Raw genomic sequence first — 72,089 nt, forward strand, 5'->3', positions numbered from 1 at the left:
ATGTCCTTAGACACAAGGCACTTCAAGTGGAAAACCTGTGGTTCAGGATGAGAGTTTTTTTCCCACACTACTTCCCCTTTGACCAGCAACGGGATGCTCGGGGATGGGGAGACAGACCTGGCTGTTCTTGATATCCCAAGTTTTATTTTTGTGACTGATGGTGAAACACTCCAGACTGAAGAGATTTAAAATTTAAAATTCAAAATTAGCCCTAAAAGAAAGGTATTACCTGGGGTAAGGCAAGGGCTTGAATGTGACTTCTACCCCTTAAACTGGTCCTGGTGAGAACAGAAGCCCTTTTTCTGGCCGAACCTAACCGGAGCCAAGGAAAATTGCAAGCAAAGTTTGGCCCTCAGAGAAAACACTTTTCTTGCTTTATATAAAATATGTAAAGTGAATAACACATTTTTACAGCATCTGAAAAGCCTCTGGACTAGAGAATATGCCATATTTCAGTTGTCCCATCAGAACAGATTTAATTTTCAGCTGTGACTCTTAAGAATATTGGGCCAAGGAGGTCTCGACCAGGTTTCCAACCCACGGGCTGGCACAGGGACTCCCAGCTCTGTTTTCCCCCTGCAGCTCTGGGGCTCCAGTTGCCTGACCCGCTCCGGTACCAAAACCTGCTGGTTCCAGCTCTGCCTGGAGACAGGCACCTGCACCGGACCCTCCGGAAGGGCTGCACACACCAGGGTGTTTCCACAAGAAATGGGCCATTTTCTTTACTCCCCGTCCCTATAACCAGTAGCCCGAAGGCCACGAGCCATCACCCAACAGTAGCCCGGCGCTGACAGACAGCCGTCCTCTGTGTGAAGGACCCGGCCACGTATCTCGGGGCCACTTTGTGCCAACCAGCAAACACCAGCAGACAGAAGATAACACGAGAGAGAGCCTGTAAGCACAGACCGTGCCAAGCCCTGTAAGTGCCAGGGGTTGCACGATAACTTTGGCACGGCATTTCTTAACCTACCCTGGTTTGTTCTGGAACCTTAAGATCCTTTCCTTCATATTTATCGATATATGTGTGTACAAAAATGTGTGCAGGCTGCCCTGAACTGCCACAGAGCCCAAAACCGGGCGGGAGGGCTTCAGACCAGGTTCTGCTACCAACTGCAGAATAACACAAGGCAACTTAATATTTGCTGTTTATTGCATGAGTTCCCGGTTCGTTTTTACCCCTAGTCAGGTACCTGGGTGCCTGCAGCTGTGCCAGCCTCGTGAGCGGCCAGAAGTCGCCCCGCAAGGACGAGCTGCTGAGCACCAGCCCTGGGGAAGCTCTGAAACGGTGCCCTCTCCACCTGCCTCCTTCATCCTCATTAACATGCTTTAGGTGGTTATCTTTCCCAAGCATTTTCTGAAACCTTTCCTAAATGCATTCAGGTCTGTAATCTCACAGACTGTTCAAATTGCCAACATTCAGAGCAAATCCATAAATCACCACCCTGTGAGCCCGGCTGTGTTATTGCAGGTTAATCCTGCGCGTGGTTCCTAACCAGGATCCCGGCAGGTAACCCCGGCTCTGCACTAACAGCAACATCGTCCCCTTAATCTCTCTCTCAACCAGCAATGCACAGGTCCGCCTGCTAATTACTGCAATACTAGATGGAGATGACCAGGGATGCGATTCCGTTTCCAGCAGCAGGCAAGCTGGGAGCACCCCCAACGGCAGCCCCGGAGTCGCTCCTCTCCTCCCTCATCAAAGGGATCATAGAATCATAGAATGGTTAGGGCTGGAAGGGACCTTCAAAGCTCATCTAGTCCAACCCCCCTGCAACAAACAGGGATATCTCCAACTAGATCAGGTTGCTCAGGGCCTCGTCCAACCTGGCCTTGAACGTCTCCAGGGATGGAGCATCCACCACCTCTCTGGGCAACCTGTTCCAGTGTTCTACAACTCTCATGGTAAAAAATTTTTTCCTAATATCCAACCTGAATCTACCTCCCTCTATTTTAAAACCATTACCCCTTGTCCTATCACAACAGGCCCTCCTGAACAGCCTCTCCCCATCTTTCTTGTAGGCCCCCTTGAGGTACTGGAAGACCGCTATAAGGTCACCCCAGAGCCTCCTCTTCTCCAGGCTGAACAGCCCCAACTCTCTCAGCCTGTAACTGGATGACTCTGCCCTTTGCTTTCGCAGCCTTTGCAGCTCCCCGTGACCAGCTCGTACCTTCACTCGGGGACAAGGAGACACATCAAAGGGAATTTTGAGGTTTGGGGGAATTTTGAGGTTTTGGGGAATATGAGGTTTCGGTTCTCTCCATTTCCAACCTCAGTGAGCTCTTTGGAAGGAAAGACTTTGCCGTGCCGACGTCAGTGCCCACCAGCTGGCCGTGCCCGCGCTGCCGCCCACCCGAGCACCCCCAGCCACGGGGCGCCACGGGCTGCAGGCGAGATGAGCCTCTCAAGGCAGCAACATAACAAGTGTTTTGCAAGCCAGTACCAGCACCGACACCACAGATTTAGAAAAGCAACGGTGGAAGTTGGCTGAAAAACCCCCGCGCTGCTGCCCAGGGAACACGCGTGGCACACGGGCTGCAAAACACACACTGGCTCATCTGCAGGCTTGGAGCTTGGCTGCAGGCTGCTTGGACACAGCAGTCAATTAAAACACGATGGGAAACGACGTCAGAGGGAAGTCAGGTCAGGTTGGTGTCCTCCATTGATCCATAATCAGGTTCCTACGCTCAGATGCCAGGCTCACCGATTTCCAGTCCATACAAGCCTGCGCTGCATTGCCCCTGGCTAGGGGGGAAAAACATCCAGTTGCCACTCGGAGCAGGGAAAATAAAGCTTGCATCCAAACGCTGCCAGGGCTTGGTCCTTCGCTCCCAAAAAAGTACCGTGGCAGATGCAGGAGATGCCATGGGCTGAGACCCGTGCACCCGAGCGCAGCGGCCGTGGTCGCGGTGCTGTGTGTGCGCATGGAGCAGAACCACAGAGAAGCATCCTCTGAAAAAGCCCTGGTGTGAAACCAGTGTAAGACCAACACTGTTTCCAAATCGCTCTCTGGGAATAAGCACGCGGAGTAAAACCACAAAGCCCCAAAGCACAGCGTTTCCGTCTCGGAGCAGCTCACGTGCTGGAGGTGGCTACACTTAACCAGTTTCAAATCCGAGCCTTTTTAAACCCGTTTCCACACTCATCGAGAGCTCTGATTACTCACTGGGGGAAGAACAGTGTTTGGTGAGCACCCCACACTTCCTCCTGGTCAGACAGAGCTTAGTGAACAGCCGGACTCTGCTCTGTTTCTTCCTACACATACTTTCAATAGTTTGGAAAATTTCCCAGTGTCACCTGAAACTCTATGGGAATTCGTTTACTTTTCTGATACCAGACTCCGAGTTGCACCTTGTTCCAGGTACCACGTGTAAGAAATGTCAACAAACACCCAACTTCAACCCACCCTCAAAACCAGAAGGAAAGACCTGTCTGACCCACGAGGGTGGGGGCACGCTCTCATTCTAAGCCAGGAGAGGACCTTCCCGACCGATGTCTCCAGGAGAAGGTGACCCCACGGGCAGCTGCGCCAGCGGCATCACCGGGAGCCTTTCCCTCCGTGCTGCCGTGGCAGATCCTGCCCCGTGGTGGGAAATCACGCAGAGGTTACGTTTGCAGGGTTATGGCCTAAATATTCCTAAGCAAATCTATTTGACCCGTATGCTGTCTCTGCTTTGGGGAGCTCCAGCCAGGATCTTCCCCGTGATTTGCTGCTTTATTGTCCAGATAAAGTTCAAAACTCCAGAAGAGCACAGACTTTAAATCCTACGCCAAAAGAGAGAGGGAAAAAAACCAAAACAAACCAAAACAAACGAAAAAAAACAATCCAAGATTTCTTGAGAAATTAGCTCTACAAGTATATGCATAGTTTGGATAGTCCTCTGAAAACTAAAATATAGGTTTAAATACATGGAAAATTTCCACAAAAAATAAGGATGAAAACAAACCCTTCCCAAGCTCAGGGTTTATCATCGTGATTAGAGCTCCCCTTAGTGGGTTGCGGTGGGGGGACACCCTGGAATGGCTCTGCCCCATCAGCAGATAAGGGACAGACGGACTCACTCCCCTGGGAAGGTCTATGGACTCGCAGGCAGAGTTTGGCTGTGGGCAGCACGGCCAAGGTGAGCTGGGTGGACCTGAGGCTGTCTCCGTGCCAGCGGAAAGTGGAGCCAGAGCTGCTCTACCACCCTCCAAGAAAGCTCGAGGGTCCTCGCCCTGGCTGAACACCTTTTCCACCCGGCTATGAACACCAGCAGATGGTCCATCTACACCAGTGGGGTTGCTGGGGTCACCAAGGTCTAACCCCCACATCACAACCACCTCCATGAGGAAGAAAAGACGGGTTGTAGTTGTAGTCGACTCTTCTGAGGGGAACAGAGGGTCTGATATGCTGGACAGACCCTCCACTTAGGGAATTCTGCTGCCTCCCTGGGGCCCAGGTTAAGGACATTGCTAGGAAACTCCCTAGCCTGGTCTGCCCCTCGGACTGTTACCCATTACTGCTCTTCCATGTGGGTGGTGATGAAGCTGCAACACGTAGTCCAAGGATGATCAAAAGAGACTTCAGGGCCCTGGGACAATTGGTAAGGGGATCTGGAGCACAGGTTACTTTTATCTCTCTCCTTCCAGTTGTGGGCAGCAACAGTGGAAGAAACAGATGTGCCCAGTCTATTAATAGGTGGCTCCACGGCTGGCGTCACCACCACAAGTTTGGCTTTTTCAATAATGGGATGGCCTATACGGCATCAGGCTTGCTGGTGTCAGATGGGATTCACCTTTCTCAAAGGGGGATGAGGGTCTTTGCTCACGAGCTAGAGGGGCTCATTGATGGGGCTTTAGACTAGACTGGAAGGGGCAGGGGGATAATATCAGGCTTGCCCATGACAGCTGTGGGATGACGTGCCAAGGTTAGAGGGACAGGGTGCTAGCAAGAGCCCTCAGCCTCTTGCTCTGAGAGGTGCTGGCTACACTGGAGCACAGCTGAAGTTTTATGGAGATGAGCCAGGGGCTCCTGAGGTAGTAGGAACCGACAGAGAACCAACGGTGAAATACCTCAAAGGAATTAAGAAGTATTCTTCAAAGGTGACACGGCCAACAGCCCAGCTGAAGTGCAGGAAAGACATGGACCTCTTGGAGCAGGTCCAGAGGAGGCCACAAAAAGAATCAGAGGGCTGGAGCATCTCTTCTATGAAGACAGGCTGAAAGAGTTGGGAATGTTCAACCTGGAGAAGAGAAGGCTCCGGGAGACCTTCTAGCACCCTTCCAGTACCTACAGGAGACCTGCAAGAAAGATGGGGACAAACTTTTCAGCCGGGCCTGTTGTGACAGGACAAGGGGTAAAGATTTTAAACTATAAGAGAGCAGATTTCGATTAGATATAAGGAAGAAATGTTTCACAAGGAGGGTGGTGAAACGCTGGAACATGTTGCCCAGAGAGGTGGTAGATGCGCCATCCCTGGAAACATTAAAGGCCAGGTTGGATGGGGCTCTGAGCAACCTGATCTAGCTGAAGATGTCCCTGCTCACTACAGGGGGTTGGATGAGATGACCTTTGAAGGTCTCTTCCAACTCCAACTATTCTATAATTCTATGAACTCACCCTAAGCGAGCCCATACACATTTCTGTTGTGAGACACGAGATTCAGGAATAAATTGCCTTAAGGTCTATATTGCAAAGTCATTGCAAAATACCTCTTCAGGTGGCAGCAGCACTGCCAGCAGATGCTCAGCAGGCCCAGAGCAGGGCTGGATCCACGGTAACACGGCTTTGCAAACACGCAGGAGAAAGCTCACCTCCACGCAAAACATCATCCAAGCACGTGGCATAAGGAAAAGGTCTTTTGGGATCAAGTTACTGGGCATTTCAAGTGCAACTGCCCAGCCCTGGGTGAACAATTCAGTGGTTTTCATTGAACCCTCAAATTGGGTGAGGAACTCATCCAGACTCGCCTTGTGCTTCTTCTGCAATTAGTCACTGCAGATTTAGACAAATTAATGAGCTTCCTAGCAATATTAACCCCAAAGCATGATTCTTTCTATAAAACAAGTACAGAAAAAAGTGTAGGCAGCAGAACCAAGCTGCTGAGCCATGTGCTGATCCCACTGGTTGACTCAGCATTAAGTCTTAGTGCGTGGGACAGCACGAGAACAGCGAACGTGTGTTCACTGAGGTGTCCTGTGGTGCTGCATTACAGCAATTGGAAATGAATAGTGAAGAAAGCAACGTTTTATCCATGTCCCTCCTCTTCAGAGTCACCAAATTCGCTCGGGGCTGCTGACAGCACAGATGAAGCCACTGCAACAGCTTTGGCCACGTTGTCAGCCTGGAGAAGCTGGCTCCTGGGAGCGGTTTCACGGGCAGTTCGATGCTTGCCTTCAAAGTTAAACTGGAATCCCAGCATCCCTCCCCATGCCCATGGAAGCAGGTTTGAGGGCAACTTCTGAGACACCTTTTTTCTCTCTGTCAGCAAGAGTTTCTTTGTTTGAAAACAGCAGAAGACGCCATACGAAAGAGCAGGCCAGAATTAAGAGGATAAAGGAGAGAAATTAATTTAGGTCTGCAGGCAGTAATGAGAAATATCTATGTTAATAATAAATGTAAAGCCCAATAAATGTAATGATGTAACTACACCCATCGTGCTGAAGTGGGTTTATTTTAATCTCCCTAATAGGTCATTTCATGCCTGCTTTACCGCAGCCAACCTCCCCTCCTGCCTCCCCTCTCGTTCAGGGCACGCTGTCCTCTTGCCAACGGCTCTTCCCACACCTCAGCTCTACGTATTTGGTATTATTATTTTTAAAAATGTAATATTTTGTTTGCCTTCCTGGCAGGAGCACGCAACCAGCACAGCCCTTCACATTGCCCCCAGGCAAGCCAGCGCCCCAGCCCCGTGCCAAGGTTAGACCACGCTGCGGGTAGGTAGACCCGTTGCCCAGGGCAGCTGGGGAGGGGATGGGGAGAGGGGACTGGCAGTGTCTGCGGGGGGAGAAATAAAAAGGTCATTTTCTGTTCATGAGTGTCCAAATAGTAGTAAAATAAATTATTGAGAATTTTTTCCTGGGATTTTTTCCCTGCCTTTTCTCTACTTTTTCTCATTTAATTTTTTGGGTTTTTTTTTCTATAAGAAAAAAAAAAAAAAGAACAACAGTTTAGAAAGAAGCCAGAACAGCTGGTTATAGTTGAAGCCAGTCACAATTTTTCTTTCCCTAATTCTGTATTACTTGTATCACATCTAAAAACACTTATTGTTGTTATATCCCCAAGAGCCTTCTCCCCAAGGCTCTTGAAAATTCTCCATCGACTTGCTAAATGATCCTAAAAAGTTTTAGAGACAATGAATGTGAAGATTATCAAATTACAGTAGCATAAAATATTTTCTTCTGCTAACAAATATTTAAATTTGTTTTAAATATACTATTTCCATGAACATGCCATTTGAGTTAATTACTTTACTGTAAATGCACCTCTTAAATAATTGCTAAACCTCAAGAAATGCTTTCAATAATTGACTGAGTTTTCATAAGGAAAAATGGTGTTATTAAATCCAAATTAAATGCACATTTGAGACACTTCACTTAGAGTGCTAACATAGCAAGCATTTTCATACCGTATAAGAAATAACTTTGGAAATTAATGGCAGGAAACAGTCACTCTGCAGTCATCCGCAATCATCCCCTTCCCATTTTTTTTCACTCCCACACACATTAGAACATTTTTAACAAACATGCTGAAAGTTTGTGAGCGATTTCAAGTTTAAGACGCGCAGCCTCCGCCGCTGTCACCGCAGGGGTTTTGTAGACCCAAAGGAGCTGCCCAGGTCGGTGGGATCTGGGCTAGTTGTTGTTAGAGGGTCTCGTTCAATCCAGAGTGGGGCATAAATGGGATGCAGGGCAGGCTCATCCCACCCAGGAAGCTGTTTGTTTTCCAGGAGGATGGAAGAGTCGCAGACCTGTCCCTTCAGTGCCCGGGTGGTTTGCATAGGTGGAGGTGCCAGCAGCCCACCGTCCCCAGTCCCACCAGTTCCCTGCCTAGCCTGGGTCAGCTGGGACAAGTCCTCCCTGCCCCTTCCTCGAGTTATTTGGAGGAATCACTAGCTTAGGGAAACTTGAAATCATAACTTGGAGCAGCTGAAGCAGAACGCCAATTTTCTCCCTCCAGACCTCCTTTGGCGCCCGATATTTCTCACACCTTGACATGCAAAGCTAATCTTGGACCACTCTCCCTTTCTCCATCTCCATTCCCTTGGCTTTTTAAGTACGTGGCATTTTGCTGCAAAGCAGCGTTGGCCTTTTCGGGGAGCGCCGTGAGCTCCACGCCTGAAGACAGCACCGAAACCAATCCCAGCCTTTCCCAGGCCGGGCTTAACAAAAACTCTGGGCACTTCCAAAGGCGGGATGTGTAATTCCACGCAGAAAGACGGACGTTGGCACTAGAGGGAGGTATTTCCCCACGTACCTCGGATTCAGCGCGCTGAAACCAGCAAAATCTACAGCCGAGAAAGGGTACCAGTAATATTAAACTCCGTTAATCAGCTGCAATTAATAAGAGCGAGCTGCAACTCATCGTAATCAGCTCCCATCAGCTGCCAGCGATAAAGACATTACCGAGCAACAGATAATGACCTGATATTTAAACTGAATCACATTATTCAAGGTGTGGAAAGTTTCAGGGGGGCTGGCAGAGCAGGTTGGTTACGCGTTTGCTCCAACGAGCAAAAGAACCTCCGCGGAGGATGCGGCGAGCGGGGGGGTGGCGATGGCGAACGGCAGCGACGATCGCCGGGGGGTGGGGGGGAGGTGAACTTGTCAACTTGTCCCTTCACTCCTGCACAGCAGCACCACCGGAACAGTTCTGCATCAGGCGCATCCGAACGCAAAAGTCGCCGATTGCATCGCGATTGCCGATTGCGCGGCATCGCGGTGCCGCCTCGCGCAGCGGCCGGTGCCTGCGCCGGTGTGACGTAGGCGAGCGCGGTTTTGTCATCGCTCCCTTCCCAGGCTGGAGGAAACTTTCCAAAAATCTGTAACATTAGGGAAGGGGTGGGGGGGATAAAGGATCCAGCAGCTCGTTGCTGTGCGTACCGAGCCCGCGGCGCCGCGCAGCTCCCTCCCAGCTCGGTATTTCAAGAAAACATCCTTAAAGCTGCTGGGGGGGAGGCGGGAAGCGATACGGACTAATTACAGCAGTTCGTAATTGCTCAGGCTCGCTGAGGCCGCGGGGGATGCGCCGGGACCCCGCGCCCTGCGGCGCGCCCCGGGCCGGGGCCGGTCCCCCGGGGCCGCCGCCGCTTCCCGCCGTGTGCGCGGTTGCTAGATGGAGCTGCAGCACCAGGAATGCGGCCGGCAGGAGCTGCGGGGAACAGCTTCCCCCCTCCCACCCCATCGCTGTCCTTCAGGGGTGTTTTTATGAAAATAAATGGAGGCGATGAGGAAATATCATTATAGGGCAAAAAGCTCTGGATGCCATGAAAAGTTAAATAACACTTTTTCTTCGATGCCTGTGCACTGCTTGACAAGAAATAGTCCCTGTCCTGTGCCACGCGCAGTCGGATCCCACCACCCTCACCCCCAGGCCTACACGGTCCCACAGTGGGAAGGAGGGCACAAAGCTGAGGATGAGCCTCTGGGACTGGGAGCTGTTGGGCACACGGTTGGCTGTAAATCCACGTACACGGTCACCGAAGCACCCCGAGAAGTGGTTCAACCAGACATGAAAACATGGTGGCACAAAAGCAGCCAGCACCTAACGAAAACCCAGCAGGAGCTGGGCCCTGAAGTTTCCTGCTGACCCTGGATAGCGCTGGGGGAAGACGTCCAGCCAGAAAGACTCTCCGAGGTGGGACGGAGAGGTCATGGAGGTGATGTCAAGTGTGAAGGTTTTGGTGAATGAGCCGGGACAGCAAAGGACCAGCAGGAAGCACGCTCAAGGTGACAAGGAGATGACCACGCCAACCAGCAAGCACCCTGGCATAAGGGCAGCGCTACGTGGGAGATGCTGCCCGCTCCAGCGCCCGTTCCAGCAGCAACGCTCACCAGCACACACCCTGACTCTGAAGGATATTGTGCATGAGAACCCAGTGCTGCTAATCACTCAGCTCGCAAACGAAGCAATTAAAGATCGGGCTCTCCGAGCACCGTGCATGCGCGATTCCCCGGTGCCACGGGCTGCAGCCGGTGACAATGGTGCGGTGCCACCTTCCTAACCTGTGACACCAGATGGGCGATCGATCGGCCGGGCTCCAACACAAATGGCGTGCGAGGGGGAGAAAAACTAAGGCTCTAAAAATATGCAGATATCGGTAAATAAATAACGACACGCGGCTGCGGCGGGGTGAGAACTGACAAAGAAAAAACGCGAGTGCCGCCCATTGACCAGAAACATGAATTTATTACAAAATGGTTTTAGATCAAGTGGGTTTACGTGTTACCGTGTCTGTCCACATCTAGTTTTCTGCCAGGTTGCTAGCGGGTGTTCGGCCCATCTCAGGCACAGTTTTGGTCAGGAATGGTAAGGACTCCGTAACCCCCCAGCGGATATATCCACTGTATGCAACGGTTATTTTTGTTGGCCTGGTGCCTACAGTCCTGGCACCGTACTGAACGTGTCTTTGCATTCTCCATCTATTCAAGTTCATCTACTCCAACACCAAAATTAATCAAAACTATTTTTCTCGCAAATGATTCAGTATTTTCTAGGAAATCCCACCCTGCTGACAGTCGGCTTGAAGGACGACAACTGGTTTGTGGAAAACCCAGTGGATGAATAAATGGGGCTTGTCTGGGGTTTGTTAGGGGCCAGGCTCACATGTGTGACCCACAGGCTGCTGGGTCACGTTTGGCAAGAGGGAAGACCTGTTGGCCTTCATCACCGTCCTCCGGGTTAGTTAATAGTAGGAATAAAAAAAAAAAAAAATTGCATTGAAGTAAAGGTTCTGGTTTGCAAAACAGCTGCAGAATTGAACCAAGTCCAAACCTGTAGGCAAGATTGATGCTCACATAAACAATTACAGCTGTAGCTTAAGTGTTCCGTGATAAGCAATGGTACATATCAGCCTTTCACTTGCTGTTTCTGTAATAAAGTTGTTATAGCTACATTAATTAATCTAAGGGCACTTCTAAGCATCGTTTTATCCATCCACCTCTCTGAGGAAGCAGTACCTCTGGAGTTCTTAATAAAATAATAAATAACAGCAATATGAACTCGTGGCTGTTTCCTGCTCCTCCAAGACAGCTAAAAGAAGTCGCCGTAGCCCCCACAAACACCGCTCCGGCTGCGTCCTCACCCTGACCTCGGCATGGATTAATAGAGCCTATGATTTATTCCTTCCAAGAATATTCTTTTAAATAACACTGCCACGCACTCAGCTGGTGCCGCTTCGCAGAAGAGCGCACGCCGGAGAAGGTTTCGATGCGTTCGCATCACTTCTGTGAAGATGATTTGCACAAAATTCACTGGAAGAGCTCAGCGGCAGCGCGGGGACACAGGCCAGTGGCAGCAATTTGGATGGAGCTCGTGAACTGTTGGTATTTATAGGACTAATCAAGAATATTTTTTTTTTTTTTTAATTTATTTTTTAAATGGAACACTTTTCCAACAGAAAAATGCCGTCTGGATGAAATCAAAACATCTCGCAGGGACCTGCTGGTTTCTGTTGCCTCTTTCGAACAGAACCCAGGCAGATTTCCCAGGAACCCCCCGAGCTGCCCTGCTCTGCCCCACCATCACCCGGCACATCCCCCCCCCAAACACCCGGCCCCACAGCGCTGGGCAGCACCGGGGCCTTGAAGAGGGGGCCCAGTACACACACAAAAAAAAGAGCAAATAACTCCTTTTGTTTGTTCCATATGGAAAAATGTTTGGATGTAAAAGCCTTCCTGAGATGAATGATATATTACTTCAGCCTTGCCAGAACGATTGCTTCAGACACTATGGATTTAGGCAAAACCAAAACAAAACAAACTTGCACTGTAAAAAAAGCCTCAAACCCGACGCTGTTTGTTCAGATTTTCAAGATCTATCAATATCATAACGTCTTCCAAAAAATAAAATTAAATAAATGAACGAAAGCTTGGGTTTTCAGCCAAGCCCCTGTCCTGGCAGCTCAGCCCAGCCCCAGCTCAGCTCCCAAAACCTGACCCAGAGGACAGAGGTGGTTGTGCCGCCCACGCTGCCAAGAGAGGCTTATTCCTGGCTGTGGGTACATCTGTGTTAGACAAGAGGGTACGCTGCCTCACCATGTTGTAACAGCCTCTGTTATAGGTCGTTTTGATTAAAAAAATAATTTAAAAAAATAGCAATAAGAAAAGTCATCGGGTTGTGGACATGCACTGCTTGCTCCTGCTCCTCCCTGCCCATGGCAGGTGAGTGCCAGGAGACGGCTGGGGTGGACACCAACACCACTCGCTGATGGCAACATCTCCATCCACCGCTGGCAAGGCCCAGGACTCCAAAACATAACCAGTGCCTGCCTGCTTTTGCCCAAATTGCCCAGAATTTGGGATGAGGATACTGTCATGCTTTAACAAAGATAATTTTTTTATTCTCCTGAATAATATACAAGATGCACTGGAGTGTCTGGTGCTGTCCCTGGCAGCTCTGGCTGCCCAAGGTCGCTGGTACCCACCTCCACAGCAGACCGTGCCCGGGCTCATTTAGGGGCCAGGACAAGCTGACCCCCAAAGGGATGCGAAAGAGTGGATGTCAACAGTCCTCCTCGCTGGAGGAGCCAGGAGCTTCTCCATCTCCCAAGGGAGGTCATTCAGGAGTTGCTTTCCAGCTCTGTGAAACCTGGATGTTTCACATAAAATTGTTACTACTGAGTGGGAGCAAAGGGGGAAAAAAAAGGGGAGAATCAGAAAATTTAAGCAACTTTTTTTAATAATTAAAAATATAAACGAAAGAAAGTTGCCCACCACTCAGCAGCTCCTGGGCACCTCGGCCATTAGGACCGCCGGCCGCCTTTGCCTTATTCCTGATGGTGATTCCTCCCTTCCATTCCCAGATAAATCTTCTGCCAAACACCAGCCTGGCTCACACGCGGGCACTGCGTGCGCTGGGAGAAGGAAGAGCATCCGCACAAATTACCCTTAAACCCTTGTTTCGCCTCTTCTGAGACTCCCAGTCCAAGAGAATGGCTTAACGCACCCGCTGACCCGGAAAGGCAGAGCATTTCAGTAGGAACTGTTTAGCTGTGCTTCCTCGCAGTGGGAACCTCATCCCAAAAAACAGTTCTTTGGAAAGTTTGGGGTGGGTTATTTTTCCGGCTCAGAGGAGCGCAGCCGGGGCTGCTCCGGGTACAGATGCTGCCCTTTTTGGGGAGCATCTGGGGACCCCCGGCAGAGCCCCCCCACACAGAGTGGGTGCAGGCAGGTGAACACCCTCCGTGGGGGGACAGGCTGGGAGAGCTGCTGCGGGACAGCTGGGCTGGGGGTGCAGGGGGCTCCCAGGGGTCCAGCAGCGCTAGATGGCATTGTTAGACCGGCGCGCCGCCCAGACCCAAATTAGTAGACAATTATCCCTCTTCCACTCCTCCTTTTATGTGATGAAACCGGTTACTTATAGCCTGCAGGATAAATTCTATAGGGTGCCTGACTCAGTCAGGGCTGTTTCTTCACAGGCTCTCTCTTCCCAGCTTTCACCTCAATCTGTCACACAGATTTGACACTGCATCGTTCCAACAGTGCTCAGAAATGACATGTATATAATGTGGAATATTGTGCACATTTACAGCCAGGATTTTTTCCCCTTAAAACATTGCTCGCTATATTCTGGCAGTCGTTGTTCTGGAAATAAAATAAAATCAACGGCGGGGGTGGGGGGAGTGGGAAGAAAAAAGCAGAGGGTTCTTTTCTTTTTGTGTATGGATGACCATCTTAAAGAAAAACTTTTATTTAGATGCTAATGCTACGGAGGACAAAGTGAGTTTGATTTTTAGTGGAGGTTGCTGGTGCTTCCGATTGTCCGGCGGTTCTACGCTAATTAAAGAGAAGAGGAGGCAGCACAACAGCACGCACCGCGTGCACTCGGAGCAGGGTGGTTTTATGATTCTGTTCCATTAACACTCTGTGTTATAAATCAAATTAACTGGCGTTTCTAGTTGGAAAAAAATAAAACCGAGTCCTTTTAAAAGAGCAACAAGACCAGTTCAGTAAGTCTGAGAACCCTTTTCCTCGAGTGGATTAAACACGCAATGGCAGCTTTGTTTTCTGGTGCTGCCTCCATAATCATCCTTTTCCTGCCCTAGAATAATAATCAGGGACTAAGTTCAATTATTTCATTCAAGAAAACAAAACAAAAGTCACAACTGGGTTTGAATGACTTCACGATTCTGGTTCAATTGTGGGTGAGCATCGCTCTAATTCGGCGTCTGCTTAAAAGCAGGATTTCAGCGATATCAACAGCAGTGCCTCCTTCCACGGTACGTGCATATGGCAAACACCACCGTGTGTACACACACGCCGATGATGTACAGAAACACACACAGGTGGCAGAGATACTGACAATAACTGCGAATCCCTCCCAACCACCGTCCTTGTGTTCCCAGGATTTTTAAAAGTGAGTCGCTCCGGCACCTGTGGTGCCCAGCTCCTGCCTTTCCTCACGCTCCTGATTTATTGGGGTTGCTTTTATATATTTTTTTTTTTCTCCCCACACCCCACTCCCCTCTTAATATCTTTTGTGTTGCAGTTTGTGATGTTAACTCCCGCAATCCTGCGGCACGGGCTGCCCAAGCCCTTCCCCGGTCTCGGAGCAGATGCTTTGCATCACTACTTTCAGCTGTCACAACAGGAGTGTGACCGGGGGTGCTGCGGGGAAGGGGGAGGCAATTACAGACTTAAGCCTTTGGAATAAACTTTTAAATGATGAAGCGTGTGTTGGAGAGAGAGCTATTTCTTGTTGAGGCTCCTCCTGCAAAGGCGAACGCGCGTGAACTTGGCTCCCTTCACCGGCACCCAAGCGCCTGCCACGGGGAGCGGATCCAGCCCGGCTTCAGGTGGGATTACTGGAGATGTGTCAGGGTCCAGAAGGAGAAAAAAAAAATAAAAATCCCCCCCCAAAACCAACAAAAACCCTAAATGCTAAGATTTATTGGCACTGTTAGAAAGCAAAAGAAAGCAAAAAGAGACTGTCACTTCCCTAATAATTGCAGTTTCTAAGGGAAATAAAGGTCCTTATTCTGATGGATTTTCAGCACGCGGTTTGTGCCAGCCCAAACACGGCTCGGAAGATCCCTGCAGAGCCCAGCAAGGTTAGGGAGCTTTCAGAATGAAACGCAGTACGAAATTCTTTCTTTCAATCTTTGTTTTCAATACTCAGAGCAGGAATCACGGAGAAGCCCACACGGTTTTGAAGGACCAGGCTTGCTCCGTGCTGTTTGTAAACACAAACAGAAAGAGGCAGTTGCTCGATGCCGGCGACGGGCGCCTCGCCTGGATTTATCCATGAACAGTAAAGATGCCTTCGCTCACCCTAACTCACTGCTATCGATACCCGATTTTATTCACATAAAACCTTGTGATCCTGCAAGGAACGGTTGTGATTTCTGCTGTCGAGGGTCATCTGCCATTCAAAACCCTGGTCAGAACTTTTTTCTTTTCTCCGACACCGCCGTTGTTCTCCCTGCAGAAAAAAAAATAAACCTACTGCTTGCCTTTAAAATCATCCTGATTTTTTGCTCCCACACCCTACTCTTTAATTTCAGCCTTAAAAGCTCAAGGAAAGAGGAAAATAAACCTGGGGGGAGCGGCTCTGCAGGGCCGGACACCCCGTCGATGAGGGGAGGGTTTGATCCGGGTTAAACACCCCGAAACGGCGCCTTTCCTTCTGGAAACGAAGGGGGAAGCCATCCTGTGCATTATTTATCCACAGCTTCTCCCTGCAGCACTAATTAATCAGCTCTGATACTGCGGGAGAATCCGGCTGCCGTTCCCGCAGGCCAACGGCCTTCGCCCTGTCCGGTGCCACAAACTCAAGTTCCCATCGCCACGTCCGAAGGTGCAACACCATTTTGTGGTGCTCCACCAGTCCCCACTTGGCCCAGGATAACCCAAGTTTTGCTCTGACACTCCAAAGATTTCTATGTTTACTTCGAGATTTGTCATGGGCTGCAGAGAAATAAAAGCCACGTACGGACTTCTCTGCTGTTTCACCACGCAGGGAATTGTTTTAACCGTGGAATTCCCACTCCTGCATTCTGGTTGCTTTTCATTAGAAACTGCATTTCTGCTTAAAAGTAACACTGAGGGTTCGTGCTCTGCTTGAAAGGAGCAAAGCAAGGGGAAGAGGCATTGTGCACAGGAATCCTTACTTAAAAAAAATAACACTTTAGGTTTTGCTGCTTCAGAACCCCCCTGTGCAGCCCCAAAAACACTCATTTTAATGCAGAAAGCTTTAAACGCTTGAAGACTGCCCACATCTGGCAGCCCCCAGCTGTGCGCGCTGTCAGCAGGAGTACCTGCGCTGGGTTCCTCCAAAAGTAACCCCCGAGTAATCCCTTAGTTCGGGAGCAGGGGTCAGGGGTAGCTCCTAAGGCAAAACAAAATACAATATCTCATCTTGACCAGCCGGTTAATTGTTCCTGCTGGTGCCAGTCAATAGGCAGCACCACCCTGGCATTCACGTGCTCCAGCAGCGTTCTCCCGGGAAGCACCAGCCACCCTTGGAGAGGGGATGGCTGCACCCACGGAGCCAGAGTTTCTACCTAGGACAAGAAATAGCAGCTCGAATATTTGGGTATTTGCAGCAGTTGTCAACACGCAGCATCTCTCCCAGCTCTAGGTACAAGTCGTGGGTGAACGTTGATTTTCTGATGGGGCTGCTGCACTCCGACGGCGCCGGTTCGCATGCGAGTAAACATCTATCACCCATCAAAGGCATCTCTGGAGCGCCCACCAATCACCATAGTAACTGAGAACCAATTACCGTAATTAAGATTCACATGCAGTTGTCCCTTATAATCAGAAGCTATTCTAATTTTTAATTTATTTATTTATAGGTGCCTCTGGTGCTCGCAGCCGACGCCGAGCCCAGGCGATGCGCGGGCGTGCTGCAACCTTTTGCATTTAAAGGTCACGGGGGGAGCCTGCAGCGAGGAGGGGAAGGGGTACCACCACCTCCCCATGCCTGAGGCACCCCCCAAGGTGTGGGGTCTGATGCGGGGGTGCCTGGTTAAACACGGATCCTTGGGATGTTATTCCTGGGAGGGGTGAGGAGCAGCCCCTGATGCGGCTGGAAGGGGATGCTCCACGCTGGAAGGGGATGCTCCACGCTCTCCTTCCAACACCAGCAGCTCAGTCCATCCCAGCTGCCTGTCACGGGCACAGAGCAGAGGCTGCTCCACCAGAGCTGGGCAGCTGGAACCAGGCAGCTGCGCAAAAATTCCCTCCTCTGAAACCAATATTATTATTTTTTTTTAAATAATAAATGCTATCAGCTGTGGCAGCAGCATTGTAGGGACTGCAGGAGGGTAACACATGAGAGGCCATGACAGCATTTTCTCTTCACATTTGAAGCGTGCATATGGGGGGGTGGGGGAAACACAAGGTTGGTGAGCACTTTCCTTCCTGACTGCCTGTGTTTGCTGTTATCACCAGCCATTGTACATAAAAAAATCACAAAATAAAAAAAAAATAATGAAAGGACTGACTTCCTATTTGATATTTTCTCTGTGATGTTTGTTAGCAGTGTCAGCACACTTGCATTAGATAATTCAACCCCATTTTCTGTCACCAGACACAAGTTAGATATGGAGATAAAGCAGTAAAAATATAGTTACCGGCTTCACTCTGCGCAGCATCTCAATAAAAAAAAAAGGACTTTAAGAATCTTGTACATAAATAAAAAATCATGGCATAAATCAAAACGCTTCTTTAAAATAAATAAATAACTAGAGTAAGCATAGCAGGTAGATATCCCAAACTGCCCCCGTTAAAGATCCGTCCCGAGCCCCAGACACCTCCTTCCACAGCTCCGCTCGCCGCGGCGAACGGCACAAGAGACACTCCGGTTGCGTCAAGCCAAGCGGGGTTACGCCGGGTTACATTGCATCACTAGGCACGAGACATAACCACATGTAAAATGACATAATGCAAATTTCAACAAGACGTGGCTTCCCTCCTACACACTGAATCGCGTCCCGGAACCCGCGCACCGCCGGCTCCCCGGGCCATGAGCGCAGATCGGTGGTGTCCTGGGGAAGCACCACGCGCCCTAACGCCTCCGCCTCGCTCAGGTGGGTCATGGAAAGGCGCTTTTATTAAGAACATTAGCTCCTCTCTTTCCTTTAGTTACATCATCCAACCTGTCTTGTCTTTATCTGACTCCAAACACCTAGCCTGGATGAGGCCACGAGCCCTGGAGGTACAGATCAGCAGATCCGTACACCTGGAAATGCCCATTGCAGGCGGAATAACCATTTTCAAAACCTACAGATGTGTAGGTACACAGGGAGGATGGGCCTAGACACTCAAAGAGTTGTAATTATTAGAAAGATAGTTCTTCACTCTTTAGGAAAAAAAACACTAAAATATTTTTTATCTTATTAATAGGTTAACGACCTCCCTGCCTGGGGCTCAGCATAGCCCCAGGCATCACCCCTGAACGCGTCCGCCTGCCTCGGGCTGCTCAGGCGCCATAACTCTCCAAAATACACAGCGAAAGCATCCCCAAGCTAACAAGAAAAGGACTAGGTGAAGAGCCAGAGCAATTTTCCTCGCTCGCAGCCGTGCTAATCTACTCACGTCCCAGCAGCTGAGCTGCTGCAGCCTCTTCGAAGCTAGCAAAGGCGGACTGCTGCCAGTAGTGATCATGCAAACGTGTAAATATTTATGAACTCGCAAGTTTTGAATATACAACCTTTATGGCTGTCAGTCTTCATGGTTATAGATCTTCTTGGCTTACGAATTTGCTTCTGAGCATGAGAACTTCCTAATTTCAAGCCTGGCAAGGCAGGACAGGCTTTCACGCCAGCCTCAACACAATGCGGTCAACTCATTTTCAGAAAGGGGTAGGAGGGACATGATGATAAATGCCATGGGAGTCCAGTGCCCCAACCAAACCCCACGGGCTGCACCACGGGGGACAGCCCTGCCCTCCTTCAACACTTCTCCTTGGCAGATTTCACCAGCCAAAGAGTGCTGCAAGCTCGTTTTTCTCACCAATACCAACACCACATGGCTGCACGGACAGAAGGTCAATGTCCAGCTAACGCACTTCAGTGCTTACTGTGACCAATGAATACTAATTTATAAGCATTTATAGAATTTCCAAGCCACTGCATAAGATTCGTTCCCGTTAAGTTTCAGTCTTTCACCTAAAGAACAGTCCTGCAAAGCAAAAACACATCATCTCCCATTCAGCGTTTCCCCAAAAAACTTCAAAGTTTATTCTGTCTGCAGGCAAGAAGATGATTTACTTTGAATCTAGTTGGAGATATCCCTGTTTGTTGCAGGGGGGTTGGACTAGATGACCTTTGAAGGTCCCTTCCAGCCCTAACCATTCTATGATTCTACGATTCTATGAATAAGCCACTCCTGCTAACTTATTCCAAGTTTGTGAGCCTTACTTCAGAAGTACCAAAGACAGAAGAAGCAGCCATGGCTTGACTTCAGCATCTCAGCTGACAAGCTGGAAATGACCTGCAGCATGGTGAAGCCTGCTGCGTGTGCAGGTTTGTCATTTCAAGTTCAACCACAATTCATGGAAAGATTATAAAGATTTTTTTTTACAAAGTGAAGCTCCTATTATTTACTCCAGTAAAAACATGGAATTTTTCTCTACTTGTTTACCTTGATTCTGTCGATTTACTTTAGGCAGTAATAAACAAATATTGCAAATTATCATCCAACCTCTTGAAACACCAAGCCTGGACAACCAAAGCAAGGCTCCAGGCAGACATCGATTCACAGCCATATCCCTGTTCAGGGTAAAACCTTACACTTGTTTTGTGCTTTTGAGACAAACTATCATGAACTTCACTCAAGTTAAAACAGTTAAACGTTGTGGTTACCTTCAGACAGTGCATAATACCAGAGATATGAAGAAAACAGCACATTCCTTACAAGAAGTGAAATATCATGTGTTGATTTGGCCCAGCATGTCAGATATTCCTCTTGAAAACCGTTACATATGCTTATCTTGGGTTTTTGCCAAGACTGGGAAGTTGTTAAATATCCTTTGCGTACCACTTGTCTACGTTCAAGGGAAGAAAAACAGGGTGTCTGAGATTTCTCCTGTGCAGCTCTTTCATTGCTCATCATCTGGGATTGGGTCCGCACCAAAATTATGGAGCTGCCTAAGAGAAATAGGCTCTGGCTCTCTGAAGGCTTCAGCAGTAACACCTCTTAACCCATTTGTCTCACACCCAAGAGGAAAGCCTCAAGACACAACTGCCACTGAAACCCAATGTGTTTCCAAAGTAAGACTGAGGTTCAGAAACAACAGCTTTCAAGTCATCCCAATTCTGTTGTCTGCTTTTAAACCAGCACAGAAACGTGCTACTGAACAGCAAGAGCAGAGCTCCCATAAAATCTCCTGTCTGCATATGTTAAAAAGCTCATATGGCAAAGGTCAGGTCATTCCCAACCACCCACAACCACCATGGGTACAAAACCAACACAGTACCTTCCATCCAGAAGAAGAACTCTTGCTTTGACTACCTGGGATATAGGGTCTGTAACATTTTCGGTGCACCTGGCAGCCCATCAGATGACAAAGCAGAGATCTGGCTGATTGCCCTAAGTTTATCTATCCCCAAATCAGCCATGGGCAGGTGCATCTCGTTGCCTGTCTGCTCACCCTGCTGGTTAACTCTGGGGGGAAAAAAAACACCAGCTGAAGACCTGAAGACTGCTAATTGCTTTTATTTTATTTCTATTTAGTTGTGATTCTTCATAGATACAGAAAATTTTATTTTATAGATCCAGCCACAAAGTTGGTTTAACACAAACTCTCCTAAACCCATCTTAGAACGTTTTTTTTTTTTTTTTAATAAAAACAGGGAGAAGAAGGACATATGCAATTCCATTTTTGGTCGGGATATTTTTCAAGCTTTAGGATCCCAAATTAATAACTTCCTCTATATTTGGCCTGTCATGCAGCTAAGATGACAACACTGTCTCTGTCAGTCCTTGTTGGGAGAAGAGACTCCACCAGGTAGACCACAAAAGGTCTTGCAATTTGCACATAAAATGTAAAAGTGGTAAACTTCTTTTTTTTACAGACTTGTAGCCAGTTCTTCAGCTGGTTGAAGTCGAATTGCTGAAGGCCATGGAATGACTCTCATCTGCGTCAGCAGAGCATCTGGCCTTTATGCCCTTCTCCCCAACAGCACCGCAGGGGGAGTGCTGCCAGGGTGAGTCCTCTGCTTTTCATGGCTGATGCACAGCCCACGGTTGCTGCACCCCTTCTCAGCAAGAAGCTAATTGCAGACTCCTCTAGCAAGTTCTTGTATTAGTAAAACTTCATTATTTCATCAAAACATACAAAAGAACGTTTCCTGGTATACGCTGAACTGCTATAAATAATTATACCGGGGTATTCTTGGCAAATCAGTGAACAAAGCAGATCCTTACTCCTTTGCAGTCTTCATGGACGTGCATTTCCCACATGCTACACATTCTTCCTCTGGTCACACGGACTATCCTGGATACCTCTGTGCTGGACAAATAAACAAGACAGATTATTTGTTCACTTACTTACTCAGTATTTTCAACATACAATTTACAAAGCATGAAATAATGAGGTTACACAAGGGATGAAAAACAAGCCTTGGAGCTTCACCTGAATGAAGATGTAGTTCAAGACCTTGGCCTGAATCAAGATTTCATTTCCTCCAATACCCGGTTGTATGTGCACGTGTATGAGAAGGGAACCAGAGGATCAAGGTGGCTGGACTCAGGATATTTTTTTTTTTTTTGGCTGAAACCTTGATGTCAAAGTGTACTGTGCAGTGTTGCTTTGGATGCAGAGATGTACCATCCTGTACTTCAGTAGGTCCATGGCAGTAGACTTCATCAGCAAAAAGAAACATTTTTGATGGATACATGGGCAATCAAGCTGGAGACCTGGCTGTAATTCACTGATGAGGCCAAAATGCATACCATTCCTGACAGTGTAGAGAGCACTTCTGGTGTTTTGTTTGTTCAGGCTGCTGTGCACTGGGTGAGGAGGGGTCTTGCCTGGATGGAGGAAGACTCCTGTGAAAAAGCAGAAGGGTTTTGTGCTTTGTGGTGCTTGCAAGGCTAGCATCTCTTTAATATCATACTAGTAATTTAAGCAAGGAACATGTAAGGCTCTGGATAAAAACTGAAAACAGAAATTGTCTCAGTGCAGGAAATGCAATGGTTTTGTGTTGCCTGGTGCTCAGGCTCACAAAAGGGCAACCAAGTCTCTCCCAGACCCTGTGCAAGTGTGTCGTGGCACTGTGGAGGAGCAGCCATGGCTCTACACATCCCACATATACACTATCAGTATTTTTAAATTGAGAGGCCTGCATTTGTCATACCCTGCAAGAAAAACATGAAAAAAGTAACTCTCTCTCGGTAGGAATGGAAACCCAGTGAAGGTCCTGGGTCTCACCAGCTCTGCTTGTGCCGCTGAGCTTCCCAAAGACAATGTTTCTGCATCCCAGGGCTGGGAGTGATGGCCACAAGCAGCCCCAAGACCTGCTCAGCTCCTGGCTGGTGGGTGACGGGGGACTTGGGGGATCTTCTGTTCACCTCTTGAGAGCAGACTGCAGCTCTGGCTCAGCGGCCCCAGTGCGATGGGTGTGACGGATGTTGCTGAGTTTCTGGGAACAAGAAGGTTGCTCCCAGAAGTTGCCAGTTCATGACACAAAGTCTCTTAAATGGCAGCATCCTGGGCAGGACACTCCAGGGACACCACAGGACCCGTAATAACTTGTACACTTTGCCACTGTGAAGAACATATTTTTTTTTTTTTTTTTCCCAGCGCTTATGAAGAAGATGCTGAAATGAATCTCTGCCTCCACTGAGCCACGTCAAAGAAGATTAACCAGCTCGACCCCTGTTAAGGATCAGTGTTACTATTCACAGCAATTTTTTTCCCTAGCCCCAAAATAATTTGTCTGGAAAAGGTTGTAAAATCTAGCCAGCCTGAAGTTAGCAAAATAAATGCCAGGACTGCTCATCTAGTTTAATGTGTCTGCACGTCTGAAACCCTCAGATCTTAGTATCTTGATTTGATTATCTTGATTATCAGCATCTGCTTTAGTGGCTTACACTATCAAACAGAAGACATCAGTTTGAATTATGGCTTCTGTCTTTTACCTCCTGACATAGCTGTCATGCCCAGACTGTGAGGAGGAGGACTGTAAAAGCGAAAGGGAGAAAGCAAAATAAAACTGCATATGTGCTGGAGCGGCTGAAACAGGAGGAGAAAGAGCTGAAGCCCTCAGAAACTGTGGCTTCAGGGTGCTGCCCCAGGACAGCCTCTTTGGAGGAAGGGAAGGAAAGAAGGGAAGGAAATTTCCTGCAAGAATATTGCTATGTCAGATCTTCTCTACACCTCCAAAGGAGGATGGAAAGCCAACCATGGTGAGACATCCAGAAAAATGTCCAACTGGGCCAGTAGCCTTTCATTTCTCATGTGTACACTTTGGATGCCTTTGGACCACTTCTCCAGGCTTAGGGAATGTTACATCTCAGGATCTCTCTTTTTAGCATTAACAGCTTTGCAACATTGCTTGATCCTTCTCTCACCAATTTCTTCATGCTTGCAAGGATTTGGAAAAGTCAGTTATGGAGCAATTATGATGCAGATTAGATATGGGGGGGGGCTGCAAGAAAGATGAGACAAACATTTTAGCAGGGCCTGTTGTGATAGGACAAGGGGTAATGCTTTTAAACTAGAAGAGAGGAGATTTAGATTACATGTAAGAAAAAAGTTTTTACAATGAGGGTGGTGAATCACTAGACCAGGTTGCTCAGAGAGGTGGTAGATGCCCCATCCCTGGAAACATTCAAGGCCAGGTTGGATGGGGCTCTGAGCAACCTGATCTAGTGGAGGGTGTCCCTGCTCACTGCCAGGGGGTTGGACTAGATGACCTTTGAAGGTCCCTTCCAACCCAAACCATTCTATGATGCTATGATTCTGTGGTATCAGACTTCTGTGGGCAGAGATGACAACATTCAGTCCTACATGTGGAGAAGAGCTGAACCAATGAAAATTTGTAGATAGAACCTGAATTTTTCTCATTTATTTTGTAACAAAGCGTATTTGTCTCACTGGAGTTTGAGTGTCATGGCAAAAGAAATGTCAAATATTAATATTTGCAAAAGCTCTTTTTCTGGTCCACAGATCACTGCTTCCAACTGAGAACATGGTGAACAGGCAGAGCTGGAGCTGTTTCTGATGGTCCATGGAGTTTTGCTTTTTTCCAGGCCCTTCAATTTTATCTCGTTTTCTTTTTTCCCTTTGGTGAGGTATCCACAACTCTTCATTTTACTCAAGGTTTGTTCCTCTTTCCCATTCTACTTTTGACTTCCTTTCCTTAGTTTTCCCAAGCTCCCTGCATTTTCTCATCATATCATATAGTCCTTTTTTTCCATAGTGCATGAAAACACGTATTTTCTCTGTCACACTAATGGGGTTGGTTATCACGAAAATCAGCAAGTAAAATGCATGTAGGAATGACACTGATACTTCAAGAATCTTTGACTTTTATTGTTCCAACAATGGCTCCTCGAAGGAATCCCATACCTTTGCTACAGTGATTTCCAGAGCTCACTTTGAGGCCAAAATTCCAGTTTGTGCCATACACATGGCCCATCCTTCCTCCCTCCCCAGGATGCACAACACTCACTAACCCTCTTGGGCCACTCTTTCAACTCTAAATAAAGACTTTTGGGTGACCATTCGCACCAATCAAAACTACGTGGTTTGAAACGGGGCATGCAATGCCATGTTCATCGAAAAGGTTTGCACAACCTCAGGTGTGGCCATGTGAGGCACTCAAACAATTATGAAGAATGATCAATTTTATTGATAGTTTGTGAACAGACAAAAGAGCCAAATCTGACAAGTCACTAGTGATGGATAGTTCAGTGTATAACTGAAAGAAAAAAATATTAAATAAATTAGATTTTTAGAACAGCCAAAAGGATTTTAAATATTGTTGGGGTTTTTTTTTCTTTCTAAAGAACTAAAAAACAAGTTTCTTATCTCAGGCTCTGCGCATTGCTGTCTTGTTTTACACGCGAGCAAACAAACAAACTCACTCATAGCAGAAGAGGCAGAACACAATTTCCCTCAACTAAAAAATTAAGCAATTTACACCATCGCTAAGACTCTCCCGCAGCAGCCAGAGCAGAGGAGAGGGTCGATGCCCTCGCTGAACCACAGGGCTGTCCCTGACCCCCTCCCTCATGGAGCACTTCCCAGAGAGCCCAGACAGGCTTTGCCACCCGAGCCGAGTGTCGCAGCACCTTCCTAGAAAGCTTCCTGCAAAGGCGAACACGTTACAAACCTTCAGCAACCAGAGATTCCTCCTGTTGGCATCTTGAACCAAACAGGTGCTTGTTTGCCTCAAAAGGCAGTTTGGCTTTGAAGAGGGGGGGCTGCACGAGAGGACGGGGAAGTCTCAGTCCTGTAAAGCCGCCTCGGAGAGGTTCCTGCTGCTCATTAAGAGGCAAACTTCTCGAGCTGTGTGTCATGTCAATCACCGCGCTTTTGCAGCCCCAAAGCCTCCTTTTCCTCTGTTAGATGCTGTTATCATCTTCAAAGCCATATCAAAACAGTGTTTGTTCTGCACTTTGATTTCCCCCCCGCACAGAGAATTCAAAGAGCACAGGGCTGTTTGGGAGGGAGCGGTTCAGATGCTCTGTGTGTGTTTGTCCTCCCATGCCTGCGAGTTGGGCAAGCGGTGATTAACCCAGCCCTGCCAAGGGAAAGGTGAGCTCTGGCTCCTCCACTGCCTCCCCACCACCAAGTTGCTGGTTGCAGTGGTCTCGGCAGCAATTCACTCCCTGGTACCCAAGGCCACCTTTGCTTAGAAGAAGAAATGGGTGACAAAGCACAAATTCGGTGCAGTTGGCACAAACTGTGACCGTTGTTTCAGTTTTGCAAAAGGAGGTTAATACATCAGCGCTGGGCACAGACCTTAAACGAACCACGCTTCAACGACACGTTAAAGACGCACATCTGCATCTTTAAAAAAAAATCCAGGTTAGGTTAAAGACCAAAAGGGAAACACCGAGGAGGTAGATATGCAAACCCACCGATTTTCAAGGTAAACCAGATCACGTTGCCTAAGTGCACCGAGGCAGCCCCTAAATACCAGGTTGGTGGTGCAGATCGTTAGAAAAACAAACAAAACCGCCAATAAGACAAAGAAAAAAGTTAGATTTCTGCACGCAAACATGTGCACATGCCAAAGCAAGAAGTGAACAAAAAAATCCTCTGCGCAATAACGTCATAGAAGTGTAGATGCTGTGCCTCGAAATAACAGAAAATCTTGGCTTTGCTGGTGCTGAGCTCTTATTCCTGTAAGTCATTTCAGGCCGATATAGACTGACAATATTCTTTATTTCACGCCTTTTGGGTCTTTTGCAGAGAAGAACAGATGTTTAGAAGATTAATGAACAGTAAGTAAGCAAAAAGTTACAAAACAATTAAAGGTGTCTGCCTGCCTGCGAGTTGTTTGCTGTATTTTACAAGCCAGGCATGCCGATACGAACGCCTTTGGAAGTCCCACCCCGGGAATTCGGTTGTTTAACTGCTTCATATCATCACAGATAATCAGATTTCAAGAGCTTTGTCTTTTTTTTTTTTCCGCCCCCTCAAGAGAACGTCACAAAGACTCAACATCTGGGCAGAGGCATTTACCAGCCGTGACGTCTTCCCATCAAACATCCCTTTTAAACGCTCTTCCTCGGTGGTGACCAGGGCTTTAACAGAGCAGAGCTCTTGGTGATGGGCTTTCCAAACCACCAGCTGTATGGCCATGGTGAGAGGTCTGCAGCCAGACCTGGCTGTGTCCTTCATCACCTGCAGAAAAGGGTGTCTTGGGTCTTCAGACTGTAGATACAGTACGGGCTCAGGGATAATGCAATAGGTCAAGGAAGACAACAGGCAGATGTCAAAGAATCTCTCACCTGTTGCAATACTTACTCGTTTCTCAGCAATCCCTATATCCAAATCCTTAAATTCAGAAAGTTTTCCTAGTTCGTCTTCTCACCATACCTTGGAAGTTGCTCACTTCCAACTTTGCACTGATTTATTAAAGACTGCAAACACATGGTTAAAGAGTTAATCCTCTTAATGTCCTAGGTTGTGCAGACATTATTGCTGTCAGCTACCATGGTGCGGTGGTAGCCACCATTCCTGGAGCTGGTTTCACTGGCAGGTTTCAATACTACCCAGGAAAATGAGGCTTTGCTTCTCTCTCCTTCTTCCAAAGCTATCCACAGTCTCTCCCTCCCCGCCTTCCTTCTTCCTTTAGTTTAAACACGACTCCAGTCCCATTTCACCCCAATCAGCCTGCAATTTTTCCTTTTCATCTCTCCTGTCTTCATCGAATCTCGTTTGTGCTGATTATGGTCACTACTGCTTTCTTCCTGCTCCCCTCAGTGCGCTATTAAAAGTTTATTTACAGACCTATTGATGAATGCACCGTGTTTCCAGGCCTATTGATGAACGCGTAACAACGGCAACTGAAGCGCATCAGAAAGTTTATATCTTTCTATTTTATTTGACCTTGTTAAAGTGAGGAAACGATTATTTCGTGCAAAACACCTCCACGCAGCCTTTGTTTCTTTTGCACTTGCATGTTAATAGACTCACATGGTCCTTATTTTGCTTTTGACCTGCACGAAGTGCTTCTCAGCAGTTTTCAATAATTCGTTGGAAGTTTTGCTGCAGGGCTTCTGCCTTCCGAAAACGATGCGATTGGGAAGAGTGATGCGGGAGTTTGAGGTTTTCCCACGATAAACACGTCGTGTCAACAAAGATTGCCCTGTAGTAGGTGCAACATTTCATTGTCTCTGTAGGTAAAACACAGAAAAGAGCAGTAGGTTGCCTGCAGTTTTGCAGCACCCGCAGGGCTTTTTTCCTGGGCTGGTCCATGCAGAACCACCAGCTCGCGGCACGCATGGCTCCTCGGCATGTACCTGCCATCTCGGAGCACGTTGCCAGTGAAAAGCACTTAATCTAACAAAATTCACATTTGCAGGGATGAATTCGGAGCACCGGGATGCCGCAGCCCTCGGCAGCGCCCAGCAGGCACAGCGCACGGAGGGGATGCGGATGAAGGGTGGTGATGATTGTCCGTGTAGGCACCGGTGGCGCGGAGCCACCGCTGCTCCCACTTCCCTCGGTACGAGCACAGACCAGGGAATGCCAACCCTCCTTTACGGGCTGTTGCACAGAAAATGACACGTGGCAGAACAGTAATGTTTTGTAGGGCTCAGGTTTTTAACTGATGAAGAGCTTTCAAAAGAAATCTTCATCCTTAACATCCAGATCTTCTCGTGATTTCATGTCACTTCAGTGAAATCAGACTTGAGCCCTCTGCGTGGAGCAGGTACGGACACACGCTGCGGAAACACCCCACTCTTAGATGAAAAACATCCCTGAGCACTAGCAGTAAGTTTGTCAGCAACGAGAGATCCAGGAACCTCCTACAAGATTTCATCCCCAAGCGGATTTCATAAATCCACATAAACCACTGCAGTTCCTTGGTTTTCCTCTAAAATCATCCCTGGCAGATTTAACTTTTTTTTAACGTTTTTTAACTTTTTTTTTTTTTAAGCAGACAGGGATTCCGAGTGTGTTCGCATTCCACTGCCTTTTGCCTGAGCGAGAGATGGGTTTATTTATTTATTAAAGGACTTATTTATGTATTTTCGCAGTACAGCCCAATTAAACTTGACGGCTTATTCACAATGGATTCCTGCCCGATGGCAGCTGAGACACATTACATTAAGAAAGACAGCATAATAAAGAATATAACTAGCCGAATTAGCTATCAGTATATTTTGTGCTCCTTTGTTTATGGTTTTTGCCATCTGATATTCGCAAATCTTACGGTTGGGGACAAGGAGGCGTGTTCTGCGCAGGCCACTTCACTCGGTGTTTGAGCAGCTGGCCTTCCTCCAGACACGAGAAACACACACAGACACATGCCCACCTTATTAATATTGACACATCTTCATTAGGAATAGTAGGAGCTTTCTCCCTCCCTCTCCTAGCTGTGACCGTGACCGGAAACGCTTCTGGAAGGGGCTGACACTTTGGGGGGACATTGCCCTGTCTGCTCTGGGATTGCCCAACTTCAGCTCCTCAGGACAAATCTGTGCCTGTGACTTGGGGTCAACAAGTTTCTTCTATGCAATTCCTTTAAATCTCTTTTTTGCTTTTTGGCCTGGAATGATGCGATATGGAAATAAGTACATCTTACCGCTGCCAACGCGCTCTCCGGGATGCCTTGCCTCAGGTGGAGCAGGGCAGGGTTGGGAGGTTTCTCAATCCCAAACGACAGCCCAGCTCTGTAGGGAGCACCCCACCATCGGTGGGTGCGGGACCGCCGGCTCAGCCCTCGGGGACGGCGGGGTGCCCGTGGGAGGGTGGCTGCTGCTCCAGTTCCTGCTGGTGGGACGTATCCACAGGACGGACGTCAGAAACTGCAAACAAATACAGCGTGGATGAGAGAGCAGAGAGTATTGTGAGCACTTACAAAACAATATTAATTCAAACAGCTACTCAAGCTGAAGGAAAATCTGTTGAGCACGCTGGATGTTCTCCCCTATAACAACACCCGTATGGAAGAATTTAGGACACTTTTTTTTCCCTTTCCTTTTTGTAGACTAGAATTTGAAATACAGGAGATGCCAATGTCGCATAATTTTTCTCACAGTATAGCCAGGAGCAGAACATCACTACCTGGCATCGTGCTTAATAGACCCAAGGAAGACTTTTTCCTGGGTAAATACTCAGTCTTAAATTCAAATGCAAGATGCTGCAACTTCAAGTGGATTTTAAACCCAGATACTGCAAAAAATACACTTACTCCTAAAAAATATACTTACCCTAAAGCATGAACTCCAGTGCAAAGCTCAGCCCTCGCCCCGCTGCCCCACCGACCTTCCCGGAGCATCGGCCGGGGAGCCCGACGTGGTGACCCCGACCCCTCCATCTCGCCAGAAAAACACTTCTGCAACGGGCCCAGCCTCCTGCTTTATCCACTTGCATTTTGAATTCATCGTATTTACATCTATTAATGCTTCTCCTTCAGGGTAATCACAGGGGGGGCTTAATTATACTCATCAGTTTAATTATGTCAGCTCTGAATTGCTTCACTTTTTAGCCTAAGCTGTAGTGTCCAGCACAACAGCCGCCCCAAGGACTGAACACGTGCCTTTCACAGAGCTTTTCTGTCTTTCCTGAAAACATGAATTTTGAGCATCTTGGATACTTAACTTTCCGTTTTCTTTGTGCCTGTGGTCTGGAGAGGAGCTTATTTCCCTTTTCAACACGGACTTCCAGGGGTTACCAGTGCTGTACCGACTGTGTTGCTCTTTCGGCGTGAGGCTTTTCTTGTACTCCTCCGCTCCGCCACTCGCTTTTCCAAAAGCCTTCGTTATTTCTCTGCAGTTTCTGTCATCTGCTCCCATTTAGAGGCAGTCTCCTCCGAGTACGCCGCCCTCGCCAGACGATGCTCCCGCAGACATCCTGCTCGCTCAGGCCCAGCCAGGTTTTCTAATTAAGCAAATTGGCAGCAGACGTAAGGCAGCCTCCGGGCGCGCCTTCCCACGTGGCCCAAAACTCCCCAACTCCATTCCTAATACTCCCATCACCCTTTTCAGGGAGGATTCGGGAGATGTTAGAGGATTCAGGAGACGTTAACCCATCGTTCAAGCGGCGATGGAGAGGGGATGCTGACGGAGATGGAGATGCAGGTGCTCATCCTGCCACCACCCCGGCTCAAAAGGGTTGCAGGGAGCTCGCGGAGCGGAGCCACTGCAGGTGAGGTCCCTATTTTCCTCCTTGCAAGGACTTAATGCAATCAGGCCTTATCTCCGTTGCTGATATCCCAGATAAAAAAAGTGGGGAAGAAATACCAGCAAGATAGGCAGAATTCGTCACTTCTTTTCAAATATAAAGCACTAGTAAAAAGAAAAATCGCATAGAGAGCGCCATATTTTTTGGAAAAGCAAGATGACACATCCTTCTAGTACCTCAGTGCAACTCTCAATATTGTCGTTTTACAGTCCAATTTCTATTGCTCCACTAGGCAACTATTTAGACACTGCACCTCCAGGATTATTCTAATATTGATATTATTGGCATTGATATTAGTGTCAACTTTACGTATCTCAGCGGTGAGAAATTCTTAATAATCATTGCACCAAAAATATAACAACCCTGATCATGTGAAAGCTTTCCAGCAGAAGGTATGTTCTCCTCGTTCCAGCGCCTGCCCCGTGGTTGCATTCCTCCTGCCCCTCTCCCCGGGTTGGATCCCTGGTGGGACAAACCTCAAAAGACTGCGAGGAGCTGCCCATGTCCCAGAGCACTCCAAAAGGAATCTCTGCCTCCACAATACCGTGTTCTCAGCAGCCTCCTAACCCAGACAAGCTGTTCATATCACCACCCCTGTCAAGCCTCTCTGCCATCGATCACCAGTGGTGTGTGATCAGTGTAAGAAACTAAACAGACTGGTTAATCTGAACATCTTCTTTGTCCAAGCTCTTCTCTGCCACAATAAATACCTTTTCTTTCTATGGGAGGTGCATTTTCTTTAAATTATCCGAATGAGAAGAAAGGCTTTAAGGGAGAAGAGCCACATTATACAAAGGCAACCGACAAATTTGAAGAGGTGAGTTACAAAGTCATGAAGGGTGGTGGGTTTTTTCACCATTGAAATGATTTTGTTAAACCCAAGCATTTTTGCGATTATGAATTCGATTCCTTCTCTTGGCCTGAAATGCCAACTCTTTGAATGTTAAGCTTTCTTTTGTTTCACCTTGAATTTACTTTTCCTCATTAGTTTTCCCACTAGTTAGTTATCCCATAGCAACATCCGGCCCAGTGGCACGGAACGAGAAGCCCAGTGGAGGGTAAGGGCTGATCTCACCGCTCCCAAAACCGCCGTGAAGTGCGGAGGCAGAACTGCGCCCACTGGGCTTTTTCAAAGAGATATTTTTGTAGTTATTTAAAAACTTAAGAGACACTTAAGTTTTGCTCTCTGCAAAATAACGACCCACCTTGACTCCCTGTAATTGACTTTATTGGGAAGACAAAACACAAGTGGATTTGTTGAGGGTCACGGTGGCATCACCATGCATGCGACGCGCAGCGGCGTGGGGCTGGAGGGGCTGGGGTGGGACTGCTGGGAACTATAGACATGGCCACCTATAGAAATCGCCTTCTGCGCTGTTTCCTTTCCGTGAAGTACTGTCATCTGAATATCTCCAACCTTGGACGCTTTTCAAATGGAAATGCTGCAAGAAAAATCAATTCGCCGCCCTACGCGGGTTTCCAGAGCAAGAGCGGTGCCAGTTACACAGCTGATGCTTAAAGGGCTCTACAGGCACTATAGGGACTTTATATGGACATAGCACTTCAGGGAACATGAATTGCTCCTTCAGCTGTTTCAGGCACAGAAAAGAGAACCTTCTCCTATGCCAGATGACGCATGAACGAGCTTGGGAGACCCTTACCCCCTTTCCACCACTCTTCTGCATTTTGCTGGCTGATTAGCTCCCAAGGTAGAATACCCACTTTGGAATTAGTTTCTAATGGCTTTATTGCCTCCAGAAGCCCCAACCCCGGGCGCGCCGGCTGTTGGAGCGGGTGACGACCCACCCGTGCTCACGTAGGGTGGCCGTGCGGCCCGGCAGCACTAGGTGGTGTTGCAGAGTAGTTTTGCTCTAAATTAGTGAAAAGGCAAAGTTTTTTTTGTAGCGGTTTAATCTACTAACGCCATCACAGCCGAGTATGTTCCTGTCGGCCAGCCTTCCCAAGACTTAAAAAGTTCATTCAAAAGGCACTGCCTGCAGGTTTGCGGAGGAGGGATGCTGGGATGAGGTGGTACCCGAGCATCCCTCCGCTGCCCACGCTCCTGGGCACCAGAGTTGGGGTTACATATGTATATACATTAGTAATTTCAGCTCTCTTTCCCGTCAAAAACCTCAGAGGGGCTTGAATCCAGAATACCTGTATCCAGTGCTGAAAAGCTCCAGATGAATTCCTGGTACTCCAGGACTTTTCTAGGTTCGTTTTCTCAGTGGATGGATAAAAGCTACGTGCACTTTCTGACCTGGATGATCATTAGAACTCACCCTCCTGAAAGAAAGAAAACTATCAATCAAATTTTGCTATTCTTGGGATTTCCAATTCAAACATCAAAATGTTTCAAAATAATTGAGCGATTTTGAAAGTGGAAAATATTGGCTACTTCAAAGAAAATTTTTGTTTGGATGCATCCAGAAAATTATATAACAAACAAGGAAAGTTTATGCTACGTATGCCACCTACAATGAATGCGGACATAGAAAAGAAAATGGGAATAATATTACTTGCTCTTTTTTGTGAAGTACTTTTTTATAAAAGCATTATGTAAGGACTTAGCTGTACTATGAGTGTTTATAGTGAAATAAATCGAAAATCCTGAATTATTTCAGTTCCTTGCAGTGCCATGAATTGAATGCAGTTTCTATTAAAACACATCTCAGGAAAAAAAAAAAAAATTCTCTGAAAGCTGGATACCTACAGGATATTTATTAGAAGCATGTTTCCAGGAAATAATTCTCTTTGCCATAAACTCAACAAATTCTTGCAGGATTCACTGGATGGCTCAGTCTTCACTAGTTGACAGTAGTCAAACCTTGTTTCTGTTTCCATTTTGTAGTAATAGGGTAATTTTAACTATAGTGCTTGTTCACAGTAGAAACTGTTCCTGTGGCATACAGCACTAAAACCTCCTACTGTGAAGATTTGGCACTTAGGCTATCACCATTAAAATCTTATTAATTCTAATTATTATGCCATTCCCTGAAGAATAAACCATGTTGCATCTTCATAAAGTGCATAACGGGTACCTATTTCCGTGCTCTCCGTAATTCTAACACACGTACTTGCTTTCACTCCCACTTTCCAACTCCTCTCCTTCCAACCAGCTCTCACAGCTAACACGAGCTTTCTGCTGAGCAGCTTCCAGCCCTTCATCACCGCTGGAATTATTAATGTCCACGCACATTCCCACAGCCTGGTGTGGGAGAGGGTCTGGTGGGTTTTTTGGTTGTTTTTTTTTTTTTTTCCCCCTCCAGTATCTTTGAGCACAATAGTATTCACACCGTACACATTAAAAGACAGATTTTAGGTATTTTTTTTCCTAGCTAAGGGTAAAATGCCAGTATCCCTGCCTCCCAGCCACACACACGCTCCCAGGCTGCCCGAGCGCCGTGTCACCCCCTGCCCCTGCGAGTTCCATCGCAGGCAGCTATAAGGAACATATTTGGGAATTTCCCCAGCTGCTAAAAAAAGGGACTCTTTGATCATGAGATACCAGAAAACATTGCTGGAAACCGTGCATGCTCTAGTTTGACCTACAACGGATTTCCATGTTATACATTTAGGCATAAAAGTGTAAAACACATACAGATTTTATATTATTTTTTCTGTATTTTATAAATCCTTTCTAAAAGCGTTAAGTTATGCACCTACCAATTATACATCCACCAATTCTCTATATAATTTTAGGTGCATGAATAGCCCTGATGAAATCAATGCAGACAGTTGGGAAGACATTTAATTCCCCTCCGGGCTCAGGTTTACTCTGCGAGGTACAAACTTAACTACTGTCCCCGCTCTAAACACAATCCCCTCAACTTGAAGTTACATGGAGCCATGGGATTTTCTTAACCCAGAGTTGGTTTTGTGCAGCCAAGGGGTTTTTCCTTCCTAAGGACGGGCTGGTGGTGGCAGAGGACAGACCCCACTGGCCTTGGCACCGTCCCAATGGGGGGGACCAGCCATGCCCCATCCCAGCTCCCACACCCTGCCCCCTGCACGCAGACCCCGCAAAGACCGAACGAGTCCAAGCTTTGCAACAACATGGAACAGATCTCAACCTCCCGTTGTAAAATCTACACGTGAACCACCCCCGATATTTCTAAATCATCCTGTTTTTGTGTAGCTGTAACACTTTGTCACACGATACACTTCCATACGATATTGGTCTATACAGTGAATTAACAGCACCTTTTGACAAAGTGCCATCTCCTGCCACCATCGCCGTGTGATAAAGGTACTTCTACATTTTTCATTATTCAGGCACACTCCCAAGCACCCAGAATGAGCAGTGAAATACTTAATGAGACATTTATCTAGTCTATGTATTTTACATTTTGCTGATAGTATAATGAGGCAGAGGTACTGAAATGAAACATCCCTAACATTTCACATAATTTTCCACTTCCACTCCACCATTTTTAGTATTGCTTTTGGGTTTTTCACTGTTCGATGTTTTGAACTTTATCATCACTATCAATAATCACTATGTCAAATGCAACACTCTGCTGTGCTTTTTTGGCTGAAAGAATGCCTCACCATTTATCTTCAAGCATATTAGGAAGATGATTGCAGTCTAATAAATATAGCATCAATTTCTCATTCACTTCCAGTACCTCATGTAGATGTTTCCCACTATTGTTGCTGCATTTTTAGTTGCTCAAACCTTTATCAAAGCTATTAAAAATGCATTCTTCACTGTTCCTAGGAAGCTTTTTATGCCTATTTATGCCCGTCTCTGCTCTCCATAGAACCCAATGCACTCAAGCACTGGAAGTTTTTGTGTCTTTAGTTTTTTGGTGATGTCCTAATTAAAGAGAAACGAGATTTATGGGAGGTACAGTTTATTAGACTGATTTAGATAGCTGAAAAGCAGCCAACTTGTTGGTCACACAAGTCCTCGTTTAAATCCCTGTAGTTAATGTAACTGTTTATGAATCGGTATTTTCTTTGACTACTTCTTAATATTATTTATATTGATTGCACAGTTTATTTGTGCAACAGTCCTAAAGAAGGTCAGAGAATATCCACACATCCATATATTTTACTTGTACGACACTCTCGTCTACACAAAGAGCACTAAAGATTTCCTTCCTGTGAAAAATCATACTGAGTACTCACGTCTATAGCCGAATCTTTCTGAAACTGCCAGAATCTTTCAAAACTCTCGTGCCCACTATCTGCTTTTTTCAGTGTATTTTCCAATGTTACAGGGTACATTTCTATTTAGTACAGATGTATTTGCTGTAGGTAGTCTAGTACAGGATAAGTAGACAACTCTTCCTTGTGCCTTGTAAAACCCAGTGATACCTTTTGATTTTTAAAAAGCTATGCTAAAATATCTGCATTCATGTAGAAATATCATAACTTGTTCTGGAGTATCTCTGCCGTTATTTAGAATTCTTCTCTGACAGATTAGTAAATTCTGTGGCTGACACCCAAAATCTCATGACCTGCAGAATCCCATGAGAGTGGCAAAGGCAACCAGAGGCATTGCAACGATGAAAAACTGTTTTTTCCTTGTGGTGTTCATACCACAGGAGCTCAACATTTCCTTTGCCCTAATTCTAAGAGGAATAGATCCTTCCCCGTTATAAAAGAAACACAACTCACAGGCTCTACACTCATCAAATCTACTGGAAGAGCATAAGAAAGAATATACAGGCACCCAAGCAAGATGTCAGAAAAGTTTGTATATTGAAAATATGTCTGTTTCTGTACTGAAAATAAGGGCAATTTGAATATTTAAATTTTTTATTCCTGTATTACTCCTGCACAGGAATATTCCCACTATACTCACTCTTTATTTGGAAATGATTGGAAGAAAATAACTTTTAGAAAAAAGATAAAAGATGGTATCTCTGACTAAAAGAACTAAACTTGCCTAGAATATCACATTTATTTTCTATTATCCTGTTGTTTGGAAATACTTTTTCAGCCTTGTCTCCCCATCTCCTGATAAAAAACACATTAGTCTCCCTTTCTTTTCCTAATCTACTGGTACAAATATCAGACTTATAAAAATGATTGCTTCTCCCCATGGGAGTCCTTCGTAAGCCTGACGGCACCCTAAGGATTCGCCCATTTCCCAAATGTAATCCCATCCGCCCATAAAGCCCATTTAATTTAATCCCATCCACCCGTTCAGCTGAGGAGAATTGGTGAGGGCTTTGGTGTGGGGATGCTAATCCCCAGCATCGGGCAGGGGAAGGCAGCTGCCCACCCCGGGATGCCCTGGCGGGGCAAATAATGCCAACCCACACCGCACTCTTCTCTGCTTTGGTCAAATGGCATAGCTCATATGTCTACTCTACCACGCTAACGAGTCAGGAGTAATCATTAAGTAGGGATAGAGTGAAACAATTACCATGCACTGCAGTAATTAACGCCTGTTGTAGATATTGCTCAGTCAAGTAGCAGCTGGAGCAAGGGAGTGTGGAAGATGGGAAGGGAGGCAAGAGACATGGGGTGTTAGGGGAAAGCAAACTCTCAAGCCAGCTGTATCTCCCGGACTGGGCTGTGCTGGTGGTGTGCCAGGATCAACTGGCCACCACCAGAAAGCTCCACTCCATTCTAAACTACTCTTCAAGTAATGAGTAATATAGCAACCGAGCGCTTAAAGCTACGATACAATGTTGGAAAACATACAGTGTCTTCGATGTCAGTATACAAAATAAATTAAAAAATCCCACAAACAACAAATAAAACAATAATCCAAAACAACAACAACAAAAAAAACCCCACAAAGAAATAAAAAAGAGAAATCACAACGAAAACGGGTAGCAGAGAACAACTGGAAAAGCTTCTCAAGCTATGTCACAAGCCGTGAATGACAACTACCAGGATAACAATTATTTCTGCCCTCAGCCTTCATAAGGTAATGCCACGGTCTGGATCTGTAACAAACCAAATTTTCACCTTTTTTTTTGTGCCAGAGAGCGTGTCTGCAGTGCAGGAAACGTTACGTTGCTCTGAAGTAGCTCATTGTCTTCCTAAGAAAGCCCACCACGTTCCTCCACAGCTTCACGGAGGTGCAGGAACCAACACTCAACACATCTGGAGAGCAGGTGGCTCAGCTGGCTGGGCAGGAAAGCCCTGGCACGGGTGAAGCATGAAGAAATCTGCCTCTTCTGACCCACTGCTGCCTCTTACCAACTACCAGACTGGCAGCATACACAGAAAAAGCTTCCCTTGTTGGCAAGATCATCACTATTTTGGTGTGAACTCAAGTCAATTGAAGCACGGACACGTTCTTGGATAAGTGGGACAGGTTTCCAGAAGCCCAGTTGCAGCTGGATGCAAAGCAACTCGATTATCAGGCATATCTTTGAATAATTAAAGTGCAGAGTGCTTGTGCAACCCAGTCTTAAAGAACTGCCAGGCATCTGTGCTGAAGCCTCAGTGGCATGATACAGTCCTTCCAAGAATTTTCTATCCACACAGAGAAGCCCAACTCTAATTTTAGGACGCTATTTTTCTTCAATAGCTGCAGTTCTTCCCTATAATAAGATCTACAGCTAAGCAAAATTCATAGAACACCACTTTGGCCAAATTCAACATGCTTCTGTGATGAGGGTACTTGAAAAATTAAAATACTCCAGGCGAATGAGACTGCCTTTGGAAAGTTCCAGTTCACCACTGGATGAGGCCAGATTTTGTCGTTCTCGGATGTCACATGCGAAGTGGCCCAGCAATCTCCTAAATAATTTCTTAAGCGTTTGACCCTTTCAACAAATGGATTTTACTACTTTTCTCATCATACATTTTCCACATACTGTGCCTGTACTTTCCATTCCAGTAAATATTTCCATTCCAGTAGTCTTGTTAGCATAAAAAGGATACGTTTTCGAGCTGATTTTGAATACGCTCCAACATAATGATTTACAACTAAAAATGCTGAAGCACCCGGATGACAGGCAAAGATTACCACATCTGTGAGATTCTGGTTGTAAAAAATGCAAGTTAATTTGCTGGAGTGTCATGTATTTAAGCGCACTGCTCATGTTTAAGTTTATTTGGTTATATCCTGGTAATTTAGGTCAACCGAGTCAAATAATGCAATGACACTGGGCTGAAGTCTAGAAGGTTTTTCGCCTCCTGTCTTAGCCCTTCATCTTCAATTGTCAACATACTCCAAACTTCACTATCGCTGTCAGAATTGACATTGGAATCTGCAGCAGTATTTGTCTTAATCCAATATTTGTCTCATTCCCACTTCTTACTCTCAGTATTTGCCTTATTCCCGAGTGTTTTAATTTTTGTGTTTGTCATATGTCTTCCCTGTTCCCAAAGACTCATCTGATCTGGTTTCTTCTCATTGCATCTGTAAATGATGGTGCAGTGCATGCATGTGTAATGCCAGAGGCCGCGGAAGCGGAGAATAATGACTGGGAAGCCTCCAGTGGTGAATACTGAGCTGCTGAGACCCTGCTCCCGCTCCCACCAGCTGACCTTGCTGCTCCCTTTTTGCTCTCATCTCCCCCTTGTCGTATTTTCCCCATGCACATTGCATGCACATGGACAACTCGTTACCCAAGCCCTAATGAGACGGGCCAAAGGCAATGGGACCTCCTCTCCCAGCAAGCATGGAAGCCCTAGAAGTGCTCACCAGTCCTACAGGAAGAGAGAAGGGCTGAACGATTTTTTTGATTGCTTTACAAGGAGGTCACCATTTCTTAATTACAATTATTAAGTAACACCAGTTCAAAAGGCTCCTGCCTTGCCTTCCCCATCCTATGTCTCCATCATTCTGAGGAAATGATGTATATTGCCCAAAGCCAGCATATTAGTCAGGAAGGGGAGGAAGAGGATGAGGAAGAAAAAGAGGAAGGAGGGAAAGGCGAAAAAGAGAGAGACAAAAAAGATAAAGAGAGGGGGACAGAGAAGAGGGGAAAAGGCAGAGAGAGAAGAAAAAGAGAGAAAGTCTTTATGAAAAAAAAGGGAAGGGGAAAGACAGAGATAAAGAAACAGAAGAAGACAGATGCACCCAATGCACACGTAAAAGGAAATCTCCAGATCAACAGAAACTGAGCAGAAGAAGCCCAAGAACAAAGTGAACTTCCTTGGGTGGCAGCAGCAAGAAGGTGGCTTTGGGGACTCCTCAGTTGGTCAGACAGCACTAGTGAGGGAAGCTGGTGACTCGGCTGCAGGTGTCAGACCAGTAAGGTGTCACTGTGTAGGTGTGAGCCCATTAAAGCTGGCAGTGGGTGGTTAGAGGAAGACTCAAGTGCCATGGACGTTACGTAACGTCCGAGACCCTTATTTTACAAACCACACACGTGCATCGCTGACGTGACTCATGTTCACACATTTCTCGTGGGAATCAGCTCCTGTGGGAGTTGCTTCCTGCAGACCTACATCTGCCTCAGATCACCTGCAGAGGAATCTGCTGGACTCCTCCCCGCAAGACTCTGATGGCACCGTGCTAAAAGGAACCAAGAATATGAATTTTGTGCCAGAAGGCTATTAATTCTAAGTCTCTTACTATGTTAAATCCGTGTCAGCTACTGAGGTAGTGATGTATAGTACAGACTTTCAACCCAAATAAAAGGATCTTTGCTACCTTTTGTGTGATACATCTTCTTGGTAAACCAGTCTATACGCCCAATTAGTTCCGTCTCAGTTATTGGTTGCATTATTATTATTATTTTATTATTGCAATTATTATTTCAGGGTTCTATAATGTCTGCAAGAGAAAGGACATGGCCTTGGCTAAAACAGTTACAGAATGAAAAGGAAAAGAGAGAGGATGAGGGAATGGAGAAAAAGAGCAAGGGAGATGCAAACAGTAAGAGGGGCGACCATTAGCCAGAGACTGACTGTATCACAAAGACACAAAATTTTACAAGACCCCCAACTTTGAGATGCACTGAACAAGACCTGACAGAAAGCACCTGACTGCAGCACATGCACACGAGAGGGGAGAATTACAAGGTGGAGTAAAGCACTTGCAATAATTTATGACACCTCAGTAAAAGATACATATCCACAAATAGGAAATTTCATCCCTGGTTTAGCCAAAGCCTGGTATTGCTAGTTCCTGCTCAGTGTTTTTTAGGGGTCTCCAGGGTTTTTTGGGTGTTCGTGGTCTCATATGACCCGAGGCCATCCCAGATGGTCCACGGCCGTGCTCCTGAACCCAATGTGCCTGCAGCACCTCGGGGTACAGTCATCCGGGGGCGAGACAATTTTCTGCAGGGCCAGCCCGGGACCGAGCAGCAAACCCACTGTGGTTTTGCTTGTTTCCATTTTGCCAGGATCACTTGTGTTCTTGCAGAAGTTTCTGCCTGATCCCTAAATCTTAAAAATTATTTTCTCAAAGCTCAATTCCATCCAGTATAGTTTTACATTGGTTCTACTGGTGTCGAATCAAGCTCTTTATGGTGTATAGTGCACTGAGCCTCCCCATCCTTCCCTCTCACCTCAAGCGTTTGTGCCATTATAAGCAAAAACCAGTGACTGTGCTAACATGTTGACTTCTCTCCTTGAACTGGATGGATTTTTACTGCAGCTGTTTGGATTACTGAGCCCAAATGCTGCAGTAATAATATAGAAGTATTAATGTTATTAGCTACTCTTTTCCCCTTTGGATGTCATTTAATACCCTTTTCTCTCGCTCCCCTCTTCTCATCTGTCTTACTACAAATCATAGCTCGCTTTACATACTGAGAAGCAGGCTGAAGAGCTTGGCAGTGAGAATTAATCGACAGAAATGACAAAAGACTTTCCTTTCTATGTCTAAAATACTCTGCAATATTGCAAAACTGGAAGTTCTTTCAGGAGTTTTTCTTTTTTAAAAAAAAATAATTAAAAAAAAAAGTCAGAAGTGACCTTAACAAACCAAGGAAATTCTGTGCATCACTCCCTCTCTTCCTATTGAGAGAAGCTGCGCTGCCAGAATACACAGCACAATACGTCACGAATTCACATGCATAAGCATTTCGAAAATCCTTCTTGGACAAGGTTTCTATTTAATTGGCTTAAAAAGCCACTCTTCTCCCACACAGCCTTATACAGAACCATCTGTGCAGGGAATTAGCAATCTGGATAAATAGTCTGTGAAGGAATTCGCCCTGCCTCGCGCGGCTGGACGTTGGGGAGCCCAGTTCCAGCCGTTGCGCTGACCGCTGCGCCGGGCTCGCCAAGGGGCTGAGCTGATAAATTCCGATGAAATAAAGGGCTCAGGGATGCACTCAAAATTCAAGCTGTATTTGAAAAGGCTGGTTAGATGCTGGGACCTGAGGGAAGAGCAGAGAGAACCACCACGGGGGTTGCTGAGGAGCAGAAGTCAGGCCATTTTATAGCCATTTTGATGTGGATGTGAAAACTTGGGGTCTACGGTTCTTTGTTTGCTTGTGATAGAATGAATTTAGGAATAACCATCGATACCTTGTTAATTAAAAATTGAGTAGGGAAAAGGAGCATAGAGACCCTAAGAAGACACCACTACTGGGCACTGCCCTGCAATTGCATCTTCTTTCCAAGTACCCCCAGTATGGCAAGCGCTGCCGAGCAAGCCCAGCACGCCAAGGTGGAGGCTCCTGCTCCAGCACATGTACAGTCTGGTTGTGAAACATCAGTGGAAAAAATAAAGACTACACCCAAAACAAATTTAGAGGATGTTCACAGTGCATTTTACAAGCCTTTGAGGAGAGCACCAAAAATTGCCAGCAGGAAACGTGCTGGATGCTGGATTGGTGGGTGTTACATCCGGACAGGGATGAATAAGGGGGTCAATATTTCAGGTCCTCCCCCCCCTTTCTGATTTTACATGGACAGTTGGGAGCATCTCTCCGTCCTGGTTACTGAGGCTGTAATGAGTCTTCGATTACGCTTCAGCCCCTGTCACTTCCCCAGTGAGACATTCCCATCCCGCACGCGAGACTCGGCAGGCTCCGGCGAGGACCACATGGAATTGGCTTTCACCAGAGTGGCTGCAGCAGCACCTTACTCTGCTTTTAGGACTCCATGTATTTAAATGTTTCTGAGCAAGATCCTGTCAGGTGTGCCCTGGGGATTATTCCCCAGATTTAAGATGGGAGGAAGCTCCCAGGCAGCACGGGCTGACATGGGAGAGCTTCTGCTGCCACCCTACGAGTCACACCTCCAGGACTCCTGGAGCAACGTTAAAGGGCTCCGCGTGTGGCACATGAAAACAGGCTGTGCTCGAGCTCTTTAGTGCCCACTCCACAACCAAAACTTTCTCTGAGCACTGGTATTATTACCATCACAGCACACCACCTCTCAAGTTACCTCTGCAGAGTGGTACCCCTAAAATATCACTTCCAAAACAAGATTTCCAAGACAATTAGGTGTCAATCAACATCAACCGCCAAACCTGTTGTGAGCCACGGCTTTGCCTGAAGTTTCTGCAGCGGGGTGGATCCCAGGGTGGGGTGGCAGGGTGCAGCCCACTCCTCTGCTCCAAGCCATCTCCCACCTGCTCACCACTCCGGTGCCCTCACGTGCCATCCCCTTCCCAGCTCGCCGCTCCTCCATCTCAGTCCAAGGGAGTAGAAGTATCAGATGCCTGCTATCCAATCCAATCTCCCCAGCGGACACTAAAAGGATAATAAAAGGATAATTTACTAGTATTCATTCAGATAATCCATCTTGAGCAGATTTTGAGCTATCTGCATATGCCTAATTAAGATTCACTGCAGAGCGTCTGCTGTCGGTGCCACCGCAGCTTCCCGGCGCGGCGCGTGCTGGGGGGGGCCCCACTTGCTGTCCTCTGCGTCCGCTCCCAGGACAAGAGGTTCCCCTTTGTGGGAGCAAGGTGCTCCAAAAAGAGCAGGCTACCTGCAATTTGAGAATTTGCAGAATTTTTCTACTTCAACGGCAGAAAAAGATATTTTCTGCGTTAGCAACAATTCCAAAGAATATGCCCCTGAGGGAGTCATCCTTTCAGCAATATAAATTACTTTAAAGGGGGAATCAGCCCAGACAATTAGACCTTTTAGAACAGGTGACCACCCTCCTACATATTAAATCTTGGAAGGCAAAACTGCCTCTCCCATCCCCAGCGATGCGGGGTGCTCGAAGTGTCAGTAAACATACAACCATAATTACATGAGCTGCCTCATTTCACCAGAATCTTTTCAAGATTCATCATCTGCGCATTGATTTTGGATCGCAGGACTGCATGCTTTCCTCTTTTGTTAACACGTTTTTAAGCAAGATTTAACCTCACAAAGATAATTTGTTCCCAAGGATGTCGTCGACGCGGGAATGACAAACTCCGCGGGGTGCGTGGGTCTGGCCTCGGCGGTGGCACCGCTGGCAGGGCACCCACCCTTCTCCTCCAGCCTGATGCTGGGGAGCTTTCTCAGACCTCCCTTTTACCTGCAAGCCACCTTCTAGGTTGACCCCACGGTGAGGTGATCCCTTATGGAGCGGTTCAGCTACCTACTTACTGCGTGGTTTTGCCAAGACATCAGCTTTTAAGACAGGAAATGGTATCTCGAAGTTCCTTCAGCCCCGATTGCCAGGTTCAGCCCTGATTGGAGAGCAGACAAAGGAGGAAAAAAAAGATCATGGGGAGAAAGAAACAGGAAACAAGTAGATTTTGAAAAATATTTTAGCAAAACTAACTAGCGAAGAGTGGGAATTGTTGGAAGAAACACAGAGAGGGCAGGAGAGAAAGGTGGAATTTACGGGTTCCTGGGAAGCGAGGGGAAGCGGAGGTACCACGGCGGTTAGTGCTCTTGCTCTTACCTCCCTCCTGCATCGCCGTGTCACTGCCACCGCTCGCTCCAGCGCTTTCACAGGCAACGTCCAGTTCATCCCACTGGATCCCGCAGGAGCCCCGGCAACTCCCCTGCACCCGATGCCCACATCGGGGGTGGCCACGATCTAAATATTTCTCCAACCTGCTATATTTTCTCAATACCATAAAGAGGAAATAAATAAATCTACTTTTGCTGGAAGGGTCAGGCCCCATGGATGAGCGCACCTTGAAGTGGCTGAGCCTGAGTCGGAAGGAGATAACAATTACCAGCAAGTCATTACTTAAAAACAGGATAATTTTTCAAGCAAGCATGAATGCATCTGCACATTCCCAGCAAGCAAATAGGTTTGAAAATTCTCTGAACTGGAAAAAAACATTGTGAATCCTGACCATATGCTTTTCTCTAACTGTATTTTAAAAAACATTTGCTTAGTTCTATAATCCAAAAAGTGAAACACATTTTTGAATTTAACTGTATATCAACGCTTAGATGTTTAGCCTGTGGCTAAACAAGATCTTCCTGTTCACAGTTAGTTTCATGTTTTGCCGTAACAAAAAGCCTTGATAAAAATATAGACATGCACAGTGCAAGTACTGTCATATCATTAGTTTATAAGTAAACATGGATTACATAAAAAAAAAAATAATCTTTAAGGCTACTACTGATCCCCCACAACACGTCTCACAATAACCAGGCTGCCATCGGTGCATCGGAAGCAACGGCGCAGCTACTCCTACTGTGCAGGAGGACAAGTTTTCTTCCCAAAGCTCAAGAAGTAGTTCTGGAAATAAAAAAAAGGACTTGATGGCTTGTGCCATTCTTGGGGGTGTTTGAGAGCGGGGCGACAGCGGGTGCCACAGAGCCAACGGAGCCGCGCCGGCCGCCCCCGTGCCTGGTCCTGTACAAAGAGCTGCCGACGGGATTTCGGGTGGAATTTAACACACTGCCACAGTGCTTTTCCTTGAGGCAGACAGAGCTTCAACAACGTCTGCATGAGGGAGGAACACACAAAAATTCAGTCTTTTCCCATATGTCATGCCAGGAGCGTGCCCCGTGCCGACATGAGCGCAGCGGCGTTCCCCGCCCACCGGTGCTCCTGATGGAGCAAAGCCACGGCACCACTAACGGGTGGGGAACACGAGAGACGACACTGCTTTCAACAGGCTCCCGAGAATACATCCAGGAGCATCTCTTTGTCCTCTTTATATATGGAAGATGTTTTGTTTGCTTTCTCTGTCCCCTAAGGAGCACGGCGTGGCCGCGCCGCTCCTGCCAGGGCACTCAGGCAAGATGTTCCTGGCCTTTCCTTGGCACCGTTTCTTCCATCACCCCCACAACCAGCTCGGGTTGCCTTTGGCCAGCTCCTTTCTCCTGGCGAAGCAGCCCCAACAGGAATACAGGGCTAACTTTGGGATTTTGCATGTCCTAGCAGAAGTCTAACCTTCAAATCTGTTGGTTCCCCTTCTCTCACAGGGTACTTGTCACTTCTTGTGCTGGGAATTGTCATTTGCTTATTTTTTTTTCCTAGTGCCATGAAACGATGCATCATTCAACACCAAGGTGCTACTAAATGACAATGTAATGGCAAAGCTAAGTATGCTCCAACAGAAGAAGAGAAAAAAAAAATCACTAATCAAAGTCTTTCAAATTATATGGAATACTGACAGCTTTTTACGCTGTTTTAATTAAGTACACTGTAATTTAAACCACTGAACCATAACAACCCAACGTTTAGTGTTATATCCCTAGGAGAACTTTAAAAATATGCATAATTCTGCCCGGAAGGTAATTGAGGGATATTTTTGGGGTGGTGGGGGTAATTAAAGGTTATACAGGAGAGTAATAGGAATTTTACTTGGGTACTGATAGCGTTAGCAACTGTGCTAAAAGCTCCTCGGGAAAGAGATTCACGTTCCCGGCTGAGTTTTGCTCCTGTTATTTTTAAAGGCGGCGAGCGCTGGGGCTGAGCTCTGTCAGCCTCTGCATCCCACCGAGCTGCTGAGGGGCACGTTTTCCCGGCGCCGGCGCCTATCCCTGGCCAAAACACCACCACACTTTAAAAGCCATAAAGACATTAACTGGTTTCTCCCCATCGGCAGGTAAGAGAGACGTTCCTTCTAAGGCTGCGCGAGAGCCCCGGCACCCGGGAGGAGGGGTCGGCAGCTTTGGGGATGAGGATGGATGCGCACCAGGGGAGGAAGGCAGGGCAGCACCTCTGGGAAGGCGGCCCCCAGCTCCCCCCTGAGCAGGGGAAGGGTCTCCCGGGTGCTGGGCCAGCACGGCGGGCGGCTCCGGATCCGGCACGCGGTGCAAACCCACCCAGGATCCTGCTCAGGGTGCTGGGGGAGCCAGAGCAGGCTGATTCCATCTGGAGGTTGGGGAGGAAGGATATTATGCAAGGGGTGCTTAAAGCATCGCTCCTAAAAGTGCCTCCCAAAGTGCTGGCAATGCATCATTTCAGGGGCAATATTTGCTATACATTAAGGCAGAAAAGGTGCTCGCAGCCCCCTAAACCTGACGGGCTGCATAGCTCTAACTGCCATGGTATGTACAGGGAGATGCAATGTGAAAAGTGGAAGATAATGTGCTCACACACTAATGGGCACTGAACTAGACACAGGCTCATTTTTCACATCATGTCATCTCTAAGGTTTGAATAAAAAGTAATGGCTAGAATGAGCCTGGATCTATCTCAGACATTATCATTTGCCTCCTCAGTTTTATTTGTGTTGACTTGTACAGTCTAAAAAGATGACAGTCTCCGGGCCCCCGGATCAGTCTGAGTGATAATACACAGCACATTACACTGCTGGTGACAGCTTCTGTTCTCCTCGCTGGCATATGAGCGCGGCGCATCTCCCTCCGTCATCTCAAATGCTATCAACTGACAGAATAAAGAATCTTGCGGAGGGGACATCACAAACCCTGTCTGTTATGATTTTATGAGATAAACTGGAGTTTCTAGAGTATCTTGTTCGGGAAATTAGTGTCAGTCAAACTTTGGGGGATTTTTTTCTTTTCTTTTCCTTTTTTTTTTTTTTCAAAAAAAAAAATAAAAAGATAAATAGCAGGCTCTAGAAAAGTGGCTCTCTTATTTATATCGCCGCACAATCAAAGCCTAATTTGAAATTGTGGAAAAAATAACCATTTTAAAATACTAATCCTCTTACTGTGGCGAGGATAAAGGAAACAGAATTTCTGATTTCATCTGAGCATGACTAAACAGCCATGTACGCTTACTGCGCTTCTAACGCAGCAATACAATAGAACAATTTTTTTAGGGTGTATCGGTATTTTTTACTCTAAAATCGTCTTAAATTTCCTCATCAGCCAGCAGCCCTAATCCTAAAAGTTGCTCAAGCCATTGCATTCAGCTATAAATTCATATAACCTGAGACTTCTCAACTGAACCTTACACGCTCGGCCCCACAGGCATAATGCTTAATTAAGTGTAATATCCTTATTTAAGACAGGCAGTCTCAGTAACCCTGGTAAGTGTTCCAGAAATTATTTTCAGAGATTTTTAGCTACAGGAATGTATAGGGGAAAAAAATATGACCGAGACAATCTAAAATCTCTAGAGGATTTCTACCTTACAGAGATATGCAAAACCCCCTAATTCTTTTGTTTAACCTGGAAGATGATTCTAAACCTTCAGCTAATGAATCCCAGGAGGTTAGAGAGGGTTTGGATTCATCTCTGATTTGCTAATCCTGCGACTGAAGGTGGGGGAGGATCCTTGCAGCCCATTCATTCCCTCTGGGCTTTGGCACACGAGTCGCTGCCCGCGGAGCCGCTGCTGCGGGGTGTCCTCTCCTGCGGGGTGTCCTCCCCGGAGCCGCTTGGGACGGGGACCTGGCCACACGGTTCTGGGGACATGGAGATCCTCCTACCTGGCTTGAGTTACACACACAGCTGAAAAGTTTTTTTTCTAAAGCTGCCACTGTTCTCTTAAACCTACCGAGATGCTTTTCTTACGCTTTCAAAAAAATATACGTTTCAGAATCGTAAAAATTTACAAGTACTTGAGCCATAATCTGCCAATTGTGGCAGCTGTTTCCCGTGTAATTTCAGATACTTCTGTTATAATGAATGCGTCTCACTTGGCTGAAGTTCCTGCGAGTGTTTAACTCAGACTGCACGTGGTCCCTTGCAGAGCATGTGCCTGCCTCGAATTTCCTCTGCTCTCTAGGTGAAAAGATGCCACAAAACATGCAAAATGAGTCAGATACAACGCTCACTTCCGTCTCTGCTTTAGTAGGATTTCTCTTTTAAAGCTGCTTCCACTTACCACCAGGCAGATTTCTCACACCACGTTCACGTTTGAACGTTACGTGTATTTTATAAGGAAGAGGAATGAAAACCATAAGAAAAGCAAAAACCACCGGGGAAAAGGGAAGGAATGGAAGCAGCAGGAAGCATTGGACTTATTTCCTCTTCAAATGGTAACAGCGTGAATGTTCTTCGCACAGTCACAATTGTAAGAACCAAACCCATAGTGGATGCCAGACCCCAACGTAAAACGTTCTGCTTGAACGTAAACCTGCTGTTTTGGGGAACTTCTGATAAGCCTCAGAATCTTACTGTTTAGTTACTTCCTCAAGAAAGCAAACAGTAGTAGGGATATGGAGGTGTGTGAGTAAATGAGGTTGGAAAGCTCAAGAGAATACGTGCACAAGACGAGAACACATTTGCTTCATTAATACCAGCAAACTGGACTCCTTAATTGTGCCCAAGCCCACAATTTGTGTCCCGCTGGCTTCCCCACTGGCATTCCCCTGGCTGGCACCCACATCCTCAAAATTGGGGATTTTCCTTTTTTTTTTCTCCTCTCCAAACCTCATCCTTGAGGCCGTTTCATCTCTATTTGGTTGGATAACGGCCTCGTCGTAACTAACACAGAGCATTCACCTCCGTAAAACAGCCACGGACACGGGGCACGCATGGCCCCCAGTAACATCACCTATTTCACTATCAAGCTCCTTCATCTCCATTAGGGATTTATTTCCCGTTGGGAGGCTGGCACAAAGCCACGCGCAGCAGATGGATGGCACTGAGGTAGCCAGGGGATGCGCGTGGCAAGAGCGTGCTTCCCGGGAAAGCTGTTGAGAATCCTGCCTTGGCTCAGGACTGTGTGCCCGGGACAAGGCTCTCTGAAAACTTGGAGCTTCCTTCCCTGTGGATGTGCAAAAGTGGTGGTGGTGACCACAGCGTGGTGGGAAGCTGGTGAGAACAACCCCACCTCCAGCCCAGGCGAAACGGCACGAAGAGTGGAGAGACAAACCAAATCGGCCCCGTTAAAGGAAAGTTTGGGGTTTTCATCCTGTGCCGAGGGACAGTACTGTGGTTTCCACCTCTGCCACAGGCTGGAGACACAGCAGGGACCTGCTGCTCTGGTGATGGGGCACGTCGCATCCACAGGGCCATCCAAGTATCTTATATGCAGGATTTCTCCAGTCACGAGGCAAGGACAGCAATTAATGGGATGCAACTATTAAATAATACCTGCCAGCAATTGTCTTTTAGAGCTTGACCTTAATCTCACCCACTACTGAAATTGTGTTTTTAATCATTATCCCCCAAAATAAGTGTGGCCAGCAGGTCAAGGGAGGTGATTCTGCCCCTCTACTCTGCTCTCGTGAGACCCCACCTGGAATACTGTGTTCAGCTCTGGAGTCCCCAACACAAGAAGGACAAGGAGCTGCTGTAGCAGGTCCAGAGGAGGCCATGAAAATGATCCGAGGGCTGGAGCACCTCTGCTATGTGGACAGGCTGAGAGAGTTGGGGCTGTTCAGCCTGGAGAAGAGAAGGCTCCGGGGTGATCTTATTGCAGCCTTCCAGTGCCTAAAGGGGGCCTACAGGAAAGCTGGAGAGGGACTTTTTACAAGGTCATGTAGTGATAGGACAAGGGGCAATGGCTTTAAACTGAAAGAAGGGAGATTTAGGTTAGATATAAGGAAGAAATTCTTTACATTGAGGGTGGTGAGGTACTGGACCAGGTTGCCCAGAGAAGCTGTGGCTGCCCCATCCCTGGAAGTGTTCAAGGCCAGGCTGGATGGGGCTTTGGGCAACCTGGTGTAGTGGAGGATTTCCCTGCCCATGGCAGGGGGGTTGGAACTAGATGGTCTTTAAGGTCCCTTCCAACCCAAACCATTCTATGATTCTATGAACAAAGTAAAGCGTGCTTTCTGAAAAATTCTCAACAGGTTTTAGTTCCGTTTAGTTTGAGCATCGCTCCTGTTCCACTCCTCCGGACGAGGAGCAGCGCTGGTGGGGGCAGAGCAGGGACAGCACAAAGGAAGGTTTGATCAGTGATTCAGTGCTTCTGAAGGGAGAATTTTAGTAAAGGGTGTCCTCAAAAGCTGGCATTGCTATAGCAACAGTCCGGCGGTTTGTAGGAGCAGCCGTGAGAGGGATGCGCGCCGGCAGGTTGAGCTATTTAGTTATTGCTTCCATGTCATACCAAGTATGGAGACATCCTAAACTGTTGCAGAAATAAGACCCTTTTCCATGCTTTTCAAGGAGGTGAGTGCCATCCCACACACCACGAGACAACGGCACATCCCACATTGGCTTTCCCCAAGACTCAAAGCGGTGTATATGTACGGGTGCTCCTTCTCTCCATACACACCCCCCCGAAACGCCGGCATACAGAAAAATACGGAAAACTCTGAAAGCACTTCCCCTACCTTGCTCGCCTTAACCTCAACCTGCCCACTGGTGCCTCGTTCCCAGCAGGCTCCCTTTCAACCAGACAAAGAGGTGGAAGCCCAAAACAATCTGGTGTGGGATTACATAAGTCCCTTTCCCTGGGGGAACCTCTGCTGCTATTTAGCTGATTGCAATTTCTCATCACAGCAATTCTCAACATCATCATTATCAGTACAGCAATCAAACACAAACAGGAGCTGGTTCTAAATGAGGGATGGATGGGTAATGAAATAATTGCTTTGCTTCGCAGCCCAGGGACACTCCCCAGCCCCCAAATACCTGACCTTCTTACGGCGTGTCAGGTACGGTGGGGTTTCCATGTTTTACATCACTCCTGGATATATTACAGCCATAATTCTTGCGGTGCCCGAGGCACTGTGGAAATTCCAGCTAATCTCCAACTCGCTGAATTTCCTTTGTCTTTTCCAGTTTGAAAAGAGACACTATCCAAAAACCTGTATTTGTTGTTGTTATTGCTCCTGCGAGCTGCTCAGCGCATCACCGAGCAGCGGGTTCCTTCCAGCGCTGAGCGAAGGGCTCCGGCGCGGTCCTGCCTGCCGCGGTGCTCACCCCAGGGCTGGTGCCAAGCGACACACGAGGTGCCCTCTTAAACGTGCTCACTGTCGCAGTTCTGATAAGCAAAACATATTTTATCACGGGGGGAAAAAAAAAAAAAATCAAACCATTATGTGCCCATTTCAAGTAGAAGGATGTGTCTGATTAACGCAGCAATGGTCACACCTTCACTGGGCAACAAAAAGGTTCTGACCAGGATAAAATATCCTTCCCTTCCCCAGAGGAAGCCTATCCACTACCTGTTGGAATTAGATGTATATAGCACCCAGATGTCCTGGAAGTCTGATCATTCCAGAAAAGAATTGTTAATATTTCTGGAGGCTTTTAAGCAACACGGTATTTAGAGTTACAGCGACTTTTTAAAGCTCATTCAATACGTTTGCAACGATCCCTGTGTGCCAAGAGTCTTCATTCCCTGTTCTTCCCAAAGAGTTTGTGTCTCCCGATCTTCTGGTGTGTTCCAGTGTCCGCATACGTTTTTGTAAATTAAACATCATTGACCAAATTGGGATCTCTGGGGCTCTGATATTGCAACAATCTCCATAGGACTGTTCATTGTGGCTTATCCCAACTTGTCCATCCACATCTCAAACACCTCAAGGCTCCTAGGACAAAATTTTAGGGAGGTTTTGTGGCAGATTTTTTTCATTGTTGTTGTTGTTTAGGGGTTTCTTTAACATGCTCCTGCACATGGGATCGGGGAAAGGCTGACGGGGGATTTTCCACCTGGCAGGGATTTATTTTCCTGACAGAGCAGATGCAATAATCTCCTGCATACCCTTTCCTTCCTTCTCTCTGCCAAGCCTCATAAGGGAGCCTTCAAAGATCAGCAGATGAAAACTGCTCAAGCCTTTCAGTTGAGTCTAGATGGGCAGGAACCTCACTCCTGGCTTCAGGTTTTGTTCTAAATAAAAAATTGCCGTGAAGTTTTTATAAAGAATCTCTTCAAGCTATGAGAAGGGGCCCTGCACCCATGTTTAAGTACAATCGAGCTGTATTTCAAGACGGGAGGGAATGCACTACTTGTAAAGATCAGGAGATGGTTCTGTATGAGCCACGTTGGAATCACATGAACCCAAAAGTTGCAGCAGAATCTCAAAGTATGCAGAAGAAAAGCAGAAAAAAAACCCATGCAGCCCTCTCTCCCCAGCATCCCCCATCCATTTCTGAGAACCAACCCACCCGTTTCACAGGCAGCCTCCCAGCACTCAGATCACCTACCCTGGCATGGCTCGACATCTCTAGCATGATTCTGGGCTGCTCCTCCTCCCTCCAGGCACTTCCCGGCCCCTCAGCAGCATCATAGAAGAAACAAAATATAAATTATTTCCTTTGGCAGAAACAGAATAGCGAGAGGAGACGGGTTCTGCGCCAGTGGGACTGTCCCACTCACACATCCCCATGTCCCACCACGACGGGCACCCGGCTCAGCCTTTCCCGCAGCAACGGCTCTGCTCGAGGAACCTCGCCCTTGTTACACATCAGGATCCAGAAAATGCAGAGAGACTCAAGTCTCCTTTTACTTTTCTAGTTAACGATGAAAAAAATTACCTTCAAGCACCTGGACCAAGGTACGGTCCCTCATCTATCTACAGAGAGCAGGCGAAGGGGGACCCGGCAGGAAGCAGCACGCTCGGGCAGCGGTGACAGTGCGACCTGGGCACAGGGCAGTGACCAGGGGTGTTTGCACCCACCAGGTCACCGCATCCCCGTTCCACGGCCCCGGAGAAACATCCTTCAGACGGGAAGCACGTTGCATAGGAAGCAACCTGACAGCAGAGTCTGGAAGGGCAAAGGAAAGGCTTGGGATGTGAGGTCAACAGGCTGATGGTGAGGGTCTCGGAACAAGAGGATGCTGCTCTGCTGGGGTTCAGCCGCCTCAGACCCCCCCACGCTGGAGGGGGCTGCACAGAAAGCTGGTGCCAGGCAGGCACCCACCCCCGGCTTTGCTGCGGGAAGCTCCTTCAGGCTCTGATCAACAAAGCACTCGAGTAAATGCTTCACTTCACGCCTGCGGGCGCTCCCGGGGGATCAGTCTCCTCCTTCACACCAGACACTTGCTCAAGTGCCCTGCTGAGCTGGGACCCCACCATCGAAACGCTCCTGCTCCACCAGCCTCCGCCTTCGGCTGCTGGCGGTACCATCAGCAGAGAAAAAACAGAGAACGTTGGGGTTTTGACTTGTGAGGTGTGCTAGAAAGCACCGGCTGGTTACATACGTGCATATATATATATGTGTATATATATACACACACATGCACACAGATATATCTATACATCCCTATCTATATCTACAGATATCGACATCTCCTCTCGGTCTGGGGGATTTTTTTCTCCTGTATTCGAGGAGAAATTCCCCAAATTCAGTGTGAACGTTCGCACACATATCCCAGTTAAATAAGAGAGAAAAAGCCCCTATTTCACAGCAGCTCCCGTTGCGTTTTGGGGCCGGACCCTGCACCACTGGCCAGCGCAGCGGCTTTTGGAGAAAAGCCACCGCAGCCCTTTGCCAACGGACACGGGCGAACGGCAGCGTTAATCTCTCGGAGCCGATCAGTGGTGCCACGCGGATGTGATTAGGAGTCGAGGTACACGGAGAGCACCCAGTGCCTGATTGCGCCTGTTCACGGCTGCGCACATCCGTGCGTGGGCAAGGGATGCTCAGCATCCCCGGGCAGCGCCGCTCCACCTGGGAACGGGGCTCAGCCACGGAAACCATCCTCGGAAACCAAATATATACACACATGCCATGAGAACAGAGCCGAGCAGCCAGTTTCTTAGACAAAAACCTTAAAGCAACCCATCGGATGTCACCAACCCGTCAGCAGCAGCATCCCTCGCTCCATCCCTCTGCAATTTTTAAAGACCAGGATTTGCTGCGAACACGGAGCGCTCGGCGTGGGGCTGTAAATAAAGCCCAGGTTAAACGTGGAACGTCCCGGCCGAAGGGGCTGCCGGCCCTTTCATCCCTTATCAGCCCCGCGTGGGCGGCCACAAGGGGAACATGAAACGTCGCCGTCGGGAAATTCCGATTCGGAACCTTGACAGCGTATTTCCAAAGGTATAACATCTTAATCAAATTTTAAAATAAAACATCCCGGCGCCAAGCTCCGCCGTAAACCTCAAAATTATATAACACACATGTTTTTATGCTTTGCCAATTACATTTGAAATAGGGACTGTTTGTTCCAGCCCCTCTAAAAATGAGGCGAGGATGAGAAAACAACCTATTTCCTTATTAGGTTCAGGAGTCAAAGGACTCAGCCAGGAGCCGCAGGCTTCAAGAGCATAGAAGATTAAGACATATATTGGATTCATGATGGAGGGCACAAAGTTCATTTTCAAAATAAAACAGAATTTTATTCATATTCCTTTTAAAATTCAGATTGCCATTTGCCAGCTGACCTGTGACATGGCAGCAGTGTATTACATTTTCAATGAGCAGAGTCTGTCTGGAGCTGGCAGGAGAGGAAACTGCTTCCTGGTTGAGGTTTTTTTTTTTTTTTTTCTTTCCACCACCCTTAAATAGTAAGAATTTGTCAGGATTGTTGTCAGGATGGTAGACGGTGCAAACAGGGACAGAGTAGCATGTTTATTTTTAATAAGGAGACATGCAGAATAGCAAAGTCACTGGCATTATGCACTGAATAGGTCTTAAAAAAAAAAAAGAAAAATCAGAGCTCAGTTGCAAATTGTATGTGGAAAGCAGGGGTGGAAATACTTGGCAGATGCATTGAAAATAAAAACAAAAGCAGGCCAGGAAAAAAAAAATGCATCTATATTTAAAAAATAAAATGCAAAAGCAGTTTAAAGCAAGCTTTCGGAGAGCGCGAGTCGAGCCAAGGTTTTCCATAGCGAGGAGCTGGATTTATCTAGCTCACCATCTGTCAAAATTACATTACAAAAGGCGCACATGCAAAGATACAAGGCTGCTGATTTTCATATATATTAAAACCCCCAACTCCTGCGGAAAAGGAGAGCCGGCGCGCGGCGATGCCCGAAAGCTCCCGCGTCCAACTCCGGGGGCTTCGCTGCGATCCAGCCCCTCCCACGGCACGGGGACAGAGGGGGACGATCCCAGTGGAACATTTCTGGGGTGCAGCAGCGGGAACCACAGCTCGTTTTACGGTCCCATCGCCAATTATTTGTGTATTAGGTGGTGGCTTTTGTCATCGCAATCAAAGACCGAGCGCGAAGCGCTCCGCTCTCCCGAGAACTTAATCAGGAACTCTCTGCCTCAATCTACCTGTAGATAAAAACCCAGTGTGTGTTTTGACACGGGGAAACAAACCCACTTACTGCAGGTGAATTAGCTAATCACATATCAGTAACAACACATCTCGTGCTCGCTGTAACGATGATGATGAATATAAATTCTCCGCACGCTGAATTTTAACATTCTTCCAGCCTCGGCTCTCTCATGTAAGCCATGTTAACCCGCAATCTGTAAATACTTATATGTTGACAATGTATAAGCAGTATAAGCAATTTTGTTGGCAATCTATTTTACTTTATGAACAGCTGAGCTCTAAAGCAGATCATTTCGGCGTTAGCTCAGGATTCATGGCAGGAGAGCGGGAGGGATGGTTTGTCTCTGCTGCTCCCAAACCTGTCTGCAGACCCATGGCTGGGGGCACAGCGAGGCTATTTTGGCTACCCAAGCTGGGCACCTCGCCCCATCCGTGCTCCTCCGTGGGAGCTTTCGGGGAGGAAGCACGTACGGCTGTTTACATTTCTCATCCGGGAGTCGGGTCACATCACTTTTCCCACAATATATTTTTACCCAATGCAAGGGGACTTCATTGACCACAATGTCACCTTACAGATATTCATGAAGTACAGCTGGCAGGTACAACCAGCTGATTTTTAAAAGTCTGAATCTGACAAGAGTACAAAAAGAAAAGAAAACTTCCCTTTTTTTTTTGCAGCACCGATGCATTTCAGATTTTTTTTTTTTTTTTAATCTTGACTCTTATTTTACATTTTGGCTCAATTTAGAATAAAAAAAACCAAACAAGCACAACATTTTAAAATGTCAGCCTGCAAAACTGTGCCTTCCCTTCACGTGTTAATTTATTAAACTGCGTCTGGTAGAAGTAAGAGGTGTTAAGGCTACTTATGTATTAACACTAACAGCCTTGCACTACTGGTATAGGCTACTGCTGCTTTTTGCATTAATCACGAGAAAAAATTCTGGCTGCTCGGGCTATTTCGGGCTATTAACAGCATTTAAACCATTAATGCTACGGAGGAAGAGGCTGGATGGCTGCAAACAAAACTCTGTTTGACACCAGCACGGGAACCGTTCCCCCAGCAGCTTTCCTGGGAGAAGTTGCACCACGGGAAGGCGAAGGAGAGGAAGAGTCCGGACCCCAAGCTGGGACGAGGCAGTCCACAGCAGCGTGCACCAATTCAGCCCCGGAGCTCTTCCTCCCAGCCCCGGCGCTCGGCTCCTCGCTCGGCATAAAGCACGGAGCCCTTAATTGGTGCGTGCTTCTCCAACATGTTTTTAATGAAAACGCGGCGCATAACTCTTAGTTTGTTGGCTGGCAGAGCCCAATTTACAAAAGTGGGAGCGCGAGATAAGAAAAGAGTACATCTGCAGAGCAGGCTGTGCAATGAATCACGCCGTGCCAGAGTTGAGCAGAATATAATTGAGTCCAACATCTCTGAGCACTTTCACCATAATTAATGATAATCTGTAACAGAGGAATCTGAGATTCCAGTTCAGAGAACTGTTTAATTAGGCCAAGTAATGAAAGCAGAAGCAGTACAAGAATATGGCCTGCCTCATGATTAATGATTCATGCTACTGAACACAAAAGTGCCGCACCGTTAACTCCGACGGATGCTGCATCTCTCTGGCATTTACAAAATAGTGAAATGCATGCATTTTTGTGTTTTAAAGATGTAACTGGCAGTATCCTTTTCTGAGCTATTTACATGATAAATATGGTCGCAAAGGTAACCGTCTTCCTCTCGGGTTCTTTGCTCTGGGGTACTTTAAGATAAATATGGTATCTGCCTGAACATCACTATTAAGGTAAGATCTCCTCCGCTGCTCAATAATTAATATCTTCACTTTTAAAGTTAGTCAAACACTGATGTTTTTCTTTTGTACTTTGCTAACACAGACGAGCCCTGGTGAAGCGATGTGCTCTCGGTGCAGCTAGAGATACTTTTAGCTCTCTGGAAGGGAAAAAATGGTTCAGTTCATAAGGTACAAAATGTAAAAGGGGGAAAAAAAAAAAGAAAAAGATGAAGAGATGGTAAGTTTTTTGCAGGCTTCTACTTTTGCTGGGTCAGGGTGCAAAATGTAGAGCAATTTGACACGGAATTGCCCTGGAAGTGTAAGGGACATGACAAAAGAAGTGATAAGACTGCCTGGGGCTTTAACTTACAAGCCAGCAAATTATATGGGTTTTATGTGACTATTTACTCCACCATTCAATGAAACAAGGAGTGCTACTTATCACGGGCCCTGCAGAAGCCCACGGTACATATGCAAGGTCTGAGATAAGGCCACTTTCACAAAGAAGCATGTTCACTAATGTCTCCATTCACCCCCAGATGAGGTCTCCTTGGGTGCCTGCTGCAGAAGCTGCCGCGGCTCAGCACCCACCGAGACTAATGCCCAGGCAGGAGACATTATCTGCTCTCCAGCATAATGGACCAACATTTCCACCCTGCCACCATCCTTCCCTGCATGGGGAGGACCCCCTGCCCTACACCCTCTCCTTCCACTCTCCTCTTCCCTCATGCACACACAACGAGCTCCTTCAGCTCCGTCCTCTTCCAAACACAGTTCTCCAGTCCTCCTGGCAACCCGGAGCTCATCACTGTGATGGAAGACCGCAGCCTCTCCATTGCAGCACTGCACCCCCTCCCTGCCCCTCTACCTGATTTGGTGCACCAGCAGCAAGCAACCAGCTTCCACTATGAGTTTTTATAAGCACACTTCCATGAAGAAGAAAAGCTTAAAAAAACCCACCTACAACAGCAGGAGAATGGATGTGCTTAAATTATAGTGTCAAATAATGAGCAGGGCAACTTGTGAATCTTTAATGGACGTTTTAAAGAGCTCATAAACTTTTGGGTGAGATTACAGAGGCTCTGAACCTGTCAAACACAGCTCAGTTATTTTAAAAAGACAAACTGGCAACCGTAGACCAGCAAGTTTCACATCTGTGGAAAGGCAACTATGGGAAACCCTCCCGAGGGAGGCAGGGCGAGGAGGAGGAGGGTGTGATTAGGGACAGCAGCATGGCTCTCGGCATGCTGGATCGTGCTTAACTAATCCCCGGTGTTCTTTGAAGATATTACTGCCACGGTAGATAAGGGAAACTCAGTGGATGTAGTATACTTAAATTTTCAAAAAGACATTCAGCAAGGTTTTGCCATGCAGATTAACGCCCAAGATAAAGGTACTAAACTGGTTTAGGAACAGAAGACTTCACGTCACACCGGGTCCGACAGGACGGGCTGGGGGTATATTTTCCAAGCTCCCAAGTACCCCAGCAAGTACCCCCCAAGTACCGTCAGCAAATGCACACCGCGTACCTCAGCTGAGCTTTCGGGTGCTTGGCAGAAATGTGAGCTTGTGACCTGGAGGCTAGCTGAGTATTTTAATGTTTGTTTCTCATAATAAATTATATTCTCAAAAAGAAAGAGGAAAATCTTACAAATCTGAAGATATATCAAAACCCAAGTAAATCCAACTCAACCTGTAAAGGTTTGGGTCTTGTTAAGTAGGGAGAAGCAGTGCAGCTCTGGCTAACCAGAGGAGCAAGTGAGAAGGTTTGTAGCAGCTCACAACTTCCAAACACATGTAGGCTCACACTTCCTGAAGATCCTGGCGAGGGCTCGGTCACCACCATGAAGAATTTCAGTGCTGGGCAATTCCCACGAGGAAAGTTCCCATCAGAAATCAAACAAGCACACCATGATGGTTCAGCCCTCCCCCTGTAACATACTGGCTACTCAAGGCATCTCCTCCGTTCTTTCACAGAGCATGGTACCTGATGGCCCAAGAACTTTCCAAGGAGCACATCCCATCTCTGGTTAAATACTCCAGGTAACAGATAAATTCAGCCCATCTGTTTGTAAGAGGTACCAATGGCTTACGCTCACCTATTGCTAATTAAAACTGTGATCACAGCATCATGGCAGAATCTCAGAAATCAAGCACTATCATCCTGAAATCTTCAAAGCTGCTACGATCTACCTCATCCTATAATCTGCATTTCATTAGTAAACGATTTTAGTATTTAAATTACAGAGGAGAATTTTTCCCCCCACCAAAAGATCCAGGCACCTCTGTGCTCATCGTTATCCGTCAGTGGCAAATCTCTGCACTATCTGCAAGTCTGTAATGAACATTTGTGCAAATGAAACTCGGCTGCTTGAGAGCTTGGAAAGGAAATGCAGAAGTGATATAGCCGCAGAAATAGTTTTAAACTAAAGTTAGCATCCTTAATTTTTTCCCATCGTCAACCCAAGAAAAATTAGCATGGTGACGTCTGGCCTTGCTGAGAAAATAAACAGAAAAGGAAGTGTTGAAACCAGCCAGGGCTTTCCACTTTCTGATGCCAAATACTGACTTATTTTAGGTTTCTTGAAAAGTATTAAGCAGAGTTCAAGGCTTACGCCACTGGGAGACGAGCGCAGCGAGCAAATTGGCCGTTGGCGAGAATTACTGTGCAAACATGGCCGGGGCGTTTTTTGTGGAATTTGTTCCTGTAAAAGTTATTCAGAGAGGGAAAAGCTGCAATTCACAAAAAAGCCTCATTGCTGAAATTGTTTCCCCGAAGCCCCGTTACGTGGAGGAGGGAGGGGACGAGATTCTTGTCTCTTTAAACAGCAGCAAGTGCTGCTCCAGAAATTAGCATTGTAGTGATGCGGCCAGGCAGAGTGAGGGGCTCAGGAGTGTTTTTGTGTATAAAACTGCAGAGAAAATTAAAAAAAAAAAAATAATAAAAAAAAAGTTTGTTGAAATCACTGTAAACCACGTGAAGCTTTGATCCCTGGTCGAGAGGAGCCAGGGCAACCTACAGCCACCGCACAGGACAGTGGTTAGACTGGTGCCAACAGGTCCACGCACCGATGAAAACCTGTGAGCAGCAAGTACTGCGACAAAAAATACAGCAGCAACTGTGAAATCTGGTTATCTGGGCCTTTCCTTACACCTCCTTACTGCTTCTGGTCCCAGGGAGGGGACAACCCAGTGCAGCTCCTTTGTGTCCTTCCCTGGCTGGGAGAGCGCCGAAGGCTGCAGATCCATCCACGGAGACCCAAACAAACTAAACTAGTCCCTTCCACTGACTAATACTATCGTTTGAACAGCTGGATTTATTGACTTTGCAAAATCAATAGCTATTTTTATTAATCATCTTTAGATAGCATGATGCTCCTACTATATCTCTTTCAGTGACTAATACAATAAATTTCCCCTTTTGATGTTCCCTGACATTTGAGCAAATTAAATGGAGCATTAAATATGATCCTCTTTGGGACAAAAGTGGGCAGAATCATTTGTGACTACTTTATTAACTGCTATGAGAATACTGGCAGCACCTTCAAAAATGTTGTTTGGCATGCAATATTTATTATTATTTAAATTTTTCAGAGCAGCGCTATATTACTATGGATCAAATGGTTTTAGTTTTGTGAAATGGAAATATTTCCATATTTACTTTTATTTTGAACACAATACCAGTGGAGGAACCAGAGTCCCTCTTGGTTAGGTGTATTTCAGGAAATGTTTATGAAGTATGCTTTGCTCTTAAAATGGATGACACCCCTTAAAAACTTCACATGCAAGTAATTCTGCTATGAAATAGTTAAACTGATCTTTTTAAAAATGTAATTGCATAAGAATTATTTTTTAATTCTGAAAAAGTGACACCAATTTGTACATTTTATTGAAAGAAGAAATGGTCAATTAAATACTACGGCTTGGAAAAGTGCCGGGGGGGATTTGCATGAGTGGGGGTCTCTGACCCCCAGCCAGGTCCTGTGCAGGTCCATGGGGATCCTGGGGCATTTTCAACATTTACCCTCAATATATTTTTTTATCAGCTATTCCTGGCATTTGCGTTCGAATTTCCAAATCACAATAAAAAAAAACAAACAAAAAAAACCAAATTACACCACTTAGCCATTCACTCTACCTCCATCTTACAGGAGAGGTATTTCAGGAGGAAGGATGGCAAGAAGTAAATTATGGAGCCCCCGCTGCGGGTCAGAGCAGCAGAAGTAAGATTTGGCTCTTTCTGTCGATCAACTGTTTATCAATTTTCGCACAAAACATCCATTCAGCACCCAGATGTGCCCAGATTATGTCTTGATATGAGATTAATGTTACACAGCTTTCTTCCACTTCCACCAAAATTGAAAGTAAAATTCCCATCATCTCCCACAGAAGCACAAGTCCTTTCATAGCAGCTAAGTGCTTCTGCCGGGCAAACATTGAAGTTTCAGATTAAGAAGATAAGAACCAATTGACATAAAATAAGAACTGTCCTGAATTTTATTCCCAGGCTCAGAATGAACCCAGACATGAACTTCGATTGAATCTGGAGCATAAAAAGAAATTACAGCTGACCTCCTCCCAGACAAACTGCCTCCCTTCTAGAAGCAATACAGGTGTGTGAGCACAGTGCTCAGCTTGAGCTAATTAGCCCTGCAAAGAAACTAATTAACCCAAGACGAGCATTGTCTTAACACAACTATGCTATTTTCCATGTCCAAGAGGTACAAAACCAGATCAAAATTGTCTGGATGGAGGTAAAATGACGTGTCAGCGGTATGTGTTAACGACAGGTTCCTAAAGCTTGTCTCAAAGTTAATTTAGCAGGAGAGCACTACCAGAAGGTTTGAATGGGAAGACACAACGCTACAGTGTGGAGATCCCAAGCGAAGGACCTGTGCAAAGTTGGCACCAAACCCATGATGCCAAATAGCATCTCTGTTGTGTTCAGTGGGAGCTGGACCGTGTCCGCACTGGCAGTGGGGCATGGCTGCTCTGGAGGGGTGGACATTCAAGTGGTCTGTTTTAAGTGACAAAGATGATCACCGAAGACTACTGCATGTGTGATTTTCATATCATTTTCTAGCTTTTCATTCCTAGCCTGTATGTATAAAAGTAAATAGCAGTAGCTCGTACATATTAAAAACTAAATCTTTTCTCTTAATCACATACCAGAGGTGGATTGAACCAAGAAACTACCAAAAAGGCTGTTTTAGTCTATAAAATCTTGAGCTTCTGAGAAAACAAGATCAACAGTGCGTTCTTTACCATCTCAGTTACGGGTGAAAGCGTCTGGGTGCAGGCACAGCTGTCAGCATGGTACCAACACCACCTTAATGCCCATTGCCACATTTTGTCTTCAAGTGAAATATGACTGCAGAAACCCCATATTTTTCGTCCTTTCTGTTCTCTTGACTAATTCTCAACCATAAGCTGGTCGTTAGTGCAACTTAATTAATAATGTGGGACAGAACAGAAACCACAGTTCTGAATTCAGCACCGCTGAGACTCAAGAGAAGACGTAACACACCTGTGGTCTGAAGTGCTGTTAGTACAGAGCAGCTCTCTGGTCCTCTCTCAGACCCAAAACCCCACAGTATCACACCAAATCCAGAATGCTGGCCCTGGGCATTCGTACAGTGCTCAGAGATGCCAGTGAGTTGGATGAGCTATACCAATGCTGACGGATTTTAAGTTGTTTTATACCACAGTAGGTATTTTAGGTTCAGGTGTTAGAGTGTTTACACCTCCTGAAGCTTTACTCTTTCATTTTATTTAGCTATCGAAAAAGAGAAGACACCACCACCACCACCAGAAAAAGACACCACCACCACCACCAGAAAAAGACACCACCACCACCACCAGAAAAAGACACCACCACCACCACCAGAAAAAGACACCAAAAAAAGCAAAGCAGCAGCCCCCCAAACCACAGACAGGACTTTCCACGGGTGTCAGTTTGCAGACTGTGATGGGACAGTGGCAGAACCAGATCAAAACACGTGGCTTGTTTCCTGCCTGCCTTGACCATGTTAAAAAAATCCCCCAAAAGAGCCTATTTGACACAAGTCGCAGCCCACACGCCATCCCCCCGAATGCCCAATCCGCCCATCCCAGGTGGCCTCAAGCCACGAGCCCCGGGAGCGCAGAGCAGGTCACGCAGCAACGCCAGGCGGTACCACGGATGCTCTGAACCAGCCCTTGTCCTGGGAAAAGGGAAACAACAGCCACATCCAGCACTTTGAAAAGTTAAAAGACGCTCAGGCATGCCCAAGTATTTTTCATTTCTTTGTAATTTTTAGTATTTAAGCATTGGAAAGAAAAAAAAAAAGAGTCATGAGCAAGATCCTGTTTCTGCCTCTTAGAACAAGGATGGGCGAAGGACTTGAGGATCTTCACAATATCACAAGAGTCACTGAAATTAGCTTTCTGCAATAAGCCAAGTCATGTCACCAGGCTCCTTTTAGACAATCTAAAGATTAAAGGCTCTATTCCTGGAGGGTTCCTGTGGCATTTACTCAGGGATTTTTATCAAGCTTTATGTGATGGGCTACCTAACACACCTCTTCCAACCTTAACAGCTAACAGGAATTTGGTATCTCTCAACATGGATTTCTTGCTGTACTGTAGAATATTTGGCAAACATCTTGAGACTGTAACCAGTCAAAGGCAGGAGATAAAATGAAAGAAGGGGGAAAAAGTGGCCAAAGATTCAGAGCAAACATTTAGATGTGAAAGCAAAGTATATATGGATACAAAGCGAGTACGTATGTTAAATCCACAGGCTTAACCATGGTGGCATAATTTCCTATTCCAGAAAAACAGTGGAGGTGGTGGTTTCCCCACGGTCCATGGCCATGGGATGCCCCAGGCAGTCAGCCCCCAGCACTGAACCTCCAACAGTGGAGTCACAGCAGCAGACGCAGCCCTGTGCTTCATGCAAAAGATGGGATACGATGAAGGCAGATAAACCCAGGACCGCGTTCAGAGATCTTCAATGCTACGAAACTTCACGTAAATTTGATAGGAAATAGAGATTTACCATGGGTTAGTTTATTGGGAAGTGCAACACTTCCCACAGGGTCATTCAGCTGCGTACTGAGACCCACAGCAGCGATAGAAATTCCTCTCAAAGTTCAGATGATCAGAAAACACAATAAAACCCCAACACCACCCCCCCCTCCCCCCCAACAAGTGCACAAGCAAAACCGTATTGAATAAAGAACGTATGACAGCATCAGCCCTACCAGCAGAAGAAAATATTTTCTGGCAGTGTTGCTTCCGTGCAAGAAGTTCTCTAACTCCCCTGCATCACTGGAGACTCTCTTTGCAGGTAAATACCATGTTTTCATTGGGCATCTCACCACGGCTATGAAACACAGGTCAGACTATAAGCTGGTCTGATTTACAATCCCCTTCCAAACAGAGCGGTGACCCATCGGAGCACACAGACAGGCCTCCTAAAGGCTCTGAAAACGACTGCTTTTGCAAAACCATCCGGACAGGTTTAAGATGTTTGCTGCTGGGAGTGGCGTGCAGGTGGAAGGGCCACACAACTGCTTCAACGCTGATGGACAAAGCATATGCCAGGCACGTACTTTGCTTAGGCAGGCTGCAGTTACCGTGTGAAAGTTTCTTATATCAGGTTTCTCCACTGCTCTGAAAAGATTTAAAGTCTTCACTGTACCACCTGCCAGGGGAAAGAAACACGAGGGCTTTTCCAGCAGCCCCATCATCTCAGCCCCATGGCAGCCAGCGACACACATAGCGCCCGCACCGCCGTGGCCCGCACGCAGTGAGAGGGGTCAACGCAGAGAAAAAGCCAGGACACGTTTTTCAAACAACTCATTTGTCAATACACCAGCAATCAGGGAGAAAAGTGTTTGTAATCCTGGTTCCATGTAGTGCCAGCTGGATCTCCTAAAGGTACAACCCAGGGCATAATGCCATCCAGTACCACGGGTGAGAATGGGCTGGTGAAGGGCTCTCCTGGCAACACCTGCCACCAGGCATGCTGGCCCTCTGGCTGCCATGGAAAGGCACAGGAACCCCTATGGGTCCCCTTGGCCCCATCTACCCCGCAGTGCCGGAGCCAGCCAGGGCAGAGCCCCTTCCATCACCCACGAGCGGAGCCTCCGGGCTGCCCACCCTTTAATTCCTCACCGCGCGCTTCCTAAACTCCCCTTATAAAACAGCACAATTACTGCAGGTCATGAACATCAAATGCCACCAGTACTTCCTGCTGTGCCTCTGCAATAGCCTCCCGACAGAAGTACTGCAACAGGCAATAATAATATCCCAGCTGTAGCCACAATCACTGAAATCACTGACGGTGTCAATAATGGATAAAACCCCACGGAAACTCAACGGCACTTGCCAAAAGGCATTCATCAATTACGCCGCATTTTATCTACCATTCCGAATGGACCGGTTTTATTGTTGGACTTTTAAATAAATGGGGAAGGTAAATAGGCCCCGGCTGAATTGCTCTATCTCCAGTAAAAGGTATTATATAAAGTTTTACCTTAACACTGCAAACAGGCTCAGGAACCACAGCAGACAGGCAGAGGGCACGGAGCTGCGCCCGCGCGATGGAACCCAGCCAGCCCCAAGGTTTCGGAGATGGAGCAACTTCTGCCGACAGAGAAGTCCTGGGGAGGGAAAGATGGGCACCTCAGTCAACTAAACAAAAGGGGAAGGGTGGGGAGGGACGAGGAACAAAAAAAACAGGGCTAATCAGAGGGAATTTGAGGGCAGGTGGTCCTGGTTAGGGTGGAGAGTCAGAGAAACCTCCTCCACTTGTGATGGAGAAACCCTCACAGCTGCAAAGGGGAGAAGCAGGAGAGAGGAAAGATGGCAGGAAGCACTATGATGGGTGCAAAGGGTTACGGGAGAGTTTCTGGTGGAGAAATAGCGGCAGGGAGAAGGGAGAAAGGCATGGAAAAGCATGGGAGAGAGCAGGGGAAGAGCTCGCCCAGATCAAAGAGAACTACCAGCCCTTGGGGACTCGTGAGAGGTTTTATTTAAGTCCATACTAAAAAGAATAAAATCAATTAAATTAACAAAATGGTTTACATTAGAATTCATCAAAAACACCCTTCAAAGAAAAAAAAAAAAGCTTTAACCAGCGTGATATTTTTATAAATATCAGCACCGCAGCCGACGCGTCCTCACGCCGCTGGTGAACGGGTGAGAAACCATTTTCTTTGGGGAGCTCCGGCGAGCTCCGCGTGGCACGAGCCTAGCAGGAGCTCGCCCCGGCCCGCGGGGAACGCTGCCACTGATCCATCCGGAGACCCTCGGGAAAGGAAAGGGAATGTTATAAACATCATCCAGGCTGGCAGCCTGCAAAGGCTGCTCCTCACACCCAACTTTTCCAACCCGCACAGCTCCATCATGGCACAACAACGGGCTAAAGGGAGCTCAACTCCCTCCCGGCTCCTTCCCTCCATGCACACAGACTTAAGGAAGCTGGTCCAAATTATTTTCTCTTTTTTTTTTTTTTTAACCTCCACAGAGGAAATTTAAGCTGTATTTGGCATTCTCTAAAACTCTTAATTTATTATTGCGATACAGGTTTCGCTGCAAAAGATCTTAGTGCTTTAGGTCTCAGGAATTGCCAGCTTTGATGTAGACTTAAATTGAGGGACAGTTTCCCAAAATATGCGTCCTTGCAATGCTCTGGATTATGATTGGAGACATGGAGGGGGAGAGAGGGAAAAAAACCCACCCCGTTATTATCAGCGATAGCTGTTTCACTGCTTTTTTTGTTAACACAAGTGCTAAAGGAGACTATATATTACTGACAATTTACATTAGCCTTCTGAAACCGGGCAGACAGGTGTACAGGGGAACAGTGAATTAAAAGCAGAGACTGTGGTTTAACATGCAACACCATTTATGCCCATGCACGCCTAAAATAAAGGACTCGAAGCTAAAAATATCTATTAAAGTGTTTCCTCACATTTCAGGTCGGTATTTCATAGCAGAAACGTGAAAAAATGGATTATTTTTTTACTGACTTGAAATAAACATGGCTGCTTAAAATCTGTCTGAATAGGGAACGCCACAATCTGTCTAAAACCATGATTATTATCTGTATTGTTCGTAATCGCCCTCCTTTCCGTGTGTAAGCACCGCGTCCTCCAACACGACATGAATGGGTCCATCCAAAGCCAAGTGTTGTGGCTAAGGATAAGGACAGGAATACGCAGGCATGTGCCAGCCGCCTCTGATTTTGACTTTTTTAACCAGGAGCCCAACACGATGAATGGGAGCATCTCAGATGACAAGGCTGAGAAACAGTGGCACACTATTTTCCCTAGCCACACGCCGCAATATCCGCACACGCGCGGGAGGAAGCCTTCTTCGGGAATTAACGTGGGCGCTGGAAATGTGGCAACTTCCTTCAAACACCTTAAATAAATCTTCTTTTCTTCTTTCCTTCTCTCCTGACCTGGATCTGGCTGCCAGCGCGCATGAAAGAAATTACGAAAGCTTCTCAGTCACTGCTACTCCGGTTCCTTTTGCACTACAGCATTTGTCATTGCCAAAACAGCAGAGTTTAATTAAGTGTTGTGAGCAGCCTAGTGAGAAACACACTTTAAATTAAACCTCTGTACATGCAGCTATTGGTTCTTTACCTCCTGAACAATCAGCGGGGTGTTCGGCATAAATTCCTCCTCTCGAGGGAAAGGCAGCTGCACGCACCTCTAGCGATTCATAAATGATCCTGCTTTCCCAGAACCATATCTTATTAAAGCGCATTTAATTATTTCTTAGTTTTAAACACCAGTAGATGAAGGCGATAATTAATGTGCCTACCACTAAACATTTTATTTACTCTTGATATATTAATGGTATTATCAGGAAAATATGCTACAGTTTCAGGTTTAACAAAATTACATGGCAAATTATCTTTTGATGCATCAAGCAATCGTTAATATAATGGAATAAATTATTTTAACACCTCAGTAGTAACGAATGGATACAAGTGCGTAAGCGTTTTAATTTTTCAAAATGTTGTTACAATTACAGATTACAGGGGACACTTAAATCAACGACGCACGAGTTAAGAATAAGATGGAAAAAAAAAAAACACCAACCCACAACCTTAAAAAGGTATCGGCGTGTGGTTTTTTTCTACAGGAGAGAAATATTCCAGTTTAACCGGTCTACTCAGGACAAAGTACCCTACTGCATAATGATCATACTAAAAAATAATAATTGTTAGTAGCAGGTAAGAAATATTTCAGTGACATTTAGGCATTTTTCTTGCCAACGGCAAACATACATTTATCTCATGAAGGCTCAGGCTGTGATTGATGCATATATGCACAAACACGTGTGTACGCACAAACACGTGTGTACACACAAACGTGGGGCACACAAACACGACGTGTAGGCAAAACATTTGGCCCCGCAGGCATCACAGGAGCACGTATAGAAGAGGCACATCCCTCCACGCCGGAGCGGCAATCCCAGTCACGACGACCCCCTGGGCAGAGCTGGCCACCAATTTTCACTCCCTTTGTGCTCAAGCCTGGCCTTCAAAGAAAGAAAAACTGATATCTTTTTTTTGTTCTAGACAATATTTTCTGAGATATTTTTATCACCTCCTATGATGCTTTCCTCTGGAATAAATGTACAATTTAACACCAAAATGAATTTTTCTTAACAAAAATATTTTTTGGAACTTTCCCAGTAAATAAATCAGTGGTGTTTTTGTTAAAATATTTCATAGAAATCTTGAAATTGGAAAACAGAAATAAACGTGGCAGCGTTTCTGAGCACCTCTAGCACAGGCGCAATTTAACGTTGTGCCTGGGGGAAAGGTCCAAACCTGAATATCCATCCTCTGTGCCAGGCTCACGTTGGGCAGAACGAGCACCTTCAGCCAGTGTGAGCGGAGACCGTGCCGGCGCCGCGCCACGACCTTCCACTCCTCGCCATGACCCTCCGCTCCTCACCATGACCCTCCACTCCTCGCCATGACCCTCCGCTCCTCACCATGACCCTCTGCTCCTCGCCAGCCGGCCGTGAGACGTGCCGGGGAGGGGGTGGCCGTGCCGCTGGGGATGCCAGGCAGCTCCAAAAACCATGGTTCCATACAGATGTCTTGTAGGGTGCATGTAGGAGGCACAGAAAAGCTGTTTACGGCGCTCGAACCCAAGTTGTCTTCCAAAGGACCAGCCAATTAAGTTAAATTGCCAGTCAGAGCCTTGACTTCTGAATTATCTTTTCCCTGTGGATGTCCAGAGCCCCAGGTGGTGGACAGCAGGAGCTCCAGCTTCTCCTCTGCTTGGGCATCGGGTGTTTTTCAGCTGTAAACAAAAATATAAGTATTTGCATTCACATATATTTTCTGGCTATCCCGAGTAGAGCGTGTCCTCTGAAGACGAATGCCCAAGCTGTCTGGGGGCAACGGTGACGTGCAGGTGAAACATCAGCACCATTAACAGACTCTCTACTCATTCTAAAGCCTTCCTGGTACCCAGGGATGGAAACACTCTATTTATTGGGGTACATGATGTATGAATAATCCCTTCCTTCTGCCGAAGAGAGCACAGGCTCGTCATGCCGGGCTGGTTGCAACGTCCTTCTGTGCCCAGCTGGCCACGTCTGGAGGACAGCATCTTCCCTGAAACCACTACTTTGACACTAAAGGCTGGTTGTGTTTTCTTCTCTTTTTTTGTTGTTTTGCCAATGGGAGGCACCAGGCACCTCCTTCCTCTGCACCAAGTTTCCCAATGCACAGTGTACGAAGACCAATTTTTTTCAAGCACCGCATTGATCTTGCGAACCAGTGACACTTCCACAAAGACATCTGCTCGGAGAACTGGCATGGACCGGCAGAGATGGGGCAGGTTTTGGGCTCGGGATCCTGTGGCAGTGCTGAGGAGCAGTGCTGGCTCCTGGTGCACCATTCCCAACGCTGTGCGTGCCCAGAGGCACCACTGGGACCACCAGCTGTTTCGCTTCCCTGGAGAGGGAAGGAATTTGCTGTGCTGTGTTTGTCCAGTGCTGGACACGGTATGAGCAAATCCATGGTCAAAGGTCCCAGGCACTGTGGTATAGAAGAAGTAAGTACTTCTCTGTATGTGCTCAGACTTCAGCTTCATCCCTGGTTTGACATGTACAAAGGGTGTCCTCGTTGCTGTGTTTTCTGCCAGTTTTAGGCAATATGACATCATGGCAACCATTCTCCCTCAATTCAGACAATGTGTTCTTTGGTCCTACTGGAAAACTGGAGATGGAATAGTTATAAACCAACATAATTAGCCTTTAAGAGAGGATGGCCTTCTTTGGGGTTAGTTTGTCTAACAGATAATGGCCATTGAAAGGAAAACAGAGGGACTAAAATTTCTTTTAACAGGGAGCAACGGGAAGCACGTGGTGCGATGGAAGGACTCGGAGGAAGCGATGCAGGGGCAGGACTGCAGCCTCGGACCCTCTAAATAAATAAATGTTATACGGTCGGCAGCACCAGCCGAGCCACCGCTCAAGCAAAATGCTATTTTTTAAAAGCACTGAAGCATTTTCTAACTTATCCCCGGGGATTTACACTTAAAAAAAAATGAATGTAAATTTGCAGAGGCTCCCTTCGAACGCCAAGAGCAAATCACAACTCTTTGCGAAACGCACGGCCAGGGAGGAGAGCCCCGGCCCCTGCTCGACGGACTCCCACCTTCTGCCTCTTGCAGCAGCAAAGACAATGTAATTTAAATCATTTTAATATTATTTGCATGGGTTTAAGGTGAAAGTAGTTAAGGTAAATGGAGAAAATAAAAGTGATCATTTGATTTTTTGAGCACGTTCATGAAGAGGAGGTGATTCATATGGCTATGCAACTGTTGACCACTTTGTTTAGGCACTTATATCTATATTTCCTCTTATTGTGGTGCTCTCAAGTGTTTGATAGACTAAGATGGAGGCATTAATTGAATTCAAGTGTACAGACCTGAAGTATTTTTATTATTATTTTTAGTTCTCTCACCTTTTATTTCCATTAGCACAGAAA

The sequence above is a fragment of the Tauraco erythrolophus genome, chromosome 8, assembly GCF_009769465.1.
Source record: "Tauraco erythrolophus isolate bTauEry1 chromosome 8, bTauEry1.pri, whole genome shotgun sequence".
Taxonomy (NCBI): Eukaryota; Metazoa; Chordata; class Aves; order Musophagiformes; family Musophagidae; genus Tauraco; species Tauraco erythrolophus.